General features: G+C 41.0%; 4 protein-coding genes and 1 non-coding gene across 5 annotated transcripts in view; 2 read left to right on the forward strand and 3 right to left on the reverse strand.

Annotated features, from left to right (window-relative positions):
- Positions 1 to 5,206: 5,206 nt before the first annotated feature.
- LOC145413592 (5S ribosomal RNA) lies at positions 5,207 to 5,325 on the reverse strand. Its single transcript, XR_013899759.1, has one exon. It is a non-coding gene; the product is annotated as a 5S ribosomal RNA (ribosomal RNA).
- A 6,066-nt stretch (positions 5,326 to 11,391) lies between these two features.
- Positions 11,392 to 19,818, forward strand: LOC145413482 (uncharacterized). The gene is made up of 9 exons (XM_080283179.1): positions 11,392 to 11,585; positions 13,891 to 14,029; positions 15,338 to 15,459; positions 16,041 to 16,218; positions 16,677 to 16,827; positions 17,099 to 17,262; positions 17,895 to 18,038; positions 18,769 to 19,020; positions 19,762 to 19,818. The coding sequence occupies exons 1-9, from the start codon at positions 11,392 to 11,394 to the stop codon at positions 19,816 to 19,818; spliced, it is 1,401 nt and encodes a 466-aa protein (XP_080139305.1).
- Positions 19,819 to 24,454: 4,636 nt separating this feature from the next.
- On the forward strand, positions 24,455 to 30,017 carry LOC145413379 (uncharacterized). The gene is made up of 4 exons (XM_080283058.1): positions 24,455 to 24,539; positions 25,048 to 25,275; positions 28,343 to 28,450; positions 28,853 to 30,017. The coding sequence occupies exons 1-4, from the start codon at positions 24,474 to 24,476 to the stop codon at positions 28,904 to 28,906; spliced, it is 456 nt and encodes a 151-aa protein (XP_080139184.1). The 5' UTR covers positions 24,455 to 24,473; the 3' UTR covers positions 28,907 to 30,017.
- Positions 30,018 to 35,537: 5,520 nt separating this feature from the next.
- Positions 35,538 to 46,132, reverse strand: LOC145413358 (proton myo-inositol cotransporter-like). Its single transcript, XM_080283036.1, has 12 exons — positions 46,002 to 46,132; positions 45,249 to 45,346; positions 43,965 to 44,093; positions 42,785 to 42,941; positions 42,092 to 42,187; positions 41,740 to 41,851; positions 40,694 to 40,797; positions 39,268 to 39,537; positions 38,921 to 39,029; positions 38,485 to 38,623; positions 38,027 to 38,179; positions 35,538 to 35,905 (listed from the first exon to the last, which is right to left on the reverse strand). The coding sequence occupies exons 1-12, from the start codon at positions 46,130 to 46,132 to the stop codon at positions 35,763 to 35,765; spliced, it is 1,641 nt and encodes a 546-aa protein (XP_080139162.1). The 3' UTR covers positions 35,538 to 35,762.
- Positions 46,133 to 68,645: 22,513 nt separating this feature from the next.
- Positions 68,646 to 72,089, reverse strand: part of sea (mitochondrial citrate transporter scheggia) — a 16,554-nt gene continuing 13,110 nt past the window's right edge. Inside the window, exons 3-6 of the mRNA XM_080283055.1 lie at positions 71,385 to 71,608; positions 70,823 to 70,966; positions 69,794 to 69,944; positions 68,646 to 68,754 (exon numbers count right to left, since the gene is read on the reverse strand). Of these exons, the coding sequence (XP_080139181.1) occupies positions 68,646 to 68,754; positions 69,794 to 69,944; positions 70,823 to 70,966; positions 71,385 to 71,608 (628 nt within the window). The remainder of the gene's footprint in view (positions 68,755 to 69,793; positions 69,945 to 70,822; positions 70,967 to 71,384; positions 71,609 to 72,089) is intronic.

A 72,089-nucleotide genomic window follows, 5' to 3' on the forward strand; every position in this document is an offset into this window, starting at 1 on the left:
AATGGAGTAGTACATGGCAAATGGAATTCAATGTGGACAAGTGTCACGTAATCAAGTTTGGTAAAAGTGGAAAAAGACCTGACTGGGATTATAAGTTAGGAAATAAAACCCTATACACATCAGAAAGAGAGAAAGACCTAGGTGTGATTATCAATAACAGACCATCTCCGGCTGACCACATCAGCGAGAAGGTACGGAACATGTATACACTGCTTGCAAATATGAGAATAGCATTCACATACATAAATGAAGACATGCTAAGAAGGATAATAACATCATTCATTAGACCAACCCTGGAATATGCATCAGTAGTCTGGAGTCCTCATCTCAAAAAGCATATAGACAAGATTGAAAAAGTTCAAAGGGCCACTACAAGATGGATACCAAGCTTAAGGGACCTAAGCTACGAAGAAAGACTAAATAAACTGAATCTACCAACACTACAGGAGAGAAGGAAAAGAGGTGACATCTATCTATCTATCTATTGCCTGACGCCTCAATCCCGTTTGGGGTGGCCACAAACAAATCGCCTCCAAGTCGCCCTGTCCCCCGCCATTTCACTACCCTGCTCCCAACTCACACCCCCCTCTCTCATATACCTCTCCACCCCATCCCTCCATCTCATCCTCGGTCTCCCCCTCCCTCTTCCACCCTCCACCTCACTCACATATGCTATATAAGTGCATATTAGGAAAGGAGAAAATAGACATAAATGATTACTTAACATATGGAGAAGTATCAGCAAGAGGACACTGCAAAAAACTGCATAAGAAGAGAGGTGATAAAGACTTAAGGAAATTCAGTTTCCCAAACAGAGCAATTGATCAATGGAATGCACTACCGAATGAAATAGTGTGTGCCAAAACAATTCACAAATTTAAGGATATGTACGATAAATATGGTTTAAGACACGGGACAGTACGAGCTTGACTCATTCCTGTAAAGATACAATTAGGTAAGGTAAGAACACACACACACACACACACACACACACACACACACACACACACACACACACACAAAAGCTCAGCCGTCTCCTTGCAGTATTCCAATTTCATCAGCCTGCAGAATCGAGCAGAACATGGTGCCTGATTGCGCCATACCACCTGATCGACACATGCCAACTGGACCGACACTAAAGAAGTCAAGAGGACCTGGCCATCTCATGCCATTTTGGGCATGCCACTCAACTCTTTATAAGGGCTTTGGCCGGTGGATTCATCGAAACCCCACTTGCAGGTGAGCTGCAGGTCAAGTGTGCTGTCTCCATCGGCCACCTGGCAGACGGACTCTCCCAGCAGTTTAAGCAAGCGATCACTCATGTGGGCCAACAATGACTGCAATCGTACTTCTGCTTGCGGCGGCTCAATGCTGAAGTTTTCTGGGTAGCAGTGTTCCTTAACAGATCGGATGCAGTTGTAATTCGGATACATATCAGCATGTTGTTTTTTGGTTGAGAGTTGCGTGAGCTGCCATGTTGCTTTTGTGAATTTCCCCAACACAAAAAGAGTTAGTGCTTCATCTTCTGAATATGGCTTGGCCTTGTGAGTTTCATCACTGAGCACTCGACGTACTTTTTTCAGTCTTGTCTGGGTTTCCACCAATCGACCGATAACAAATGCTAGGTTGTTGCGGCCCTTGCTTCTCGCTCTCCTTCTTGCTGCATACACCAGTTTATCAGCAGTGAACCGAATCAGCAACAGTGGTGTTTCGCTTCGTGCTGCGGCTTTCCGCGAAAAAATCCAACTGCCGTCTGCTGCGAACAAACGTGGGGGAGCCAGAGTCTGCTGGAGTCAAGCCACTCATCGATGCACAGTTCACCTGTATGACATCTTGCTTCAGCCATTCTTTGTTGTTTTCCAGAAATTTCTCTTTTTGCTGGGATGATCTGGCCCATTTATCTTTCAGGCGGACTATGAAGGCACTTATTTCTCAGCTGCAACAGGGTGTTAGCTCTGTGCCTTGTTTCTCAAGGAACATCATAATATTCTGCTCTGTTGCATGTTTTACACCACCGATCTCAAATATGTGCTCAAATATTCCTCTTTTTTTGGACATTGTTGCAGAAATATATCACCACATGCCCAAGCTGATGAACAGTCACAAAGGATGGTTAAGCATACTGAATGTAAAATCTGAATATTATAATAATCACAAAATGTCATTCAGCATAATGATACCAAGAAATAATGTTGGATATGCCAAAGCTATCAATATAATCAGTATCTATGGGGAAATATAGATGGCACTGTTTAGAACATAGTAATTATCATAGTGAATTTATTCATGTGGATGCAGATATGAGCACCAGCATACAACTGAGACTTGTAGTCAAAACATATATCCACAATATGGAACCATAATTAACACGTAGATCATTGCAGATTTTTTACAATCATTTATATGCTTGCCGATGTATAATATTTGCATCGCTAGTTACTTCACAGCATTAACTAGCTTATAGTAAGTTGTTTACTTAATCTAATTCCTTGATTCTACCACTAATCCACTTCTCATGACCTTAGCTATTCAGTGATGTCAGATACCATTGTTTATGAGCATCTGAAGAAGAATGACAGTGCTCAGAACCTGAGAGTCAAATTGTAACCATTTACAACATTGCAAACGAACATGCAACAATAGTATGTTTATGTGTCATTTATGCACACAGGTGCCGGTATAGCAAAAAATAAATCGCTGTTATCAAATGCTGTGAACATATTCCGGACGATCTATGGTAAAACTACCCAGTTTTAATAAAGTTGAAAATTCTAACAAGTGTCACTTTTCAAACCGATCTGGCCCACTGTGCACTGGAGAGGGATGCCCTTGGATGGTAAAACCAACAAACATCCCTCAGTTCCCTTCCTGTCTCCATAAAGCAGGATGGTGGGTTGCAGGAAGAGGGCAGCTTCAGCTTGCTGTCTACTGGTTTTACATTCAGATAAGCTTGAGGTTGCAACTAGGCTACTATAACTACTATTACTGTATTATCAGTACTGTTTAAAAAGCACAAAAGGTAGGAGTATAGTTTAGGCTGGGGGCAGGGTGGCACAGTGGTAAAGCATTGGACTCGGGATCAGGGGGGTCGTAAGTTCAAGCCATGCCCAGTAGCTGCCACGCCTGGAGGGGGTAGCACCCTCCTGTCACCTAGCAGGGCTATATGATCTAATAAGCTCTAACTCGGGGGAAACATATATATATATATATATATACAGTATATATATATATACTATATATATATATATATATATATATATAAATATATATCTATTGTCAGACGCCTCAATCCCGTTTGGGGTGGCCACAAACAAATCGCCTCCAAGTCGCCCTGTCCACCGCCATTTCACTCCCCTGCTCCCAACTCACATCCCCCGCTCTCATATACCTCTCCACCCCATCTCTCCACCTCATCCTCGGCCTCCCCCTCCTCTTTCCCCCTCCACCTCACTCACATACACTCTCTTCGTCAGTCTTTGACCCTCCATCCTCTCCACATGGCCAAACCACCTCAGTGTGTTCCTCATAACGCTTCCTATCACATCCACATCAACACCACAACGCTCCTTTATATCCTCATTCGTCAGCCTGTCTCTCCATGTGACTCCACAGGCTCCTCTTAAATAACTCATTTCCACGGCTCTCACTCTTGACTTGTGTCCTTCCAACAACGTCCAAGCTTCACTTCCGTACGTTAGAGTTGGTATCACAATACTGTCATGTAGTAACTTTTTCACTTCCATGCTCACTTCCCTGTTTCTTATCACTGCTTTCAAAGAACCAGCAACCTTTCTTCCCTGCTGTACCCTTTCAAGCACTTCACCCTCCAAACCTCCATCCTTACTCATCACACTACCCAAGTACTTAAACGTACTCACATTTTCCAATTCCTCACCATCCAACCTCGCTGAACATTCACTGACTTCACCTCTCTCAAAGACCATCACTTTACTCTTCCCTACATTCACCTTTAGATTCCGTTTCTTACACACTCTCTCAAACTCATCCACCAAGCCTAGCAGCTCCCCTTCGTCTTCACTCAACAACACGGTATCATCTGCAAACAACAGTACAGGGAGTTTCCAAACATTATCCTCTCTCACCAGGGCCACTCCAACATCCACTACCCTACCTTGTACCTCTTTTATTACCCCATCCATGTACAGATTGAACAACCACGGAGACATGACACATCCCTGTTTCAAACCAACTTTCAAAGAGAAAAATTCACTTAGTTCACCATCCACACGCACTGCAGCCTTCGCACCATCGTACATACTCTTCACAGCATTCAACAACTTCCCATCTATTCCATATATTCTTAACACTTTCCACAATCCTAGTCTATCCACCCTGTCATATGCTTTCTCCAAATCCATGAACGCCACATACAACTTCTTTCCCTTCTCTAGAAGCTTTTCCACTAAAGATCTGAGAATGAATATCTGATCTACACAACCTCTTCCCTTCCTACAGCCTCCCTGTTCTTCTCCAACTAATTTCTCTGTTCTTTATATATATATATACTGTACACAGTATATACTATATATACTATATATAGTTTAGGCTGAGAACATGACCTTCAGTTATTAATTCTCTGAAGATTGGGTGCTTGCCTTGAGAATAAAACTGTCTGACAGTGACCAGGACAAAACTGCCAAGTATTGAACTTTTTCCCCCTTTGTCATAACTATATTCTGTTCACTTTAACTAGGCATATACTGCCATCTCTCCATTGTCAATGCTGAGCTTTAACAAAAGAAATGGAATTAATCAAAAGGAAGTGCTATGGAAGGGATGAAGAGCTACAGCATTGTCTTAATCTGCCACTAAGCTACCAGAAATAAGGTGCAAAAGGACAAATATCTCTGCCAAGTTCAGATGAATGAACTGTACTGAGTAATACCCTTCACATAAACAAGACCCTAATGGTATTCAATGATAATGTTAACCCATTCAATATGTGGCTGTAGTTAGGTATTTTGCGAAGGTTAAATCCAGATCATTTTATTTAGTTAAGGAAATTTCAAGTAGTCCCTGGTTTAATCAGGGTAGTTTTCAACCTTTTGACTTCCAGAATTACTATCCATCCATCCATCCATTGCCAGACGCCATGTATCCCAAATGGGGTGGCCAAGGGCTTAGAGTTAATTGTTTTACAGGGAGGGGCACCAATCCTCCACCAACCCCACTGGACACGTAGGGATGCCAACAGCATCTGGTGTTCCCAGGCAGTCACCCATCCAAGTACTAACCAGACCCAACGTTGCTTAACTTCGCTGATCGGATGGGAAGCGGTGTACTCAACGTGGCATGGCCGTTGGCAGAATTACTATCAACTAAGCAAAATCATCCTGTGGTTAACTAAATGCATCTATAAAAGTCAACTGTGTTGCACTTTTGGTTTACGTTTTTAAATAATAAACTGAATAATAAAACTGTCTCTGATTAACCCACCACAGCTGAATATTTAATACAAACTGAACAGTGTTTAGTTTAAATCCAATTCCTAAGATAAAGGGGCTATAAGGAAATAAAGTTTGAAAGGAAGAACCAGATACAGCTCAAACCAAACAGATAAGTAAAGTGTAGTGTGTTCTGCCTAATGCATAAACCTGGCACACAGTCCACATTAGAGAACTGCTGTATCCCAGGAAAAAAAAGAAGCCTGAAGGATTATGAGGGCATAGTGGATATGTGGTCTGATGAAGGATTGTGCTGGCACTGGGAATAGCAGTATATGTGGGTGAGAATGAGAGGGCAAAAGAAGAAGTGTGTATTATTGTGTGCAAGAGATGAAAGAAGAATATAAATGAGTATGGATCAGTTGACTCAGGATTGTGTGGGCAAAACTGAAAGTTGGACTAAAATATGGGCGATTGTATGTGTGTGTGCATGCGCCAACGCAAGATTGTGCAAGTAGAGCGAAAGAAGATCTCTGGACAAATGTGGAAGTGTGCATGGAAAAGTCTGAAAGGAATGAGAGAGTGATTTTGATTGGAGATATGAATGGAAAAGTAGGGAATGTGAAGGTGGATGGAGTAGTTGGTGAGTTGGGTGTGGCTGCAGAAGTGGATGGGAATGGTAGTGCTCTGGTGGACATCTGTGCATGAAATGATGCACAGGTATATGTGGCAAGTGATGAGAAGGGAGGGTGGTGAACTAAATGAATGGAAGGCAATAACTGATTATATGTGTGTGGATGATAGAATAAGAAGGTATGTAATGGATGCAAAAAGCATACAGAGGTTGGGGGAGTGGACTTTCTGACCACCATGTGGTAGTGGTGAAAGTCAAGGTTCAAATGAAGTGGAGGAATAGAAGAAGGGAAGGACATGAGGAAGTAGTTCCTACAAGGAGGGAAGAAAAGTTGTGAGAGGATGGAAAAAAGGTAAAATATAAGAGTGAAGTGGAATAGTGATTGGGTAAATATGATTTGGAGCAGATGGGAGATGTGGAAGGTGTATGCAAGATATTTAGAGTAAATCTGTGCAGCATGTGAGGAGGTGTGCAGGATCAAGAGAAGATGAAAAGGGGTGCAAGGACTATTACTAATAAACTACCTCCCCTACAAGTAAGAAGGAATATTGCCTCCCTTGCGTTATTTTACAGATATTTCTATAGCAAATGCTCAGACGAAGTTGCATCCATGATGCCACCTCTCCATGCCTTCCCTCATGCTACATGGACAGCTGGCAGCGCTCATGACTGGAATGTCACTCGGCCATACTGCAGAACTTCTGCCTATCAGAATTCTTTCATTCCCCAAACTGCATCTCTCTGGAACTCGCTCCCCCAGAGTTGTTTCCCTCCAAACTTCAACCTACTGCTGTTCAAGTCTAACTGTTACAGATATTTTATGAACAGAGGACACCAGTAATCTGGTGCATGGATTTGTTTTGTTTTTTTATTCATTTGTTTTTCCTTCCTCTGTTCTGTTATTTAAGAAAACAAAAAAATGGCGAAATGAAGAAGTGAGACACGCTGTGGCACAAAAGAAGAAAGCATACAGCGTGTGGATGAAAAACGGGCATGGAGGAAGTTGAGAGATGGAAGACAGACTTATACATAGAGAGTAAGGGAGAGGTGAAAAGATTAACTGGAGAGAACAAGAAGAGAGTGGTTAAGGAATTGGGAAGGAATTTAAGTGAAAAGTGGTGGGAATGTAAGAAAATGTTCTGGAAAGAGGTAGAGGGTTGGACACGGTGATAAATTTTGTCAAGGACAGATAAAAATGGTAGATTGCTACTGGAGAAGGGATAGAAAGTGAGTAGATGGAACGAGCACTTTAAGGAATTGTTGAACATAGAGAATTAGAGTAATGCAAGTATAAGCAGTTGGGGAATGGCTGGGAGGAGGGATACGAGAAGAGAGGAGATCATTCATTCATTCATTGCCAGACGCCATGTATCCCAAACGGGGTGGCCAACGGCTTAGAGTTAATTGTTTTACATGGAGGGGGACTAATCCTCCACCAACCCCACTTGACACGTAGGGTAGGATGGAATTTGTGGAAGCAATGAATAAAGTCAAAATGGGGAAAGCCCCAGGACTTGATGGAGTGTGTGGTGAAATGCTCAAGCACAGGGGAGAGATGACTGAAGAATGGATGTTGAAAATGTACAGATTGGCCTGGGAGGATGGTAGAGTCCAGAAAGATTGGAAGTCCGGTATAATTATTCCCCTGTACAAGGAAAATGGGAAAAAGAAGTGTATGGAAATCATAGGGGCATTTGTTATAGAAAAAGTATATGGTAGGATGCATGGTAGATGAGGGTACTTACCATCCACTCACTCGATGTGGTGCTGCTTTGGGTGTCTGTCCTTTCCTCTCTTCCTTCCTCTTCTTTCTTTCCTTCATTCATTCTTTCCTCTTCCTTCTGCCTACAAGTGACTTTCCACTCCCTCTTCTGTCTTTCCTTCTTTCTTTCCTCTGTCTTCTGTCTACAGGTGACTCTACACTGAGTGGCAAGCCAAATGGTTTCCTGTACACCAGGAAACCATTTACTACACAGGGTGGTAATCATATAACCAAATTATGGCACCTGGTGGTTCAGTGGGTAATTAAGGTGCTCCAATCGGATTGAGCCGATGCAGGCTTATATTCAAGGGGTGGTTGGGGTTTACTGCTCATGTTATGCCACTCACGGATAAGTGAGGTTGGTCACTCTCATCCTAAAAGTCAGGACCAACTTGCCTAGCCCCGGGCTCCTACGCTCCTCATGGGACAACATAGGATTGGATGATGGATGGATATGGCAGGATACTTATTGACAGAGTTAGGGAACCAACAGAGGAATTAATTGGAGAAGAACAGGGAGGTTTTAGGAAGGGATGAGGTTGTGTAGATCACATATTCATTCTTAGGTCTTTAATGGAAAAGTTTCTAGAGAAGGGAAAGAAGTTGTATGCAGCCTTCATGGACTTGGAGAATGCATATGACAGGGTGGATAAACAAGGAATGTGGAAAGTATTACGAATATATGGAGTAAATGGGAAGTTGCTACATGCTGTAATGAGTATATGTATGAGTGTGCTAAGTCTGCAGTGTGTGTGGACAATGAACTGAGTGAATTTTTCTATTTGAAGGTTGGACTGAAATAGGGATGTATCAGTCTCCATGGTTGCTCAACCTGTACATGGATAGGGTTATACAAGATACAAGGTAGGGCAGTGGATGTTGAAGTGGCCCTAAGAGGGCAGTGTTTGGAAACTCCCTGTACTGTTGTTTGCAAGATGATAATGTGTTGATAAGTGAAGACAAAGAGGAGCTGCACGGCTTGGTGAATGAGTCTGGGAGAGTGTGTAAGAAACGGAATCTAAAGGTGAATATAGGGAAGGGTAAAGTTATGGTCTTTGAGAGAAATGAGGCCACTGAATGTACAGTGAGGCTGGATAAGGAAATGAAAAATGTGAATGTGTTTCAGGAGCCTACCTGGGTAGGGTGATGAGTAAGGATGGAAGTTTAGAGGGTGAAGTGCTTGAAAGGGTACAAGAAAGGTTGCTGGTTCTTTGAATGCAGTGATAAGAAACTGAGAAAGGAGCATGGAAGTAAAAAGTCATTGCATGACAGTAGGCTATTGTCAAACCAGCTCTAACATATGGAAGTGAAGCTTGTACCTTGTTGAAGGGGCACAAATCAAGAAAGAGAGCAGTGGAAATGAGTTATTAGAGTTAGAGAAAAGCACGTGGAGTCCCATGAAGAGACAGACTGACAAATGAGGAAGTGAAGGAGCATCGTGGTGTGGATGTGATAAAAAGTGTTAGAAAAAAACACTGAGGTGGTCTGAACATATGGAGAGGATGGAGTGTGTGAGACTGACAAGGACAGTGTATAAGTGAGGTGGAGGGAAGAGGGAGGGGGAGGCCAAGGTTGAGATGGAGGGATGGAGTGGAGAGGTACAGTATACATGAGAGGGGGGTGTGAGATGGGAGATGGGCAGTGAAATGGCATTGGACAGGGTGAGATGGAGGCGACTTGTTTGTGGCCACCCCTTACAATATGAAGGCGTCTGGCAATAGATAGACAGAAGACTAACAAATACACAAAGACTGCTCAAGGGCCAGTCTCAAGCCATCAACCTGATGACTACTTACGACTCACTGTGAGCCCATTTGTGTATACAGGTAAGCTAACAAAGTATCTCATGAATGTCTGATGTGATTTGGATAAAAACTGACATACATTTTGTGTGGGGGTCATGTGATTTGATTTTAGCAAACTGATCAAACGTCAGGGTCAAAGTTAGAGTATGACGCTGTTGTGCCTTCCGAGCACCTTTGTCCAAATTTATTCCTGTTACCACCCGACATATACAGCTCTGAAACTGAAATCCAGGGAGTTAATACACCCTTCACTAACCCTGTAATCACAAAGGTGGACACCTACGCTGAATATTACTTGGTGACTTGGACCGTAGCAGCAAGGTTCTGGACGGGGTGCAGTGTTCTGGGTCAACTCAGCCTTACTTGGATGAATACTCAAAGGGTATTTACGCAACAGTGCCCAATGTCCTTATCCTAGATGAACGCAATGGCGGCAGGGTAGAACATAGGATGACTTAACATTTACAAATGAATGATGCTTGTTTATCATGACTCATGAGCTGTCACAGATATCATCATTAGTTTAAGGCTCCAACTCATTCATCTTGGCCATGGGTGACGGCTAAACGTTATCAGATGATAGTTCGTCGCCATGGCAATATACCCAGCTGTAGTGACCTTGGTGCTTAATGTGAATAGTTGACAGTCACCCTGGCAACCCTCCTGAAACGTGCTGCATTAAAAGTAAGACGCAGGTGATATTATACATTGATATTTTCGCCGTTTTCAATTTACACGAAATTTAAAAAATTCCTACGCCGATGGTGACTGCTCCTACCGTGGTGGTGTAAACCTGATTACCTGTAAACTGCAACATCCTTTAACATTCAGCCAAAAGAAAAAAATCATTATTACAATAAATTCACCATTCAGTATATGTATTTTACTTAATACTGAAAAGTACGACCTCACAGTAGAGTATTGGTACTGTACTCAGCTCCACTGACTCGTATTTTTGTAACTACAACCGTAGACAAATAATTTCATTTATCTTATATTTTTACGGGTCAACTGAACTGAATACCCCTGTACAAAGGCATGTGTTATGTAACCATAAAAACACATTGCTGACATATGGAGCTTGACAAACTGGGGCCAAAAGTAATTTTGTGAATCGCAGACCTTTGCTTTTTTACAAGTTTCATAAGTTACAATACAGAACCACACCTATAACATTTTACGGGATTATGGCGTCTGGCAATAGACAGATAGATAGATAGTATCATGAACTGTCGCTCTTCTTAAGAAACAGCTGGAGGTTTTCTGTGTTGCCCAGAAAGACCCCCAAACCCAAACCTCTGTGACTGCAACCAGCATAATTACTTTGGATAGCTCTTACTACATTTACAGTTCATAACAGACTAAAAAATTCACCAGATCTATAGTTAGGGGAGGAAAAAATTGAAATATCAAGTGGTTAACTTGGTGGAGCTCATGATATGATCTACTACCAGTCACCCTCATCAGCAGGCTGAACCTTTTAGGATAATAGAAATTTTATCTACTGTACTTCACTCTAGCTGCCATTAGGCAGTTTGATTCAACTTTGGTCTTTATGGTCAAGTTTACTGGGCACTGTTTTTGGATCCCAATTTCCCCATTTACTGTATTAGTTTGAGATATGATTAACCTGATTACTGACATGGTTTTATATATATATATATATATATATATATATATATATATATATATATATATATATATATATATATATATATGTGTATGTATACATACAGGTACTGTATATTGTTTTCATAAGCAACACTTTGTTCAATTGCAAGAACCATGGTGGTGGTGGGCATCATAGGGGCAGGAGCATCTGGGCTGTGTGCCACTCATCATGCCCTGTCTACTCCTGATGTGACCCCTGTGGTGTGGGAATGTGCTGGGCAGCTGGGAGGAACATGGAGACTGTCAGAGTGGGCAGGAACGGATGACCGAGGCCTACCAGTCCACTCAAGCATGTACCACAGTCTTAGGTGTGTGTACAATTTATATGCAGATATCCATCTTACAGAATCTACCCTTCCCAGAGAGACTCAAGTTACCACACTTTGATGCAGCCAATATCCTCTTCTTCTTCAGTACTGGCAAAAGATATATCTGATCCTTGCAGTTACAGTATCTGCTATGACACCCACCCCCATGAAGAAACAAAACGGACATACCCAGAATGCACTGAAACCTCCCACCTCCATCACCTACCATATTGCTTCAGAGACAAACACAGCACCATCCAGAACCTTCAGATACAGTATATTCCATGAACCCCTCCAGAAATTCATCCCGCAGAAACTATACTCATTGCAGACACAAGCTTACCTAGACAGACTGTATGTGGCCTACAATTCTTTGCTTTAGTACCAACACAAAAACCGTACATCTCACAAACAGTGCACTCTGCCCTCAGTGTTTTGCAAACTGTCACATTACAACACCTGTACCCACCTCTTGCACTGAACTCTCACAATGCAGACAAACTTTCAACTCAGCCTGAACAAAAATATCTCCAGCAGCCCCTAGCCTAAGTGGCTAGATTTTTGCAGTCCACTGGGTTCACATCTTACAATCCGGTAAATACAGTACTGTACATCCAATGAAGCCAAGGGGGCCACATGGACAGTATATGAGTACAATACAAACACCACATACAAAATCACTATTGGTTAGGCAGTTTTGGTAAAGCCTGATATATATTACTAGTCATTGTGAACTTCCTGTGCTCTTAGTTTCAGTAACTGTATTCTGTCTGTCAACAGAGAGACACCATGATTCTTCAGAAGGAACCCAATACAGTATAGGACTATACTGCGGTTGGCCATGGTACATGTGATGTTTTATATGGGCATGAAGCTTAATCAAGTATCAAAATGGGCTACTCTCTAGCATCTGGTATTAACTGCTGGAAGAAAAGAAATGTCAAATGTGTAATGACACAATTTGAGGTCTCAGCACGGACTGACTCTGTGCACTTGTGGCAAAGATACCAGAGTAATACTGATTACTATGTGGGTAATTACCAAGCTTATAATCTTATGTCACATATGGCAGTACCTCATTTAGTCAGTAGTAGCTAAACCACCTAGAAGTAACTTTTTTTTTTTTTTTTTTTTTTTTCATACAGTACTGTATATCTAATACTCAGTGATATGAGTCAAGCAACCGTATGTTGATAGGATACAGTCATTACTCGTTTTACGATGGGGTTACGTCAGGTGATACCTTATCATATACCGATTTTATCATAAATCGGGAGATTGAAACCCATTATAAAAGGGGGGTTACATCAACTTCCCAGTCATCTAACCAAGACTGAACCATAAATGATAACCCAACTTCATTCCTTCCTGTGTTGGTCCAAGTCGTCCCCCCCCCCGAGGCTGGGGGACAGCCTGTGCTTACAGGCACTGGTGGTCAGCCTCTGAGTCAGACAGGAACAGGTTAGGGGGAGGGGAATCCAGCCCATACCTGCAACAACCTTAACACTGGGACCCATACCTGCTCCAACCATAGCACTGGGGCCTACACTGGCACTGACCTTACCACTGAGCACACAAATCCACAGTACTGTAGTACAATGTTTGGCTAAGAGGTGACAATAACGGGGACACACATGAACAAGTTGAAAAGACGGCTTTGAAGGGGTGGCGGGACCTAAACCATAACAATGCCTGCATGCCAGGGCCGTCATCTTGCCTGAGACAAGCAACAGTCACCTTGCGTATGCCTGGCGCTTTCCGATGGCAAAATCGTTATAGCGGGAAATTTATTGTAAATCAAATTTTGGGGTGGAACGTTTCTATTATCGTTGTTGCGAATTGTCGTAAACAGAAACATCGTAAAACGAGTAATGACTGTATTTACTGGCTTTCTTACCATTTTATGATTTCTTGTCCACACACCAGGTACCCTATTGTGTTCTGTTTTATAAATTTCCTTTCTGCCTCATCCTGTATGGTATACAGTACAGTACTGTACTTAGGGTAAATCCATTATGATGTTTTGAGGTTCACTGATACTTTCTGTCACTCTCACACTGAGGCTTCTTCTGCACATTAGAGTGAGTTTCTTCACCCAGATGTAGCTCATCAAGTTTCCAGTCCAAGGGATGGTTGGGGTTTATTGCTCACATAATGGAATTTTGGGTTATGCAGCTGATTACTCTCACATGAAAACCTCTGTACTAAATAACCTAGCCCAAGGCCCCCATGCTCCTGATGGGGCAATAAAGGAGTGGATGATGATAATGATGAAGATGATAACTTTATTAAATTCTGATAATAGAACAGACCTACCTACGGTAATGATGGCATTCCCAGACTTCCCATTCCCTGACGACTGTGGCTCCTTTGTCCATCACACCACAGTCCTCAAATATTTAGAGGACTATGCTGACCATTATAATCTTCTGCCACACATCAAGGTGAGGACATGACATTTGTTAAAGGCCTTAAAAGTGCTTTTCATCCTTACTGAGCTGTTGCGCACTTGCTCCTGCAGACAGCTCTCAGGTTTCACCCTCAAATTTCAATCATTTGAAGCTACAAAGGTTCAGTTTCAATCATATTGCAGTTGTATTCAGGTTTCACCCTCAAATTTCAATCATTTGACGCTACAAAGGTTCAGTTTCAATCATATTGCAGTTGTACTCAGGTTTCACCCTCAAATTTCAATCATTTGAAGCTACAAAGGTTCAGTTTCAATCATATTGCAGTTGTACCAGAATGGCAGAATGTATGGGGCATTGTTTACACAGTCATGTACACAACAAGGCACTGGTGCCAAATAAAATTCTTATGTGTAAATACAGTATTGTGTCATAATTGCGTGTTGATGAGGACCAATTTTTAGTGATTCATGTTTTCCCCTAGCCTGTCAAGAATTTTTTCAGTGACACATGACTGCCTCAAAAACTATGTACCTGCCTACAACAGTCTTTATACCACTGCATGCAAAATTATATCAATTCCATGATATACATTTTGTTGAGGAACACATGATTTTGTGTGATATTTGACTGTTCAAGTGAGGGCAGTTTTTCAACTGTCCCTCCTGCTACTCAAAAGCAACGAATAGCTGCTTTGACGCCAAATAACCCGTGCTTGCACGTTCTGCATAATGTAAATGCAGTATTTTATACATTCATTTTTGTCCTTCATCACTTCTTTTGCCTCTTAAACATCCATATCATGCTTTCACAAGCAGCAGAAAAATGGCATGCTGGCCCAGGAAGAATCAAAGGTTGATCTTGCTTGCGACAAAATAGGACCCAATTCATACCCTTCCTGTTTTTATCCATATCATTTATGCACACTCTCATACCCTCTGATATTAAATTTCCTGACTCATCTTTCATGTATCTTACTGTTCCTTATCCTATCTCTGCAGCCCAAATAACAATATGGGTATATTCCTTACAAAAACTTTTCCACTGGCACTGCTCTTGCCTGTTTTTCATATCAGTGTCATGTTAATGTTTCACAGCCATTTTGTGATGTTGATACAGTACCCTAACATTCAAAATATGCATTCCTGTTGCAGCTGAAGTGCACAATATTGTTCCATGAACATGCACTCTTGAGCTTCCCAAGTGTGACTTTTGAAGTACGGTTTGCTTTGACATGCATTAGAGTAGTACAAAACTGAGCTGCATGCTTTTAATTTCTCCTAAACAGAATAAGTCAGTGTACAGGTTGTTTAAAGAGATGCTTGTTGTCAGTTTGGGCATCAGGTAGTGTGTGTTGAACCAGTTAACAGTGGTGAAGGTCCTGGCAACTGGCAAGTTACCACCAAGAATCTGGAGTCCGGCATCATCACCACCACCTCCTGTGACGCTATCATTGTCTGTAATGGGTATGATGTCATCTTTTATTACTAGCTGCAGCACAACAAAATAGTTTCAATACTTGGTGGTCTTGTGGTAGATTACATGATCTTAATCCTTGAAAGGCAACTTTTTTTTTAACATAAAATGCTGCCAGGGGAGTAGATAATTCATCTTCCCTGAGAAAACCACCCAATGTCCTTGGCAGCATTTGGATTGTAGAAAAACTTTCAGCCACCACTTGGTTTTACATCATGGTGGGTTAACACACACTATCTTCTGGTCCCAGACCTTTGTCAGCCATGTTACTGGGGAGTTAACATGAATAGCCATGGCAGCATATCAGTGAGGAGAAACAGAATTATACTGGTATTCATACAATTCTGTAATATCTGAATGGAAAGGCTTCGTTATGACCTGCCTTTTTATTTTCCCCCTTGCATTTTTTTCCCTCTCTCTCTAAGTCCATGGTAAAGAATTGCTTATTAATGTTCCATTGTTACCTGAAAAGATGATTTGCCAGTTGACCCTGATTTACAGTACTGTTGTGAATATCTGAAATGCATCCTTAACTTATAATCAGGACTTCCTGTATTGCCACATTCCACAGGCATTTCACCAAGCCCAACATACCAACCATCCCTGGGATAGAGGAGTACCACGGCCAGGTCCTGCACAGCCACGACTACCGCCACCCAGCACCCTTTACTGCAAATACTGTGGTCATTTTGGGGGCTGCTGCCTCAGGCCTTGATATTGCACTTGAGCTTTCATCTGTCGCATCACAGGTTATTCACTTTACATTTGTGTTTTGATTGTGACTTCCTTGACTTTTTCTTTGCTGTTTCTGTAATAATGCTGTATGTGTATATCAGCTTAACCCATAACTTAATGATAAAATAGTACTGCTGATAATTTCTTTCCACAGCACTTCTTCATGACTAGCACCACATTCTAGTATTAATCTCTTGTTAAAACTCAGCACTGAAGATGAAAACATGGAAGTTTTAAGTTACTCTGCCACAACTACCCTCTACAGCTTAATCAGTGACATGCTGTTGCTGTTTTAAATCATTTTCAGCAGGGTTATCACAATGCCAGATCACTATTATTGGGGTTAAAACTACAGCACAGTTGCCATAATACTGTACTGAATTATTGTCCATTGCAGTTGGTTAATTGTTATGCTACTACTGTAATAACTGTACAGGTATCTTGGTTATCATGATTCCATATTGCTCTCCAGGTGCTGCTCTCCCACAATTACCCCTTGCAGCTGCCCACCACCCTACCTTCAAATATCAGACAGGTCACTGGGGTCACTGCAGCCACCAAAAATGGATTTACTTTTGCTGATGGAACTCAAACTCAGGCTGATGCTATTGTTTTCTGTACAGGTAGGTGCCACAACCCATGTACAATATTATAATTTATTCTGGTTACCTCCAAAGGACTTACAAGAGAACTTTAGTATGGCAGGAGATGAACGCTATATCCAACCCCTTCAGTTTTAAAAGTCTCTTCAGAGCTAAATTAAACTGTCTGGGAATAAAATCTGCCTCACATACCTCACTAACTTTATGATGATACTGGTGGTGATGATACTGATGGTAATGACAATGACTGGTTTCATTCCCTATAATTTTTTGAACATTTTCCCAAACATAGGCTATAAATACAGTTTCCCGTTCCTGAGCTCTAAGTGTGAGGTTACAGTGGAGGACAACCATGTGCGGCCACTGTACAAGCACCTCATCAGCACCAAGTTCCCCACTATGGCATTAGTCGGCATTCCTTCACGCATTGTTGTCTTCCCCTTTATTGATTATCAGGTTAGATTTTGTCCAGTCACTGTTGCTTTTCTGTACTGATTGTTGCCTTCCAACTTTCATCATACAAGCAAGTCACTTTCATTCCTGTGAGGCTACTAATAATTTATTCTAGCCAAAGCCTTATGTTTTTAACCAGCTGAGAACTTATCAAATCAAATGGTTAAACTTCCTTTAATTCTACATTTCTTCATTATCATTTTCATACTTAATTCTTACATTTGCTACACTTACTTCTACTCCAGTGTTTATATGAACATTCATTTCTAAGCCTGTTTTACCAGGAACTCAAAGTGCAAGCCTCAGCCAACCCATCTATTGCATCCTCAGTCAAAACTACTGACTACTGAACATAGTCCAGTCTTCTGTAATTGCACCAGCATACTGTCATGGGGGGGAGGGTTTCATTTCATGCCATTGCTGTATAGTACTTTCATTCATACTGCTGAATGCTGATACCCACTTTCAAGCACCCATTATTCTCCTGCCCATCTGCATTTTCTCTTTTACATCCTTGTTCATCCTACCATTTTTCACGAATACTTAAACTCAATCATTTCCCCATTAAGTTTTCCACAATACCATTTGTACTGCCTCTCAAATACTGTAACTTTATTTCTTTCTTCAATTTACAGGTTCGTTATTTCTTTAAGACCTTGACAGGGAAAGTGAAACTACCCACTTATGAACAGATGACAGCCATTAATGCCAAAGAAGAGGATGAGCATAAAGCAAAAGGGATGAAAGAGAAGCACTATCACATCATGGGCACAACTCAGGTGGGTGAAAGAATAAGGTACATAGTATCTAAATGCCGCTATCCACTTCAGGAAAGTAATGGCACAGTATGTAGAACAAATAGGAAGCAGCCATTTTCACCTGGAACAAAGTAAGCTGTAAACAGTGGTGACTGTCATTCACTCACTTGATGTAGCATTGCTTACTCCATCCTACACTTCTGTCGTTCTTTTGCTGTGTCTGCCCTCCTCTCTTTCCATATTTCTCCCATCCTTCCTGTCACTTTTCATTTCTCTTCTCTATACTTCAGGTGACTCTACACTGAGTGACATGCCTAATGGTTTCCTGTTACCCAGAAAACTATTTACAGTGCTGGGTGGTAACCATGTAAGCAAATAATGAGGTGATGTAGAGCATAATATAGTGCCCCTATTAACTGGGTGGAAAGACACAAATGCAGCATCCATGCAGGAATCAAACCTTCACACGCTTCCCCACACCTTGCTGTGGCAAGGCACTGTTTACTGCAAGTAAACATCAGTTCACTGCACAGAATGGCCCTGATAGGGCAATTGCTTGCCCTCAGTCGACGGGTCTGCTTAGCCAGACAGACTGAAGTTCCTCGATGACAACAACTACACAATAGGTATTGATGAAAGTCAGGTGAACCTGTACAGCAGGACTCTATATCATATATACAGTAGTGATAGACAGATATAGATAGATAGATACATACAAATAATTTGCTGATCTGAATATTGTATCCCTCAGTTTCAGTATCTGGAGGAGCTGGCAAGAGAGGCAGGACTTGAGAAACCACCCCCTTTTCGGCAGAAACTGATGACCATCGTGTTAATCCGGTTGTTTTGCTCCTTTCCAATCTTCAAGACTTACACATACAAACTGGGTCAAAATGGCACCATAATTGAGAGCAGAAATGGAACTGTGATCAATACCACCACTGACCTCGCTCTGCTGATGATCAGGAGGATGCTTGCCCTTGTGTGGAATGATTTTTCTAGGGTAATGCATCTCCTTGGCTCTCTTTTGTTGCAGAAATTTAAGAAAGTTTTCGAAAGAGTTTAGTGGTAACATTCCACATGTGCTAAGTCAAGAGACATGTTTGTGTAGGGTTCTCTGAACCAGCAGAGGATTAAGGAAGTAAATCAGTAAGGTGGTGTTCTCTGCATGAAACTGCCTGGCAACAGCAGGAACTAAAGAAGACATTCTTTTAGCCGAAGGGGTCAAACAGTGTTATTAGGTGAAAGGACCCATGCATGCATGGAACATTACCTTTCAGCATGAAGGAAAAATTGATAACTATACCGCAAATCTCAACACTTAGTTAACAGATTGCCTGTCAAATGGATGTTCATAGTGCAGGAGATTTGGGGAAAACTGACCTTTTTCATTCCGAAAATTTTCATGATAATACTCAGGATACATCCATAAAATCCATGTATGGATAAACTATCCACTCTACTTGCAAATGAAACATTTTGCAAGACCCTAGGTGCCTCTGTTCAAGCACAGTGATATGCTGAAGACACCTTGTTTTGTCCGCTTTTGGCTGTTTAGCATCCAGATGTGTTACAGCACATCACATGAATATAAAGCCTTTCTTATTTTCTGACATACATGTATTTGGTTTGTAATGTTCACACTAGCTGCATTTTATCAGGTAAGAAATTTATGTTTCAACTAAGGAAAACAGGAGGGCTGTTTGCTTGTATTTAGTTTACATGTTATCCCTTTTGTGTTCAGACAGACCTGCTTTGCGGGCATTCAGCAGGGCAGGGGCAGTCCACCCGCCTATCTTGAAAGACGTTGTGTTGGGGGTTTTGGCTTTCCGGGGAAAACAAGGGACTGGAGAGGTGCCACAATCTGTATGTACCTCATGTTGGTCTGTCAAGTATCTGTGTAACAGCTGGTAGTGAGAAAGCAGTGTCATACACTTTATCTATCTATCTATCTATCTATTGCCTGACGCCTCAATCCAGTTTGGGGTGGCCACAAACAAATCGCCTCCAAGTCGCCCTGTCCCCCGCCATTTCACTGCCCTGCTCCCAACTCACACCCCCCTCTCTCATATACCTCTCCACCCCATCCCTCCATCTCATCCTCGGTCTCCCCCTCCCTCTTCCACCCTCCACCTCACTCACATACACTCTCTTTGTCAGTCTTTCACCCTCCATTCTCTCCACATGGCCAAACCACCTCAGTGTGTTCCTCACAACGCTTCCTATCACATCCACATCCACACCACAACGTTCCTTTATATCCTCATTCGTCAGCCTGTCTCTCCACGTGACTCCACAGGCTCCTCTTAAATAACTCATTTCCACTGCTCTCACTCTTGACTTGTGTCCTTCCAACAATGTCCAAGCTTCACTTCCGTACGTTAGAGTTGGTATCACAATACTGTCATGTAGTAACTTTTTTACTTCCATGCTCACTTCCCTGTTTCCTATCACTGCTTTCAAGGAACCAGCAACCTTTCTTCCCTGCTGTACCCTTTCAAGCACTTCACCCTCCAAACCTCCATCCTTACTCATCACACTACCCAAATACTTAAACGTACTCACATTTTCCAATTCCTCACCATCCAACCTCGCTGTACATTCACTGACTTCACCTCTCTCAAAGACCATCACTTTACTCTTCCCTACATTCACCTTTAGGTTCCGTTTCTTACACACTCTCTCAAACTCATCCACCAAGCCTTGCAGCTCCCCTTCGTCTTCACTCAACAACACAGTATCATCTGCAAACAACAGTACAGGGAGTTTCCAAACACTATCCTCTCTCACCAGGGCCACTCCAACATCCACTACCCTACCTTGTACCTCTTTTATTACCCCATCCATGTACAGATTGAACAACCATGGAGACATGACACATCCCTGTTTCAAACCAACTTTCAAAGAGAAAAATTCACTTAGTTCACCATCCACACGCACTGCAGCCTTCGCACCATCGTACATACTCTTCACAGCATTCAACAACTTCCCATCTACTCCATATATTCTTAACACTTTCCACAATCCTTGTCTATCCACCCTGTCATATGCTTTCTCCAAATCCATGAAAGCCGCATACAACTTCTTTCCCTTCTCTAGAAACTTTTCCACTAAAGATCTAAGAATGAATATCTGATCTACACAACCTATTCCCTTCCTAAAGCCTCCTGTTCTTCTCCAACTAATTTCTCTGTTCTTTCTCTTACTCTGTCTATAAGTATCCTACCATACACTTTTCCTATTATACTAAGAAGACAAATGCCCCTATGGTTACCACACACTTCTTTTTCCCCTTTTCCTTTGTACAAGGGAATAATTATACCTGACTTCCAATCCTCCGGGACTCTACCTTCCTCCCAGGCCAATCTGCACATCTTCCACATCCAGTCTACTACTATCTCTCCCCATGCTTCAGCATTTCACCACACACTCCATCAATTCCTGGGGCTTTCCCAGATTTAACTTTCTTCATTGCTTCCACAACTTCTATCCTACTAATTTCTTCCTGTCTTCTCACCTCCCTCCTTCTCCCAGCCATTCCCCAGCCACTTATACTCGCATTACTTCCATCCTCTACGTTCAACAATTCCTTAAAGTGTTCTCTCCATCTGCTCACTTTTTCTCCCTTCTCCACTAGTAATCTACCATTTTTATCTTTCACTCCCCTGCTAACTTCATTTCCACCCTGTCTTACTCTTTTCACTTCTCTCCAGAACATTTTCTTACAGTCCCTCCACTTTACACTCAAATTCCTTCCAAATTCCTCATCCACTCTCTTCTTACTCTCTCTTACTAATATCTTCACCTCTCTCTTCCTTTCCACATATAACTCTCTCTTCCGCCTCTCCAACTTCTTCCACGCCCCTATTTCTCAACCATTCATTGTATGCTTTCTTCTTTTGTGCCACAGCCTGTTTCACCTCTTCTGTCCACCACGCTGTTCCTTGCACCCCCCTCCGTCTTCTCTTCCTTCCACACACCACATCACATGCTGCACATATTTCTTCTGTAAATATCTTACACACACCTTCCACGTCTCCCATCTGCTCCAGTTCATATTTGCCCAATCGTTCCTCCACTTCTCTCTTATACTCTGCCTTTTTCTCATCCTCTTGTAACCTTTCCACTCTCCTTGCAACTTCTCCTTCCTCTCGTCTTTCCCTTCTTCTATTCCTCCATTCTAATTGGACATTGATTCTGGCCACCACCAAGTAGTGGTCAGAAAGTCCACTCCCCCAACCTCTATACACTCTTGCATCCTTTACACATCTTCGCATCCTTTCATCCACACACACATAATCAATCATTGCCTTCCTTTCACTCAGTTCACCACCCACCCTTCTCATCACTCGCCATGTATACCTGTGGATCATTTTATGCCTGAAGAGGGTATTGGCTATCACCAACCCCCTCCCAGCACAATGTCCACTAACGCACTCCCATTCTCATCTATCTCAGCAGGCACACCCCACTCACCAACTATTCCATCCACTGATGTAAAAGGTTAAAGTAGGTAAAATTCCTTACACTCGAACCAGACTAGGGGTCGTTGTATGGGCTCGATGCGAGAGGAGGGTGAGATTTATGACTGTGGGTTGCTACACGAGAGGCCTCTAGGCGAAAGCTATGGCGTAGGTGACAATTGTGAGATGAACATCCAATAAACAAGGACCAGTACAAGATAAGGTGTTTTACAATGCCTACCTGTAAGGCAAACATCTCTGAACATAACAAGGTGTTTAGGAAATATTCACAACATACCACCAAGCAAAATAAAAGACTACACCATATCATGTATGGACACACACACACACACACACACTTCACATCATTATGCAGCATGGAAAATTGAAACTCTCACAAGTGTCTGCCCATTCCTCTCCTCCATCCTTCTTTCCATCCATCTTCTGTCTTTCCTTCATTCTTTCCTCGTCCTTCTGCCTACGGGTGACTTTACACTCCCTCTTCTGTCTTTCTTTCCTTCACCTTTCCTCTTCATTCTGCCTGTGGGTGACTACACTGAGTGACAAGCCAAATGGTTTCCTGTACACCAGGAAACCATTTACTATTGCTGGATAGTAACTATATAACCAAAATTTTGGAGCCTGGTGGTCCATCCATCCATCCATCATCCAATCCTACGTTGCCCCATGAGGAGCATAGAAGCCCGGGGCTAGGCAGTTGGTCCTGACATTTAAGATGAGAGTGACCATCCTCACTCATCCCTGAGTGGCATTACATGAGCAATAAACCCCAATCATCCCTTGGATATAAACTTTCACCTTGGCTTGCTACATTTTGACGGGAAACTGCCACTCGCCTGACGACGTTCTTGTTTACTGATTTCGCAACTTCTGTAGCCTATAGGTCCAACTTTGGTCCAACCAACGCCGACTTTCCAAGACAAGTGATTGAAATGCTTTATATCATCTTTTTATTGCTGGACTCTAAATCTGTGTTAGAAGCTGTAATATTATTATTTTTTTTTTTTTTTTATTTTTTTTTTTTTTTCACTCTGAGAATGGAATATGAATTGGAAGTACAATGAAGTATTCCGAACAGGGATGATGTCAGTGGGGGGAGGCGAGAGGAATGTAGCGTACTTTGGGCAAAATCAACCAATTGCGTTTAGCTAACTACTCGGGAAATGATCCAGAAGCCTCCATTGAAAAGAAGGGAGGGGGGGCTCCTACAGTGCTCCAAGGGGCATCCAGCAGTATCTTAGAGGGAACAGTAATCTAATGTATATGGGTCTTCCAGTATACCAGTGGCCTCCTTTGACGAAAGAGGCCTCTATACTGTCAAGAGGGGTCACTCATTTCACTCCCCATTTTAGATATTACGTCACTGGTATTGTGTGAAACAAAAACCCAACTAACCCGAGGATATAAACCCTTCTGGGTGACATCTGACTGAAACACCCTAAACCACCGCTTGATCAGGCATCCGTTTCTTTATTTAGCTACCAACATAGGAAATGGTTTCTGAGGTACAAGAACTCTTAGCTTAATTGTCACCCACCATAGTCATCCGAAGTACAGTACGTGGCTGCATATCGAGCGGAGGAGGGGAAAAAATAAGAGGGCAAGGCAATTTAAACGACAAATGCCACATTGAAGGCTTTGAGACTGGGCCATGTTAGAAACACTTGTGCCCATCATTAAATGGCCACACTTGTGGTCTCCAATACCGAGTTTTAAGTTGATCTACAGTGAGGTTATGTATCCGGGGTACTAAAACACTTATATAAGGGTTCTATTAGGGACAGAATAGAGACTGCTGTGATTGTTTTTAAGTGTCACTCGGAAAGGCACGTGAAATACAAGCCAGCTATGAGTAAGTTTAATGGACAACTATATTGATGGAGTTTCTGGCATCTGAAGTGAACAGGTGTAGCAGGTGCAGTGGTAAGAGTCGCACTTAGTGGGCCAGCAGGATAGAGGCAACAACAGCAGGATGATTAAGTTTCACGTTGCAATACTGGCCATCATCTTGACCGTCGTGTTCACTCGGGCCCACAAGGTACGATAACTGCACTGCCTTCCCCCCCCCCACCCCACCCTTTTATCTCTCGAACGTCCCTGTTTCCGAGTCATTGATTAGAAATATATCTAAATAAATCAAAGGCATAAAACTCACATGAATGAAGTTTATATGGCAGTATTCCCATCTTCATGACACCGTTCTCTCCAATGGCTGTGAAAGAAGTTTATGCCGAGAACACAGGTGACGGTCTACCCAAGATATATATATATATATATATATATATATATATATATATATATATATATATATATATATATATATATCGTAGGTCTATCAATCTTCGTGGCACCGTTCTCTCCAGTGGTTGTGGGACACCATGATTATTCATTAACTTTGCTAAGGCAGCTCTAACACCTCTTCGTTACTTATTTCTCTATATAGCACATTATCTTACATGTTATTTAGGCAACCTCTGTAGATATTAGCAAGACTGAAAGACCATACAAGAGAAGCAAAAAAACTCTCCTACTCTATATGTCTGCAGGTGGAGGTCAAAAACATACTACAGATGAGGGAGGACGACCACGATTATGATGATGTCAGAATGCCTATGGACTTACAGCGGGAAATGGCTGGACCACAGGAAGAAAAGGTGGAGGGCCTGCACATTTTGGACGCGAATGGCGAAGTGGTGGTGGAGGAACCAACACAACGCATTCTTAAGGCGCTTACTGGCGACCATAAGCATGAATCCTCCATCACATTAGAGGAGGTTGGTTCTAGTCTCACATATCATCATCAGCATCATTAACTTTTTCCCTGTATCGTAATTAAGTATCATCCTTGTTATAATAAGGTATTCCTGGTCTAATGGGGTTCTCAACAGGGAGGAGCACCAAAGCAGGATTCAACACAACTTAATAGTACAGGTAGATGGCAGGACAAAAGAATTATTGCACAAGCCTCTATATACAACTTTACATCCAATATCGTGAGGTATATACTGTATATAAGAAATGGTCTGGAGGGAGATGTCCAGGATATTACACGGACACTTGCCGCTGGGGTACTCTCTGGAAATGGAAGGGGGCCAGGGTTTGACTCTGCGTCTGTAACGGGTGTTGTGGTGTGGTGAATCAATGGCGATAGGACTAAGAGGGAGATAAGCTACAACCCTGGCTCTGGAAAGTGGAGGCCCGATGTCTGACTCTCTTTCTCTTAGCCTGGCGATAGGGTTGTGTGGTTTGTGCCCACAGTGGATCTAGCGGTGAAGTTTGAAGGGACCCTAGATAGTCGAGACAACAAGTTTATGTTACTAAGCCAGGAATTCCTTTTCCAGTGGTAGGAGGGCATGCACTCTCTACCTATGGGAGGGGATGTGTGTGTATGGGGAGGTCTTGCTCTAGCTTCAGCGTCATGCTGGGGAAGCCTGCCAGACTCCGGGGAGTGTGTAGTCTGGAACTCCTTCTGCAATGCCAAGCCACCTAGAGCAAACTCAGTCGTGCCGGGTCTAGCAAGCACACTGGAACACCTTCTGCATTGCCAAGCCGCCTCTACCAAGCTCAGTTGTGCCACATCTAGCAAGCACACTGGAAGTCCTTCTGCGTTGCCAAGCTGCCTCTAGCAAGTTCAGTTGTGCCGCGTCTAACAAGTACTTTGGAACACTGGACCTCCTTCTGCATTGCCAAGCCGCCTCTAGCAAGCTCAGTCATGCCATGTCTAGCAAGCACACTGGAACACTGGAACTCCTTCTTCATTGCCAAGCCGCACCCACCAAGCTCGGTTTTGCTGCCTCGAGCAAGCACTAAGCTGATGTGTCTTTGTTGCTCCTGGTACTGGTGGCTCAGTTTGCGATGGAGTGGTGTGACGGCTCCAGGCTAGGGGTACTTCTGGCCACGGGGCGCACTGGCTACCTGTGTCCTTCTTGGGTGAACACTCGTATTCCAGCAATCCGGTGCTGGCTTCTCAGGACACGTGTATTTTTTACTACCGCCTTTGGAGCCGGGACTGTGGTAGGTCTTTTGGCCTGTTGGGTTGGGGTCCTGGACATTTTAATCCTAATTCTGCATCTGTCATTGTTAACATCACCTTAGAACTACTTATCATCGTATTTCTCATCATTACCAGCTTATTTTGCAGCATCCCATCATCATTACCTTATTTTGCATCATCTTAAACGTGTTTCCACCCTCTTAAAAATTTCCACACTGATCTCCCGCACACATCACAATATAAAAACATACGGACATTTCACTCCGGACTGCATTTCTTCGTTTTTTTATTTTTATTTTTTATTTTTTATTTTTTTTTTACGACTCAACGAATACTTACAATTTTGTCTTTGACCCTTTTACTAGAATGTCAACTGGCCTGTCAGATGTCAGAGAGCTTACCAAGTTCATGCCAGACATAACATGATAAACTGTCTCCCCCTAAACAAAATTCTTTATCTCAATAGCCTAAATGCTGATGTGCCTGTACAGCACCACTGTGGATGCGTATTTTCTCTTATCTTGGAAGCAGATCAAACGTATCTCTTCATCACAGTACCTGACAGAAGGAGGGATGGTAGCTGTTGGTCTTTTCTTTGGATTCACAACAGCATACTGTATCAGAGTTGCAGATGAGGGTTACCAGATGTAAATGTCTATGGCTGACTTGAGGCACACATCATGAGAATCATCACACAGTACCATGAGCGCATCTTGTAAAACTTCAAGCAATTCTATACCATTCTTCCTTAATTACTTTGATGGGAGAAATTAGTCACATAGTTGCCCCTAGAATCAAAAGCAGACAAAGCAAGGGTGTGGCCTGATGATATCCAGGCCTCCTCACTCCACCCCAGTAATACTGACGATTATGGTACTGAGGACAAGTATTTTCCCACAGTCAGTTGTGAGGGACATTAGGACCTAAAGCCTAGCTAGTGTAGCATCACCACAACTCTTAGATGAAAACCAAGACAGTTAAGGGATGGAATGAAACAGTGGATACACACATCCCACCACTGGTTATCTAGTTATACGAGTAACCCAAGATGTTAGGTTTCCTGCAAAGGTGCACAGTCAGGAACAGTTGCTGGCTTGCCATTCTACTGTGTCTACCTCACACTGACGGCATGTCTGTCACTTTGACCCCTGAAGCATCATGTGAAGGAGCTTCATCTAAGGTTATAGAAACTTACCAAGCCTCTCTCATTTTTGGAAAATTAGTCAGCAGATGAAAGTGAAAAAAAAGGTAAAATAAAAGGAAAACATTGTCCCCTACTATACCTAAGTGGCTCATGAGGCTGCTTTTGATGGAAGTAACCAAAATCTTTAAAATGGGTTACAGGTGCAAGGACTACACCCTCGGAGTAAGGACGGTAGCCTAACTATACTCCATTTCACCGAGTCTGGCACCATCAATGATGTCCTCAACACCTGTAGCATTGATAAAGGTCCTCAGAACTGGATATATCTTTTTGTATTGCCTTTATATATTGGTCCTTATGGTAAAACACAGAGGTTTACCTAATGCTGAGGATTTACATCAACACTACAGGCTTTGAGGACATCACTGATGGTGCCAAACTTGGTGGAATGGGATATAGCAACCTCTTCATTATGATGACAACCTTTGTAATACATTCTTACAACCAGGAGACAAATTTTACTCATCTTAGTTAGGTCTCTTGGACAGAAGGGCTTAGAAATTACAGGTACCTTCACTAATCACTTCACTGTGATAATTACTCCCATAATCCAGTCTTGCTACTCACAGACATTAACCCAGTCTAGCTGCCAGTAGACCCTAACACTTCTTACTATCACTGCTTCTATGTTGTGGTAATACAGGTGAAGGCAATGTATGAGAAGCTACAGAACGAGCGCAGGAACAAGCTGAGCCAGGATCGACTGAAGGAGATGTTAAACAGGGAGCAGGAGAACATCCACCAAGAAGAGGTCAGTCACTCACTAATACAGACAGCCAGATTCAGAATATTTGAGGCTCACTGATCACCATACACAATAATGATAAAAATCAACCAAAGAAATTGTCTTAAAAAAAGAAAAGGCATTAGGGTAATGTTAGAAAAAGACTGCATATGGCATGGAAAAATGGATCAGTACTGTATACTGGTGAGAATGAAGGAAGAGGACAAAAAGTAAGTGACAGAGGTATAAAGTAGCCTGGAGGCAGACCTGTAATACTTTCCATTTCATTTTGTGTCTAGCACTATGTTCTTGAGTTAATCTCTTGCTATAACTCAGGACTCAAGATGGAAAGATGTAAAATTTTAACTAAGTTAAAGTGAAAAGAGTACGGTATAATTACTGTTAAGTAAAATAAGTACTTCTACCCAGGAGGAGGTGCCGGATGATTCCTTCATCAACCGCCTTCTAAGCCTGGTATGGTAAGCAGCACTCTACCAGCCTGCACCAACCAAGTCATCCTACCACACACACCACCACACCTGACATCATCTGACAACTGATACCATAAACCAACCAAAAGCTACACCTGTTATCCTGTTTCATTCATCTGCTATAGCTAATTATCATACATCAATCAACCCTGTAATGACTGAAATGAAATTTCACAAATTAATCACTGGTCTGGCCGGGATCTGAACTCAGGCCCTCGCACTTCATATGCGTGCACATTACCACTGAGCCAAAGAGAGGATGCCCTCTTTGCCTCCAAGCAACACAGGCTTTTACAGTCCTCATTACATCACTCTTTTCTCCCCTTGGTGATTAATTTGGTGGGCTTCGAACATGGTAGTATAGCACTGGAGGCCACCATTGGGGACGCTGTGGGCCACACCGAACAGCTCATCCCCGAGACGTATGGACTAGGATGCTGTCATCTAACATCATCACTGCCCTTCAAGCTTCACCTCACATGCCACTGTTGCCACCAATGCAATGACTGAAATGAAACTTCACAAATTAAGCACTGGTCTGGCTGGGATTTGAATTCAGGCCCTTGTGCTTCATAGGTGTGCACATTACCACCGAGTCAAAGAGAGGATCCCTGCTTTGCCTCAAAGCAACACGGCCTTTTATAGACCCCAGTACAACTCTTCCACCTAATAAGTAAATAATAGTTACCAGCTAAACCCATCATCTTTTAAACCTAATATCACACACTAACTGCTATACCTAACACCATAAATTAATCTACTATCATATCTAACATCTTATAACAATTGACTGCTACACCCATTAATACACAAAATCAGCTATTACATATTTTACTATAAATGTTCCATCTAATATATCCCAATCAACTGTTACACCTAATTTGATTAACCAAGTTATTAACAAAGAGCTAAACTATGGTTAATTATATGCTATGCACTTATATATCCCTCACAACTGAACTCACTACATTACTATGCATTTAGTTTCCTAATACTAACACTCATGTCAGATTCACTATCTGGCATTCAAAGCCATAAGGAGTTCCAGTGCACTATCAACAATATTCAGTATACAACAATAAAGAAATAATATGATTCACTCAGTTATTTGTGTCATTACCCTGACTACACCATGTGGTATTGTTGAGAATGGTGTGGAATAGTTGACATAGTCCCAGGTTTATCTGGGTGTGAACCCAAAGGATTGTAAACTGAAGCTTCCTCCAATCTAGTTCACCATCTTCCTTTTGGAGGACAGGGACAGTGTTAAGGGACAAGATCAAAAGGCTGCACTATAAACCTCCCAATCCCTTATGAAACCTGTGAATGAAAGTTATAAAGATGATGAATAATCCATAAAACAGCTTCTAAGTAATGCATGCCTTAGGAAATACCATAACCATTCCCCCATCCTTCATCCAATCCTGTATTGTTCCATTAGCACAATGGGGCCCAAGGCTGCTCTACCAAGTCTAGATAATTAAAGAAAGAGAATCAGTCACTCATACTTGAGCAATAAAATCCAAACAGCCTTAGCACTGAACCCTTATGGGCCACATCAGGATGGAACAACCTGGCTCACAAAATCACAATGCATCCACTTGTTTCTCAATATAAAGTTACTTGTAGCCCCAGATTTACTGATACAAGAAACAGGTAGAATGTAGGCTGAAGGTGCCCATCCTGCAGTCTGCCATTTCCCTTTCAGGATAAGATGCATTTGTATAACCTGGCAGTGGAGCTGCCAAGTTATATCAGTCCCTCTGACCCAATGTAGTAAAATACCATATAGTCAGTTATTATAACTGCATTAACCCCTACACCGCGGGCATGTTTACCGATGTTTTGCGTGTGCCGCGGGGTTATTCGGGCTCCGACAGACTCTCAAAAAATATTTGCCAAAAATCAGTTATTAGTCCTAGAATATTAAAATTATATATGCTTATGGTACATACCTTCAGCTTTCTCCTGGAATGTTTGTTGAGCCTTTGTCAGTTACTGTAGGACTTGTGGAGACCTCTGAAGTTGGGTAACGAAGTCTCCACTTTACACTTCCCGACAACCCGTAATATGATTACCACAGCCAGATACTAACACTATAAACACTACTCTATGATTTTCAAGTAGTTTGGGATCCATACTCCAAAAAAAAACCCACTGTGAAAGCAATGAAAATTATGAGCGCGTCTGACCGCCGCACATGCGCTAGTTCACTCTTGGTACTCTGTCATTTATTATTCATAAAACCCCTCACACTTTATATTTCTATTACTATATAACACTTATATATATCTACAGTCTTTATCCATAAGTTTCCTTCAGTAGTATTAGTTTATTGTCACTGTAGGGATTCAATTTCTTTCAGTAAAATACGTAGCATTCACTTTCTCGTCCTGTATACTAGCATTGAGAGTGAATGTCACTTTCATCTTCACTCTCATAACTCATAGTATTCAGACATGCTAGAGTGAAACTTTCACTTTCATTACTCCTAGGGTATATACTTGTATTCTCATAATACTACTCATTTACATTTCTATTTGCGTTCTCTATTTTATTTACGTTATTTACATTTCTATTTTATTTACACTGTGTTATGCACTGTCACTTGAAGTAACTTATAAAACTATTTTCCATTGTTCACGTATATTTACATTCATTACTTTCACTTGCTGTTTACACATTATTTACACATTATTTACAATTCCACTTGCACTGTTTTACTCAATAGAAAGATCGTAGTCACTCTTTTATCAATTGTCAGCCCTTTACCTCTTTCCACACGAGGTTTAGTAGGGGGTAAAGGTCACAGGGCCCTTTGCATGGGGGTGAAAAAGGCCCTGAAGTCAGCAAGAGGAACAGACGCGTACCTCCTCTTCGGAAGATGAGAGAGAACTGATAAGGAAGGGCCGGCCCGGGTAGAGGCCTACTTAGGGGATATTCAGTACTACCAACGTAGCTCTTGAAACAGCTATGTATTTCACTGAAATGATTGGCAGGAAATCTAGACAATACATTATAAATTAGGTAGTTCCAGGTGAATGTAAATATCACTTAGGCTTCTCCCTTCCCTCCTTATATGTATATTTATTACGAAAATAGATTATATGGCATATTTCAAGGGGAAAAAAACAGCGAAAATTAGCGAACGAGTGCACGTGAGGTGTTGTCAGGTGATAATTAGCCAATTCCAGGTGTATGGCACTCTCACTTCCCTTATTTCTTTCTTGTATATATTATTTGGTATAAGAATAGGGCATAGGGCTTATTTCAATGGATGAAATCAGTGAAAAATTCCAGGGAAGATTTACTTAGCGTAGCACGGCCGGGCAGGCGAGAGGATAGGGTAATGGAGGGGGGGTAGGGAGGGGAGTCAAGAACGGGGAGAAATGGCTAAATTGTCAACAATGGATGGGAGTACAGATGAGATTAGGAGTGCTGACTAGTGTTGGACATTGGCAGTACTGATAGATGATACAAGCCCCCACTTGGAAGCCCAGGTGAATTCAAAATAACACAGAATCACAAAAGCGACGCCCCGTGGTATGATCCCTTGCTCCCAAGCGTCACGAAAGTGACGCCCCGCAATTAAGGGGCTAACATACTGTACCAAGATCTATAAACAGGATGTGCAGTAAAAAACAGCACTGTGTAATGCAAGACACAAAGCAGTCATAATGTAATGACCGGAATGAAACTTAACAAATTAATCACTCTGGTCTGATCGAGATTCGATCTCAGGCCCTCACATTTCATACATGTGCACATTACCACTGAGCCAAAGAGAAGATCCCTGCTTTGCCTCTAAGAAATGCAGGCTTTTACAGACCCCATTACATCACTCTTTTCTCCCCTTGGTGAATAATTTGGTCAGTTTCGAACACACGAGGTAACATAGCTCATTGGAGGCCACCATAGGGGGCACTGCGGACCACACCGGACAGCTAACCCCTGGGATGTATGACCTAAGACACTGTCAACAACAAGATCATTGCCCTCTAAGCCCTGCCTCACATCCCACACCACTGCCAACCAATATGATGACCGGAATGAAACTTAACAAATTACTCACTCTGGTCTGACCGAGATTCGATCTCAGGCCTTCGCGCTTCATACGCGTGCACGTTACCGCTGAGCCAAAGAGAGGATCCCGCTTTGCCTCTAAGCAACATAGGCTTTTATGGACCCCATTACAATAACTACGCATAAAGACAGTTAAACTGAAATATCATTTATTTGGATACATACAACAATCACTTAAAACCAATACCTGAAACAATATTAAAATATCCTGAAAAGGGACATCACAGCCTACTGACTTGATAAGAGTAAAATATTGCTAAATATAGCACATTTTATAATACTGCAGTGTACCTATTGGTGGTAGGTGGTGGCGACCATCATCCATTCACTTGATGTAGTGCTGCCTACTTCTTCCTTAGCCTTTATCATTCCTTTTCTGTGCCTGCCCTCCTCTCGTCCTATTTCTCCCATCTTTCCTGTCACTTCTTACTGATTTTCTTTCCTTTACAGGTGGCTTTACATTGAGTGACATGCCAAATGGTTTCCTGTAAGCCAAGAAACCATTTAAAATGCTGGGTGGTAACCATATAACCAAACCATACGTGCTCCCTTAATATCAACAAGTGGGTTGGTGAAGGGTTAGTGCCCCTCCCCATGAAACAAATAACTCAAAGTCAAATGGCCACCCCTTACAGGATTATGGCATCTGGCAATAGATAGATAGATAGTGTACCTATTTAAGAAAGAATGCTTTTTTATGCAACTGACAGACTAGCGGTAACTTAGTCTACCAGATACAGTACTGTATTTGGATAAGATGGTGAGCACTATCCTTATCTACAGAACTTCATCTTTAATTTTCTTAAATCATTTTCTACTTGGTCATATTATTGGGCCTGTTTAAAATATGGTAAATATCACCCACAACTCAATTAAAAATCTATCTATATATAATGAATCTTTGCTGAATAATACACAGACTATACTGTATTGAGGTATGTTATGGAATGCAACAAGAAAATATTACTGAGCTCTTCGGCAACTAAGACGATCAAAGTTCTATCACAATGGTCTGGTATATAAAATATATTCTCAATATGTATGTCAGCATCCTCACATTAGTGCATTACAAAATTATTCAAACCACATCTGTATATAAACTACTGCTTCCTGCTGGCTGGCAGGGACTGGTTTACTGTTTTGATTCCTCATAAGGGAGTGCAAGAACTCAACTGTGCTCCATGCCAAAATACAGTATAATCATACTTGACCACAACTCACACCCTTCCACATTTGCCCATACTCCCTCACTCCATCACCTTCACTGCTCTTTTCTGTGCATGATCTCTCTTCCTGTTTCTAAAATCCTTTGTCACTTTTTCTTAATATTCTTTCTACTTCAGATGGCTCTACATTAAGTGACATGCCTAATTGTTTCCTGTAAAGTAGAACACCAAGTACAACACTGGATGATAACCATATACACAAATAACTGGGTTAAGTGGAGCCTATTATGGTGCCCCTGTTAAGTAGGTGATGATGCAAATCGGCATTCGTCTGGGAAATAAACCTTCACACACGTCCTCATGTCTCACTGGGGCGAGGCACTATCTAATGCAATTGAACATCAGTTCACTGCACAGGATGGGTATGCATGAGCAATTGTTTCCCTGCAGTTGATGGGTCTACTTGACAAGACACAGACCAGGGTTACTTAACAAAAACAACTACATCACCTGTAACCATAATTTAGAATGGACTATGGCTGCAGGTGATGGAGTTAGAGTGAGGGTGCATGGGCAGGTGTGGAGGAGTGTAAGTACATTAGTGGCTGAATGTAATTCTAATGCAGAATGGACTACAATATATCACTGTATAGTGTTAAAGTCCAAATATTATGCAGCCCTCATAATGAGTCAGAGATATCACAGCTTTTGTCATCCAACCAGCTCAGTAATGTAAAACGGGGGAAACAGATAAATCAATTATAAATAGCAATGGAACTTTAACAGGCAATTTTTTGCAACTGATCATAAACTTAAATACAAAAAATAAATATAGGCCTACATGTATAAATAAAAGTAAAAATGGCAATATATAACAAGGAATTAATGTACAGTACAGTAATTAGCAACATATACCGGGAGAGACTGGCAATTTAGCTTTACAGCTAAAAATGGAACTATACTTGGGCATTTTTCTGCAAATTTTGATAGGGGTTAATAGGGGAAAAAAAAAATCTTATAGCTTGAACACTAAAAATGGATGACTTCCAAGAAGAATACAATTTTATGTGGCAAGTTTTTTTTTGGAATTCATGGTGGGCCTATCCTCTTCAATGAGCTGGCATTCTTTTACAGTTTATTCTTGCTAACTTAAGAAAGCTGACTCAGCTTAGGATAATCTGCCATCGTGAAGAGGTTATTAAAGGCTATAACCAACCCCTCCAGTCTGAAAAGTCCCTCCTTAAGTGGCTATTTATAACTGTGTCATACTAAAAATGGAAGTGTCAAGACAAGAATGAAGCTATATTCAACAAATTTTCTGCATTTTATGGTGGGTTTAAAATAAACAATATTCTGTTGATAATGAGAGCTTATTGTCTAAAGCTAAACAGGCAAGATGCCAGACAGTTTACACTGGACTTGAAGGTAAAACATACTGCAATGGAAAAAAGAAAAAAAACTGCCTGAAATTTTTGGTGAATCAAGAAGTGTGTCTCTCAGAGCAAAGCATGTTAATACAATAATAAACTTCATTCCTGTGCTGAGAAGTGCATGCAGCTCTGACCACTCACGACTGAAACCATTTAGGATGAAGGTGGGTCATCGTCTCCAAATCCTGGTGAGGATGGACGCAGAGAAGACTGCCTCCATTTCCTCAAGGGGCACACCACGAGTCTCAGGCAGCAGGAAGAAGAACACCACACATCCCACCCCAGCAAGACCCATGAACAGGTAGAATGCTCCTGTACATACATATATGAACACAGACATAGAAAAAATGGATATTATTATATATACTGTATATATAGTGTTGTAAAAATCCACAATAAAAATACAGTAAACATCTTACCTTACACTACAGTATACTACTATGCCTCACTATTGCTGTTCTGATCCCATGTTTATCTGGACATGAGGTGGGGGCGCTCACCGTCCACTCACTTGATGTAGTGCTGCTCTCGGGTGTTTGCCTTTTCCTCTCCTCCGTCCTTATTTCCTTCCATCCTCTTCTGTCTTTCTTTCCTTCATTCTTTCCTAGTCCTTCTGCCTACGGGCGACTTTACACTCCCTCTTCTGTCTTTCTTTCCTTCATTCTTTCCTCTTCCCTCTGCCTGTGGGTGACTCTACATTGAGTGAGAAGCCAAATGGTTTCCTGTATACCAGGAAACCATTTACTACGCTGGGTGGTAACCATATAACCAAATTTTGGCGCCTGGTGGTTTAGTAGGTAATTACAGAGCTCCAATCGGATTGAGCCGGTGAAGGTTTATATCCAAGGGATGGTTGGGGTTTATTGCTCACGTAATGCCACTCAGGGATGAGTGAGGCTGGTCACTCTCGTCTTAAATGTCAGGACCAACTTGCCCAGCCCTGGGCTCCTACACTCCTCATGAGGCAATGTAGGATTGGATGATGAATGATGAATGAATGAATGAATGAACTGGGTGAATGGGAGGCAGAAATTATCCTATTCCTACAGTCCACCAACCCACTATCAGAGGATAGGGAGGGAGTTGAAGGACATTTATAAAGTTAGGCAGCACAGCTGCTTGATTATATAAGTGACACCACATGAACTTGCTCTTCTCTGAAACTCCCATAGGCATACAATTAAAGCATTAAACCATGCTGTTGCTAGAACTCCAAAATATCTATCAAACCTGAGGACTGAAAATTAATATACAGTATATTAAAAATATAATTAGCAGTATATAACATGTACAATCCATATGATACTGTATACAGTAAAAAAAAAATATGGAAAGTTAACTACGGAATTAACAGATCTTTAAGTCACATAAGTCCATCCATCCATCATCCAATCCTATGTCGCTCCATGAAGAGCGAAGGAACCCAAGGCTAGGCAAGTTGGTCCTGACATTAAAGATGAGAGTGACCAGCCTCACTCATCCGTGAGTGGCATTACATGAGCAATAAACCCCAACCATCCATCCATCATCTAATCCTACGTTGCCCCATGAGGAGCATAGGAGCCCGGGGCTAGGCGAGTTGGTCCTGGCATTTAAGATGAGAGTGACCAGCCTCACTCATCCCTGAGTGGCATTACGTGAGCAATAAACCCCAACCATCCCTTGGATATAAACCTTCACCGGCTCAATCCTATTGGATCACGGTTATTACCCACTAAACCACCAAGCGCCAAAATTTGGTTATATGGTTACCACCCAGCATAGGAAATGGTTTCCTGGTGTACAGGAAACCATTTGGCTTGTCACTCAGTGTAGAGTCACCCATAGGCAGAAGGAAGAGGAAAGAATGAAGGAAAGAAAGACTCAAGAGGGAATGCAAAGTCACCCGCAAGCAGAAGAAAGAGGAAAGAATGAAGGAAAGAAAGACAGAAGAGGATGGATGGAAAGAAGGATGGAGGAGAGGAAAGGGCAGACACCCGAGAGCAGCACTACATCAAGTGAGTGGATGGTGAGCGCCCCCACCTACCACAAAACCCCAAATACCCCTTGGATATAAACCTACACAGGCTCAATCCAACTGAGCACCTTAATTACCCACTAAACCCCCAGGCACCATAATTTGGTTATATGGTTACCACCCAGTGTATTAAATGGTTTCCTGGTGTACAGGAAACTATTTGGCTTGTCACTCAGTGAAGAGTTACCCATAGGCAGAAGGAAGAGGAGGGAATGAAGAAATGAAGACAGAAGTGGGAATGTAAAGTCACTTGTAAGCAGAAGAAAGAGGAAAGAGTGAAGGAAAGAAAGACAGAAGAGAAGGGATGGAAGAAGGAAAGGGCAGACACCCAAAGCTGCACTACATCGGGTAAGAGGAAAAGAGAAATATTGATATCAACAAAATAAAACATACAGGGTACCTTCAACTGGACTCACCATGTTTGAGGAGGACTTCAGTGAGTGTGAGGAAGGTGAGGGTGACGAGGAGATTGGCCGCCCAGTTAACGGCAGTGGTTATGGAGGTACAGGTGGCTCTGGCCCAACCTGGATATATTTCACTATTGATAGTCCAAGGCATTGGGCCCATACCTGATGTGGAAAAGGCAAACTTAACCCTTGAGTCCATACAGTAAGTCATCATTATGTCACCTTTTCTTTATTAGTAACATCAGAGGTGTCTGTATTGCAATCAAGTCCATTTCTTTGTGTGTGTATATTTGTTTACAATATATTTCATGTATGCCTGATCCAATACGAGTCAAATTTGGCATATGTGGAAATGGTCTGTATAACCAGGCTGTGAAGATGCCCTGTTATAACTGTGCCATTGTGAGAAGGCATTCCTCTTCACCATCACTGTACATTTACATTTTCCTGAAATATTACTGACCAACCTGGAGAGAAGAAGAGAAGGTAGAGGGCAAGGCCAACGATGCTGAGCCAAGCGTATTTGTATGGACACCAGTCGTAAGCAAAGGTTACAGTACCAGCGTCAAGGAGGGACGAGTTCTCACAAAACCCAGACAGGCTCGACTATACACAACACATGAAAGGAAGAAAAGTTGGTAGCGAGTTTACATCTTTTCTCCATTTAAAGTTGCTTGTGATTCATCATAAGTTGCTTTGAAGTCAGACTTCAGTGTCTTATGTGCTTCCAATCCCCCAGTTATGAACCACAAGCATTTTTCACTTACAGTTGTGTCATTTCAAGTAGCAATTTACCAACACACATTCCTGATGTTAAGTGTGGACTGACTGTACACTCGTGGTACATTAATTGATAAAAACTTCTCCTGTCTCCTCTTAAGGATCTAAACCAATAATACATACCTCATCAAACTCATTGTGGTTGGATGGAAGACATGAGGAATTGTAGGGATTTTCAATATCGCCCATGAAGCAGAATCCACAATCCAATCGACTGGTGCACACCCCACAACTGACACACACCAAATGCAAATGTCAGGGATAAAAAATGAAAAAAATTATAAAACTAGAAAATGATACAGGGTAAACCTTTGGAACTCGTAACTGGGTTGTCTTCTATAATGCCAACTTGCTAATCTTACCTAGCTAGTTTACAATATCAAATGTATGGAAAAGTTGTGGCATTCTGAAACACTTCACTATCCTATAACAAGGACTTACTGTACTATATAGAACAAGGAAAAACTCACTCATCTGCATTGCACAGCTTAGTAGGTTCAGGGTTGGTGACTGTGGGGCTGTGAATATAGGCCATCTGGAAAGTGAACGCCAGCATGAAGAGCGACGCTGTGGTGCCAGCAAGTGAGCCCAGAGTAAGCGGCCGACGCCCCACACGCTCTACCAACCAGAGGCCAATTATAGTTCCTAGAAAATTCATGGAAGCAGTGGCTGCTGCTAACCAGATGGCTAGTGAGTCGTCAGTCACTCCCGCCATTGAGATAATTGAGGCACTGTAATACCTGCAGGTTGGTGAGATACAGCCAGTGTTATTCTTTATAGTATAAAGTATATGTATATGTATTCATTCCCATTAAAAAAAAAAAAGCCTGTAACTCACTCCAAAATGTACTAAGCAGAACTGAAGTAATGATATCCTAAATGATCCATAAAGACCATGATGTCCCAAGACAATTAAAATATTACAGTATCATCTTTTACATAATAATCATATGGACTCGGAAACATCACAAGCATGCCTACCACCATGGAGTGGAATCACTGGGATTTTGCAACAGCATCGGAAACATCACAAGCATGCCTACCACCATGGAGTGGAATCACTGGGATTTTGCAACAGCCATCACCTATGATGTCAGACTGTCCTACTTGATGTGTGCACTCATTCTTTTTGGAGCAATTGTACAAGAACAATAAAACACATATACTCTATTGACATACTGAGTCTAATTTGTTTTTATACAGGGCAGGACGTCACTTAGGTATTTTATTCTGGTTACTGTCCATGAATTCATTCAGATGAATGAGGGCTTTGCTCACTAATGGGTTACATTACTTGGAAAGAAACACCTCTTCTGTTCATCCCCTTCTCCGTTGTGTGAATCACATATCAGTCCAAGCCACCTTATTACCCTCTGAAATTTCCTCTGTTCAATTAAATATTTATCAAGAAAGATGCCAGGAATGATGTGGCACAAGCTGGCTTTAACAAAATTAACCTCTTCTCTTCACTTTGATGACATATATTCTTATCTTTATACTACTGTACCAGATTATTTTATTCAGCTCTGGAGTAACTTATCAACCTATGAGATTTGCTGTAGCATTCATTTAACCCCTTTCACTGCCTGGGTTGACTACTATGCTGAATAAAATCACAAACAGGTGGCATGAATGAAATTTTTAAATATGTCATCTGCGTGAAAAGTTAAGTAAGACGCAAAAGCAGCAGCAGTGGAAGCTGTAACACCAAGCTCAACTGAATATAAACCCAGTAGCTTGCATGATTAAGAGGCCCTTCTACTGTTCACCATCCTCCTTTCAGGGGACAGGGAAGCAGTTGCAGGACACTTGTATACCCCACCAGTGGAACCATCATGTTATGGTGTCTCAACATGAAGGCATTCCTCCCCAATACTGGGGTAAGGTAAGACCTACATGACTGTGTTGATGCCTGAGATTTGTTGGAAGAGCTGCAGGAGACACCCCAGCAGGAGGGCACGGCGAACCGGTCGTGATCTTAGGATGCTCATAAGGCCAACCTGCACCAAGGAACATTATGATATGGTATGTCCTCATCATAATGAATATAGACATTCTTTTTTGCTATTAACCCCGTCAATAACATATTTTAAAATTCTATTACTGCTATCTATCTGTCTATCTACAGCCAAACACCATAATCCCATAAGGGGTGGCAATTTGGCTCTGAGTTAGTTGTTTTACAGGAAGGGGCACTAGCCCTCTGCCAACCCACTCGTTAATACGTAGGGAACCCATGTGGGTGGAAACTGTTAGGCCTCACTCAATGTAAAGCCACCTGAAAAGGAAAGAAGAGTAATAAAAAGTGACAAGAAAGATGGGAGAAATAGGAAAAGAGAAGGGCAGGCACATAAAAAGAATGATAAAGGTGAAGGAAGAAGTAAGCAGCACTACAATGAGTGAGTGGATGATGGTTGCCACCACCTACCACAACAGCTATCTGTAGATTATTTTACTCAGCTTATGAGTGATATTTCACACTGAAGCAGTCAGATATAGCCTTTATTAAGCTGAGGCCCGTCAAAAACTAAATATTGTACCATCTGATATGAGCAAGAATTTGAAAAAAATAAAAATGTCATCTGATCACCGTAAATAAGTGAAAATTTCCTATTAAAGTTCCATATCTACCTATATGGTTCATTTCCCAGTTTCCTCCAAGTTGAATGTACCAGAATATGTCCCTGAATTGCAACAAGGACTACATTACTGTCTCCAACACCTTCAACATTCATGTAAGTTAGGCTGACGTAGATATAACATAGATACTGCATCATCATTCATCATTACATACATCAATATACCTATACATGTCTTCAAAATTTCCCATCTGACAAACTCTACAATTCTGATGGGACAACACAAGACTGGATAATGGATGGATGGATGGATGGACACACAAACACAGAGATGGATGGATGAAGAGAAGGACTGCAACATACCGAAGTATTCTTATTATCCTCAGAGACAGCAGTCTTCATCACCTCCAGTTCAGCTTCCACGTCACTACCCTCAGCTCGAATCTTTTTTAACACAGCATAAGCCTCAGGAATCCTGCACAAAATACCATCATCATCATTAACATCTTCATCCTCATCATCATCATCGTCATTAATAACATCCTAATTCATCATCATCATCATCATCATCATCACTATGACCATTTTTCCTACTTAAAGATGGGGTGACTATGATCCAGAAACAAGAAAAAGAGAAAAAACATAAATGAGTTAAACAAAATCATTACAAATATTGTCTGTCATAATGTAACAACCATCAGGAACACTACAATACCTGCCCTGAGCCACCAACCAGCGAGGACTCTCAGGCATGAAGGAGAAGCCAGCCATCTGTACAATTGATGGAATACCTGCGAACCCCAACATGTATCTGTGGTAGGAAGATGAGAATAGGAACACAAAATACATACTGCAGATTTTAACCTTTGCATTAAGATGATATTCATGCTTATTATTCCTGCTATTACTACATGCTGTAAATATATTCAGTTTTGGGGAAGGCTTCTCAAAATGAAGGGGTTAACAAAAACTGAACTAGTCACATAACAAATTATCCACCCATCTATCCATCCCCCAATCCTTTACTACATCACTGGGGCCTAGGGCTATGCCATGTAGTCCTGGCATTTAAGGTATGGGTGACCAGTCACTAACAAGGAGCAGCATTATGTAAGCAATAAACCCCAATTATTTGATGGATGTAAACACTTATAAGCCACATCGGGTTGAAATGCCTTTGCCCACTAAGACTTGAGTCATACAACTACCATCCTATGTACTAAATGGCTTTTTAGGTTATATGATAGCTTATGGTTTATCATTCAGTGTTGAGTCACCTGAAGACAGCCCTTCAGCAAGTAAGTGCCTGGTGGGTTCCCCACCTACCACTTAATAAAACTGATATCCGTAGTAAAACTAATTCAAGCCATAAAACTGAAAACATAACAAACTAAGAGGAAGAACCAACCTCCACCCCTGCGGCACAGTTGAGAATAAACCACACACAATGGCTGAGATGGTCTGCCCTCCAGTAATGAAGAGAGTGTTGGTGACAGTGAGGCGGCCTCGCAGGTATGCTGGTGCTGCCTCACTCAGGTACACAGGCACTGACATTGATGCAAAACCTGCCAATGATATCACCACGCAGCCATAATCAACCAACCATTTATCATCATCATCAGCATCATCATCAGCATCTGTCTATCCAGGATCCATCCATCTATTCATACATCCATCTATCAACACATCATCTACCTATCCATCCCTCCATACACCATCACTCATGTACACAGGGATGGACTTCAATGCAAACTTGTCAGTGATATCACCATCCATCATCAGCAGCAGCCATCATCCACCATCCATCCAACCATTCATCATCATCCATCAATCATCACATCCACCTATACTCCATTTCCCCAGGTCTGGCACCATATCATTGATGTCGTCAACACCTGTAACATTGATAAAGGTCCTCAGTACTGGATATACCTTTTTGTATTGCCTATTTGTTCTCAGGGTAATATAATTATAGAGGTTCACCTAGTGCAAAGGATTTACATCAACACTTCAGACATTGATGAGATTGCTGATGGTGCCAAACTTGGTGAAACTGAGTATAGCACACCATTCATCAGTCATCCCTCTATCACCATTCATCAATCATCCAATCCTGTGGTGCCCGATCCAAATTAAGGAGCCTGCAACCAGATTCATAACAGACATGCATAATTTCTTATTTAAGTACTCTACTGCCTGCACAATCCTTGCATGAACTGGGGATCGCCTAAATTGAGTCCATAGTAAATGAGAAAAAAATTGCTTATTAACTCTCTCAGGCACATACGATGTACTTTCAGCTAAATAAAACTATATGATGTTAGCTGGAATGGGATATATGAACTGTTCCAATCATAAAAGGGTTACAGTTCCATTACAATACAGCCTATGCTGATAACTGGAAATAACCCTTCCCTACGTTGGTTGGCCAAGTACAAATGGAGGAGGAGTGTCTGTACAAAGTGATGCATGGGAAAGCCTGTGCTGTATTGATTACATCTGTGTACATCAGAGTCTGTGCAGTATATGCTTTTGGTAGAACACATCTCTGACAAATACAATATAGTAATTACTCTGTCAGTACTCACCGATACCAATACCAACAATGGTGCGACCAACAAGAAGTGTGATCTTCTCCGGTGCAGCACCCATCACCACTGCTCCCACTGTGAACACTAGGCTGGCACACAGGATCACACCACGTCGACCAAACCTGTCTGAACACATGAATAATAACTATCAATAGTGGTAGGTGGGGGCAATCACCATCCACTCTATATGTAGTGCTGCTCTTGGGTGACTACCCTTCCCTCTCTTCCTTCCTTCCTCTCCTGTCTTTTTTTTCCTTCGAACTTCCCTCTCCCTTTGGCCTATGGGTGACTTTACCCTAAATGACAAGCCAAACGGTTTCCTGCACACCAGGAAACCATTTACTATGCTGAGTGGTAACCATATACACTGTAACCAAATTATGGCGCCTGATGGTTTAGTGAGTAATTAAGGCGCTCCAATCGGACTGAGCCAGTGCTGGTTTATATCCAAGGAGTGGTTGGGGTTTATTGCTCACATGATGCCACTCAGGGATGAGTGAGGCTGGTCACTCTCATCTTAAAAGTCAGGACCAACTTGCCTAGCCCCAGACTTCTACACTCCTCATAGGGCAACACAGGATTAGATGATGATCATGATGATCATGATGATAAGTATTATCATCATAATGTAGTGTTGCCTACTTGTCTCCTTCACCTTTATCACTCTTTTTTTCTGTGTCTGCCCTTCTCTCTTCCAGTTTCTCCCATCTTTTCTGTCGCTTTTTATTACTCTTCTTTCCTCTACTGGTGGCTTTACATTGCATGACAAGTCTAATGGTTTCCTGTAAGCCAGGAAACCATTTTTCAGCACTGGGTGGCAATAATATAACCAAACCATACAAGTTCCCTATGTGTCAACATGTGGGTTGGTGGAGGGTTAGTGCCCCTCCTTGTAAAACCACTGACTCAAAGACAAATGGCCACTCCTTACGGGATTATGGCATCTGGCTATACTGTAGATAGATAGATCATCACAATACAGTACTACATCACATTACATTATGCTAGGTTTACAGTCCACTGACCATGCTAGCATACAGGCCTTTTCAACCAACAGCAGCTTTCCATGTGCCACAATCTTCAGCCATTTCCCCACTCAATCCCCTATCCCCAGACCTCCACGCAGAACCTCCTTTTTTCCCTCCTCATTAATAATCATCACATCATCATATATAATCCGATCTAATGAAAGGAGGTACAGTAGGCTCTCTCTCTCTCTCTCTCTCTCACACACACACACACACAGTCACCAAAGGAAGAAGCCCATGGGCCATAACTAACCTGAGGCAGGCCCAGCAATGAGAGCTGCTAACCATGCGGCTGCGATGGTGGCTGACACTATCACCTCGTGCCACACCGTATTCAGTTCAAACTGTTCCCTGGTCACACACGCGCACACAAAATGAAGGATGGTACATTAGTGATATATGTCTGGTCACACATCCTCAAGGAAAGGGTCTCTGGTCACACATCCTCAAGGAAAGGGGCTACATACATAATCTTTTATAATAAAAAAGCAAGAATGTACTAGGCTTACAGTACAGTACCAGAATACTGGGTACCGTATATTAACTCTTTGGCTGCACAGGACTTGTAACATAATCAATTGGTAAGGGGTTACATACGTGATATTTTATGATAAAAAAAAGCAAGACTGTACTGGGCTTACAGTACAGTACCAGAATACAGGGTAACGTATGTTAACTCTTTGGCTGCATAGGACTTGTAACATATAATCAATTGGTAGCATTAAGAACAATATAAAATTGATGTCCTGTTGCCGAGGGTATTAAACCAATTTGGCATTTAACATCAGCACACACAAAGGAAGTGTAATACAATAACGAGCAACAGGGATGGGCTGGTCAGGTACAGTATCTAAATGAGTGGTGTGAACTGATCGGAGGCCCGCCTGATGGCAGACGGGGTGACATGCAGGCAATTTGTTTGTGGCCACCCCTTCCGGAATTAAGGTACAGTACTTGGGTACAGACGGACAGACAGACAGAAAACAAGGATAAGAATGTGGCTCACCTTACGAGAATCATGGCACCCGAGACAACACCAGTGTCATATCCGAAAAGGAACCCACCGATGGCACTGAACCCCGTCATCAGATACACAGCCAGAGGCAGCTTACCACCACCAACACCCTCGCCACCCATCACGCCTTCTGCAACATCAAGCAGAGCACATTGTACATATCCAAGGCAATGGAACATATTCTCGTTGGTTTACTAGGCTTTCTAGCACCTCTTCCTTTATTATTTTTTCTTTAAATTCCGGTAACACTTTAACATTTTTTATTAACATAAACTGCATAAATAACGTGCAAGAAAATGCTAATGAAGCAGACACATACAATAGATAAACTGCGAAGAAAAAGGAGATAGTGATCCTCCTCAACCGATGAGAGCAGGGTCAATCTGGTAACAGAAGTAGGAATAATATATAATAAGCTAGTAATTATCACAACATTATACCTAGTCGTCATTATGATCATCATCTTGAACCCTTCTTCCCACCTAAAGACGGGGTGAGGTAGAATCCATAATCTAAGAATGAAAATGTACAATTATCCTCCTCCTTCTCCTCCTCATCATCTGGTTTCCTTTTCACACCTAAACACGGAAAGAGGTAGGATCCTTAAACAGGTGAAAAAAAAAAAAAAAAAACAGAAGGGGTAGAATTACCAATGCCGGTACATAAGAAATGAGCCGGTACATAAGAAAATTAAAATACCCAAAAGTTTACCGTATTATTGCACACTCATCTTAGAGGTTACGGAGTTTACCCAAAGTCCTGTAGGTGTGGCTATTCTTTCAAATTTCATGTCATACGAGATCGGCTGAAAAATCTCTTAAAGTATTAACTATGGAGGTAAAATGTGTGGTGGTGATGACGGAAGCGGTAAACTGTGTGTGTGTGTGTGTGTGTGTGTGTATGTGAGAGAGAGAGAGGGGGGGGGAACCTGTAATTGACGCGGTAAAGTGTGTGTTCTTACCTAATTGTTCTTACCTAATTGTATCTTTACAGGAATGAGTCAAGCTCGTATTGTCCCGTGTCTTAGACCATATTTATCGTACATATCCTTAAATTTGTGAATTGTTTTGGCACACACTATTTCATTTGGTAGTGCATTCCATTGATCAATTGCTCTGTTTGGGAAACTGAATTTCCTTACGTCTTTATCACCTCTCTTCTTATGCAGTTTTTTGCAGTGTCCTCTTGCTGATGCTTCTCCATATGTTAAGTAATCATTTATGTCTATTTTCTCCTTTCCTGATATGCACTTATATAGCATTATCATGTCACCTCTTTTCCTTCTCTCCTGTAGTGTTGGTAGATTCAGTTTATTTAGTCTTTCTTCGTAGCTTAGGTCCCTTAAGCTTGGTATCCATCTTGTAGCGGCCCTTTGAACTTTTTCAATCTTGTCCATATGCTTTTTGAGATGAGGACTCCAGACTATTGATGCATATTCCAGGGTTGGTCTAATGAATGATGTTATTATCCTTCTTAGCATGTCTTCATTTATGTATGTGAATGCTATTCTCATATTTGCAAGCAGTGTATACATGTTCCGTACCTTCTCGCTGATGTGGTCAGCCGGAGATAGTCTGTTATTGATAATCACACCTAGGTCTTTCTCTCTTTCTGATGTGTATAGGGTTTTATTTCCTAACTTATAATCCCAATCAGGTCTTTTTCCACTTTTACCAAACTTGATTACATGACACTTGTCCACATTGAATTCCATTTGCCATGTACTACTCCATTCATGAAGTTTATTTAATTCTTCTTGTAGCTCCCTACAAGAGTCTGTGCTAGTAATTCTCCTTTGTATTTTTGCATCATCTGCAAACATATTCAGATAGCTCTCATTTCCAGTGTAACTGTTTATATCATTTATGTACACTAGAAACATGATTGGTGCCAGCACCGAACCCTGTGGTACTCCACTAGTCACTTCTTTCCATGATGAGTAGTTTCCTCTTAGTACTGTCCTCATTTCTCTTTTTATGAGAAAGTCTTGCATCCAACAAAACAGTTTGCCCTCCTTGATGGTACAGCTTCCATAAAAGTCTTTGGTGTGGTACTGTGTCAAAAGCTTTCTTGAAATCTAAATAGATACTGTCCACCCATCCTTCCCTTTCCTGTATTGTGTTTGTTACTCTGTCATAGTAGCTCAACAGATTAGTAACACATGATTTTCCTTTTCTGAAACCAAACTGTCTTTCTGTTATCATACTGTGTTCTTCTAGATGATTTACCCAAGCTTTTCTTATAAGTTTTTCTAATACCTTGCTTACAACACTGGTGTGTGTGTGTGTGTGTGTGTGTGTGTGTGTGTGTGTGTGTGTGTGTATTATGTCCTGCTAACAACTTCTCAAACACACTTAACTGCCAGCAGAATCACTAAACACAACTTTACTCACACCACCTTACCTACGCTCCCTCCATTATATCGTGCCTTAAAATGAGTGGAGTGCCAGTTGTGTGATGGGATGATATGACATTACATGTGAATTATGGAAATATTAAGCTTGGTAACATCTGTGGACGAGTGTGCGTCTGTAGATAGGATGACTCACCACTTGCCAGCTGGATAGTCACACCTGACTCGATACCGTATATCCTGATTATCAACCATGATCAGCATCTGTTTAACTATGTGACAGACAGACAGACAGACTGACGGATGGACAGAATGATGGATAAATACTGTAGATATACTGACAGATAGATACAGATATACACCTACCCATTAATCTATAGCCATAATTATCACTCATCTATACACCCATCTACCTAGCTACCTACTTGCTTACCTACCTATCTATACAGATAGGATCACTATCTATCTACCGGTATCTATTTACTTATGTGTCTATCTGTAGCTAGAAGCCCTCATTCCGGAGGGGGTGGCCATAACCAAATCGCCTCCTTATCATCCTGTCCTGCACCTTCAGACTGACCTTCCTCCAACTTAAACCTACATCTCCAAATTATTGTACGGTGCTTTTGATCACTTTAGCTCAGTGACAAAATATTCATAAATAATCGTTGTTACCTATCAATCGCTTTTAATATGCTTAGGAGAGACCCATATCACTGAAGGTCTTGATTACAGCTGTATTTAACCTCTTTAGTTAGCAAAATCTCTCCGAACCTGAATGAAATAGTCTGAAGATGAAAATATTGAACAAAACCAGCAACTGCCATGACGATTAATGGATGAAACAAAGCACAGGATAATTTACGTGTTTGTAAGGTTTGACGTTTGACCCCATAAATCCCTATAAAATACTTGGGCTAACTACCAAAACGAAAAGGTATTTGAAGTTATAGTCCAAGGAACAATTGTGTCAGGTATGAAACGAATTGGTGAAGAACTAAAGGAATAACACAAAGCTGAATATGCGTTAGGAAGAATGAAAACCGAAACGGGGGAAATACAGTAGCCCTCCATCCTCTGATGTGGAGACCTAAATAGCCTATACCGTAGGTGATGGCAGTGAACAAGGTAAATTACAAGGCGGGCAACCAGTGAGAACCAGTTCTCTCGGCCATTCCTACTGGGGGTTCACATGAGACTGCAAAGCGTTGACGATGATGATGATATTGACTCTCTCAGGCTCCTATGACTCACTGTCAGTGGAGTAAACTCTTGTGGCGTTAGCTGGAATAGGATACTAGTACCATCCCGACCATGCAAGATTTAATGGTGACAGTATTAACATTCTCTGGCTCCTATGACTCTCTCATTTCATTACAATCATCTAGTGTAAGAGCACATGAGTTATATAAGAGGGTTTAACTATCCTTAAAAAGGTAATGGCATTTACTCTCAAAGCAATAATATATACAATTAATTACCCAGTTAGCATACAAAACTGCTTAATCAATCTCAAGACCATGCTATCTATAAAAGTATACACCTGGTATACTGTATATATATATATATATATATATATATATATATATATATATATATATATATATATATATATATATATATATATATACAGTATATATATATATATATATATATATATATATATATATATATATATATGTCGTATATACAAACTAGGATATGATATACATAGACAGGCTGATAGATACTGATAGATAACTTGGACAGATAATAGTGATAAGTAAATACCGGTAATAAAAATAACTTTACTATCATTTAGTAAACTAATTTAGGCTACTGAGTAATAATAGGCTACGGTACTAGACGACCAATATTACTCCATTATATCACTCCTCCAACAATCAAAATACATACTAACCTACCATCGCTGACTGTACTGTAGATGGTATTAGCGGAATGAACTGTACGTGGTTCTTTATTCCCCACCAAAACGTTAATCGATATTTTTCAACCTCTTGGCTGCTGTGGTTTCTATGAGATTAATAAACTATCCTGACGTGAGGTGAAATACAGCACCAATGTAGTGCACGCCCAAAGGTCAGCGGAGGACTGTCTGGCCATATGGGCACTGCACACAAGGAAGCTTAAATTGGGTGCTCGCTCCACCTGTCAATGGGTCATTTTTTCATAAACGTTTTATTTAGATTTCCGAATAGAGTTAGAGCTTGCCATTATGAACCCTCTTTAATCCCCTTTACTATGAGGTAGATTTAACTTTGATAGGGGGACGGGGTTGATATGAACGGCATTAATAATCTTCATTAGGAGATTTTCGACCACACGAGGTTAATTTGGTCTTCTGTAACCCTTTAGTAGAGGTGGATTTTAAAAAAGGAGGGGTTACATCTAACTTCCATCTTCGGTAGAACTTCAAACAAGAGGGTTTTGATACAACCTTCATTAACCCATTCATTATGATGTTGACTGCTGAACATGAGTGGTTTCATATTGCCTTTATTAACTCCCTTCATTAAGAGACAGACTTTCGTACACGATGAGTTGGATTCTTCATTAACATATAATGGATATCATTCCAAAGGTGAATAAACTGGTCCGAAGTTAACAAAATACAAAAAGAAGTGGATTCAAGAGGTTAAACTTTAAACTGCAGTGGAATGCATGCACCTAAATTCTGGTGGTTAATAACAACGCCTCCACATAAACCAGAACACAGCAACGATATACGAAGGTCACGCCCCATCTTCAAGTGCTTCAGAAGTTAAAAGCAGATGCACAAATTTACACTCAATATTAATTCGCTGCCCTAAAACTGACTGCAGAAAGACAAGGGCAAGGAAAGCGAATGGGATCTCCCTACATGCTTGCTGTTTTTCCTACTAGAACCAATCCTATATCAAGAGGGTAACTGTTCTTTGTTCTCGAAAATTATGCACTTACCAGAGAGCAACAGAGGTGTGTGGGCCTCCATCGTGCTGTGTTGGACTTAGTAGAGCATACAAAAGTACAAGGTGAGTAATTTCCCACACTCAGAGGTTGAGTTGTAGTCACATGATCTTCAACTGATGCTCAACACTGAATTTATTTGCCTGGCTACAACTACGATTCATGGTGGGACCTTAAAGACTATTGCTCTTCAAAGATAAGATACGGCTCCAACAGACTAAGCAGGCAAGGAGAGATGACGGCAAGATTTTAAAACACATGCAAATCGCGATTGCACCCACCCTCGCCCTTCGAGCCAACACTGACTTTGTTTTGTTCTCATCTTGCCTCGGTGCCTGTCATGTGAGGGAGGTTATCCCTAATCATTTTTATACGCATGTAGCACGTTTATTTCCCATTTATTTCATTTATACAATTATGTCGACGAGATGGGATAGGCAAGGCAATATTTAGGTGAGATGTTCTAGAAACCATCCCTACACATTAGAGACAGGTGTACAGCTTTGCCGTGGGATAACCCTAACACTGCCAGACGTACGAATAGATGCTTTTCATTATTTTTTTCCTTCCCAGTGTCATTGGATTCAGCTGTTTTATGATTGAATTTACAATTCACTCGCTTTATTACGCCACTAAGACGTCGCTCATATAATCCCGGCTGAAGCAAGCTTAACGCACACAAATAGAAAGAGATGCTTAACAGGTCGGGAGAGCTCAGAGCTACAGTGCACAACAGTGAGCTGCAGTACATCTAGGTTACGTCATTCATTTTTCTTTCTTCTCTAATGTCCGCGACCCGGAGGAGCTCGGGGGCCGGTACTGTTTTCAGTCGGTTTGTCTGTCTGTTAACAACTTTACGCGAAAACTACTGATGCGATTATGACTAAAATTACAGGGATGATGGCCTATGACCTTATCACCTGATTAATTTGGGGCAAAATTGGGTGAAGGCCGAGCATGTAGGCCCAAAAAATAAAAAATAAAAGTTTTTTCTCCATAACTCCTTTCAAATTCGTCATATCGACATGAAACCAAAACCTAAAGGTGCATCTTTCAAATTTGCATCCAATAACATGCCTCATTACATCAAGGGGTTCACTCCCCAGTTAGCGGTAGGGGGGTCAACCAGGGGCGTCCCCAAGAGGCCGCAACGGACGTACGTACTGTACGTCCACTGCATGGCCCCCAAGCAAGAAAGGGGCCCCGGGGCCCTGTTAGGTAAATCTCCTCAACCTTAAGTAAACCTCATACTGAACAACAATAAATAGTGTAATATAATCAAATATATTACCTAAACATGTACTCAATCATCATTAAAAGAATTTGATAACTACGTTCGGGATGGTTTTCTTTACTTACCATATCTTGTCTTATACAAAGTCGAATGCTGTATTTCGGTATCTCTTTGATATTATGGATAATTGGTCACCCGAATTGTTATTTGATAAAACAATGGTTTTATTACTGGTTAATTTCCTATTTAAGAGACACACAAGACAATAGATTATTATTATTATAATTTTATGCCTTTCGAATGCTGGAGATCGGTCGTTCATTGTTTACAATCGGAGAAGAGGCGAAGGAGGCGGCAGTTTATTTCTTTATGTTCTCTATCTCTTAGGAATTTGTTTTTGCATTGTTTATGCCTGCAGCCACCATAAGAATCCATAGTTACATTTCTAGGCATTGAGGAATTGCAGCAACCGTCAATTTAACCTATTCATTTGACTAAGGGATGGATTGCTTAAAAACCCAAGCCAGGATGGATAGCCTGGTAATGCAGGTGGGGAAACAAGTGTTTCACTAACTTACATACCATGGCTTGTAGTACCTCATCATCAAACCTTTCACCCCTGTACGTACCATTCTCTTATCATCATCATCATCATCATCATCTTCCGCTTTTTTTTTTTTCTTTTTTTTTCGTGGTTTAGGGGAAGCTTTTCAAACTGGAGATTAGCTAGAGCCTTTATTAACCTGTTCACTCTCATCATGTATATATTATTTCGGTTTTATTCTTGTCCGGACATTGTAATTCAGTTTTGGCAAGACTTTTCGAACAAGAGCGGTAAGCAACAACCTTCACTTACCCTTTCACCACAAGCGGTTTTCCTCAAGCAGAACATTATGTGATTATTAGGCAAGATCTCTTTACCCCAACCCGTTCACGCCTAAAACTAAACATGGGGACTTGAACTGCAGAGTTGACTGTTGCTTCTCGTAGTCTGGCGGAATTCTTGGATGGTTTCTTTGTCAGTCATGCATTTACGGGCGTGGAAAAAAAAAAAAACGAACGGGTGCTGGAGAGGGACGCCTTCATGTGGTGACACGGATAAAATCAGGTGGCTCTAATGCCCGGTTATAAAAACGTCCCTTGAACTACACCCCTCCCTCCCCGTCCCCTGAAAGGAGGATGGTGGAATGCAGGAGCGCAAAATTAGTCTGCAGTCCTTTGGGTATCACGTTGTAGTTGGACCTGGGGTTATAACTTTACTACTAGTAGTACTTCTACATCTACTACTACTACGACAGCTACAAACAAACAATTATAATCAATGGCTTACTGTTCAAAAAACAGCCTAGATGGAAATATGAAGACTGTAGGTCAACCCTTACCGCAATCAGCACTAACATCAAAGTAACATACGGCACAATCACCCACAACGCTGCCGTGTAATCACAACGCTGATTAATGTTTCGAGTGTTAGAATATCAAGATTAACAGATAAGCCCTGTCCATTATCAAGGCCACAAACAGTAGCTGGTTAGATTAGACAGTAATGCAATGTTTGACTAGGCTTTTTAATCGAATGTAAGCTGTTAGTGGAATGATTGAAATTGGATGCCACTAAACAGATACTGATTTTTAAAAACATAACTAACTAGTATTTTGCAGTGTTTGAACAAATGAATCGGTAATATAGTAGCAACCTTTTACAAATTTCTGTAAATAAACGTGAGAGTAAATATACGGTACGTAACGGGTGAGGATACAAGATCGTTAATAATTATGCTCAGAGAACATAGGGATACCGTGCCTAAACTCTGACCTTGATCTTTGGTCAGTCTGCATCAAAATCGACTTACACTTTCCTATCTCCACACAAAACAGGTGCCAAGTTTAATCCAGACCGGATAAGGCATTCATAAGATAGCCTACTGTATCTTCGCACCCTAAACACTGTCCCTGAGTCATGCTGTTTAATTAAATTCAGAGATGCCAAGCCTAGTGAGAAAAGGGAAATGTTCCCCAGAGCTAGACCTTATTAAATCATATAGCCCTGCTAGATGACAGGAGGGCATTACCCCTCCCAGCATGGCATCTACCGGGCGTGGCTCGAATTCACAACCCCCAGTCCCAGGTCCGGTGCTTTACCACTGAGTCACCCTCCCCCCAAGCCTAGAGAGGTGTTTGGTGAAAAGGGGGTTAGTTAGATAACATGCATTTTTGAGATTCAGGGATGTAGATACTGTAGAAAATAGGACAGCATGTATTGTATGAAGGGAGTAAGAAAATATTATTCACCTCTCAAAACCATACGTACTCCCTGCGTGTCAACAAGTGGGTTGGAGGAGGGTTAGTGTCCCTTCCTGTAAAACAAGTAACTCAAAGTCAAATGGCCACCCCTTACGGGATTATGGCGTCTGGCAATAGATAGATAGATAGATTCTCCATTCATGCAGGGGTGTACAGTATCTAGAATTCTGGAAATGATTTGGCCAAGGCTGATTATGTAGTTCAAGAAAGACTTTGGGAGTGGGGGGTCCATGGGTACTCCCCTTGAAAGCTGGGGTGGCCACAATACTTCCGGGTTGGCCACACCTCTGACTATGTAGCTGCATTTGAAGTGGGAAAGGCTTTGAAATAACATATTACTTTTGAAAAGTATATATTTTTAAAACATCATTATATAATCACCTATTATCAAGCTATCTACTGTATGTGCAGTTGAAAATATCTTAACAAAATATATACAAAACTATAAAATTTCGGTTTGGGGTGAAGATACAATGTCCAAAGGAAGAACATGCTGATATTAGCTGGTGCTGAGTCCATGGAGGCTCCTGTCAGCTGAGGCACAAGTGGAACATGGTGGTAGATTGGCTGTTGTAAACTGCACGAGTCCTAAGGCATAGTTTCTGCACATTCTCTATTCCTCTCCCTGGCTGAAAGGAAGTCATAACCATGGTTTCACAATGAATGAAGACCTATTGTAATTTGGAGCCTTCAAAAATGAACGAATGGATGAACAAATAACTTTGTCATTACAAACTGTTTTCTGCAGTCAAGCAAAACTTCAAACTAACACCATAACAATGAAGAGGTCTCAGCTTAATGTGATACCCTCACTATGACTTCCTCCCAGCCAAAGAATAAAGGATAGAGGGCAACAGAAATCATGGCTCATGACAGTACATGAAGCTGTATATATTTAATTCCTTCAGTACCATGACGTCATTTTTAACATATTCTTGCTCACTCCAGACACTGTTGCTCACATCAAGGGAGACCTCTCATATAGAAGGGGTTTTAACATTTCATATTAACCTCTTCACTATGATTACAGGGTTTTTCTGTTTTATTCTATCATTTATCTCAAAGGCTGTCATACTGAAGGTATTAAGTGAATTTGATAATTCTGCAGGTTGCACATTCTTAGGTCCCTTGGCTGTGCATGGTGATTATAAAACTGCAATTCCAGGATTCTATTAACATTAGACTTTCAGCAAGTTTTTTCACCATCTATATCAAGTATGTCTCTCTTGTGCAAGTGTAACTGGCCAGTGGAGATGACTGAACCTACACCAGAGGTGCTCAACCAGTGGCCCACAGGCTGAATACAGCATGCCAGCAATGTCTATCCAGCTCCCTTCCATAAAACATTTCAATATACCCCATTTTTATTTTCATGGACACTGGTGTCCACATACTTTATTTGAATCACATCTCACAATTATTTTATTTTATTTTTTTTTTTAATCAATTTCATTAAATAACCAGACCTCTATTGTAATAAACCATCGACCATATTGCCCTTGGTCCACTTTCATGCAATATAGGAAGTTTATGGTCTGCAATGTCATGCTGAATGTAAAGCTGACTCTTCAGCAAAAGGTTGAGCACCCCTGCTCTAATCCTTGTGCCACAAGCATTACCATATGACTTGTCACCAACTTGTCAATACTGTACTTCTCAAATACGGTGCAATATCTAAACACCTTCTTCAGCATAACAGCTCAGGAAGTCCTCATTATATGTTGGTCCTGTGTTCCAAAACATCACAATTGGTCAGTAAATTTGTGGAAGTTGACACACTAGCTAAGGTAGCAGAGGGACTTGAATAGGAAATTCTGCTTGTTTGTTGCACACAAGAGGACAAATGAAGATAAAAAAAGGTGGCATATAAACCGGACTTCCTGTGCACAACTCATGATGAACTAGGAAGTTGAAGATCAGATAAACGTTATCAACCAACTGTAGCAAAACATTTCTTATAGAAAATATGCATCTCTTATGAAAATACTATATAATATTACAGGAATATGTACCAGCATCTACAGTAATAAATAACAGCCTACCAGGATAAATTCCAATCACTATGAGCTCTTCATATACCTCCCACAAATCATTAATTTCAGTAGCATATGGAAGCAAATGTCTAGGACCATTAATGTATTTGCGTAATTAAAATTGTGTGTAATGAAGTACTGTCTTCCCTGTCTGCAGAATTGTGGAGATAGCAATACAGTTGAACACTATCACAAAATACAGCTGCAAATTATAATGAGTCTGTGGAAATTAGGTAAAAGCTAAGCAATAACTTATGCAGGTTGTCTCTTTCTGACTGTGACAACTGCCATATTGATTTTCAACATTAAAACACCAACTGGCTTAGTTCCTGGAGTCACCTGTTGTAAGCTCACCACCAGCACAAAGCCAGGTGTTATTAAATCTTATTAAAGAAGAAACAGTCTTGGACTTCAAACTCTTCATTGCTGCAATAGCTGAGGCAAACAACCACCACTCAATCAAGTGCTGACCAGAACTGAAGTTACTTAACTTCTTCACAATTATGACAAGAAATTGCTGAGTTTAGAAAGGTCAGAAATTATATTTCCTGTTAGAAGGTTATACAGGGATCTTTCGGAAGGAAGATGCAGCCCTCTCCACCCATCACCACACACAATTGCAAAGAGAGTGAGGGAGATGCTAATTAATAAATCATCATCATCATCATCATCCAGCCTCCTTTCCCAAATGATAATGATTTATTAATCAGTATCTCCCTCACTCTCTTAGCAATTATGTGTGGTGATGAGTGGAGAGGGCTACACCCTTCATAAATAATCTAAAATACCTGTTTCCAGCTGGAGGCACAGTCATGATTAACACTTCATTTTCACACTTTATCTGGGTTTGGCTATTGATATGGAAGGTTACACCTTTTTGCTTAAAGGTACCAAATGATGAAATTCATGTTAAGAAGTATTCTGCAAAGCCTAAATGTATGACAAAACATTCTAAAAAGCATACCAGACTGTCTCAGTACAGGTATTATCATAATGAAACTTAAGCCTTCTCTATTGTGGAATACATCTTCACCAGTTTTACAGAGACCATCTCATCCATTATTTTCATTCTTACAGAAATAGAGGTTTGGTATACAGTATACATAGCCCCTTCAACATGATAATGTACACTTTATTTTACTCTTACTACCTACACAATTTTTTTTTTTCAGCTTTGGAGGGACCAATTGTGGTGATAGGTTTACAAACCAATGTCATCAACCCCTGCACAATGTGATCTCTCCTCATAAACTAAATAAAACTGTCTAAATACAGCAAGATGAAAACAAAGATGTCAATAGAGAGAGAAGAACTTTATCAAGATCTGGAGTAGTGCTGGTTGTCAGAACCATATATGGAAAATAAATCCTTGGTAACTAATAATATACAAATCATAAATACAATGTAGACATAAAAATCAACACAATTAACATTTAAGCATTCTAGATACATTATATGCAATAACTGAACTAGCTATCTTTCCTTTTAATTAACAATATAACTTGTGCACCACTAAAACCTATCAACACTGCTTCACAAGACACCAAGTGCATTACAACCTGAGACAGCATCACCATACTTAACTAAAGCCCCATTAACAGCCAGCAAGTCATTCCATTTATGCAATTCTCACAATAATAAAATACAACTCTTATCACCTTTACAGTAAAAAGAATGGACAAGTTAATGTCTTAAGTTTACCAGAATCTACTGAGCTACTGATAATAAGGTACACTGTAAGTTCTTCATCCATCCATCCATCATCCAATCCTACATTGCCCCATGAGGAGTATAGGAGCCCGGGGCTAGGCAGTTGGTCCTGACATTTAAGATGAAAGTGACCAGCCTCACTCATCACTGAGTGGCATTACGTGAGCAATAAACCCCAACCACCCCTTGGATATAAACCTTCACTGGCTCAATCCGACTGGAGTGCAATAATTACCCACGAAACCACCAGGCGCCAAAATTTGGTTATAAGGTTACCACCCAGCGTAGTAAATGGTTTCCTGGTGTACAGGAAACCATTTGGCTTGTCACTCAGTGCAGTCACCCACAGACAGAAGGAAGAGGAAAGAATGAAGAAAGAAAGACGGAAGAGGGAGCATAAAGTCACCCGTAGGCAGAAGGACGAGGAAAGGCTGAAGGAAAGAAAGACGAGAGGATGGAAGGAAAGACGGATGGAGGAGAGGAAAGGGCAGACACCCGAGAGCAGCACTACATAGAGTGAGTAAATGGTGAGCGCCCCCACCTGTAAACTCTCATGAAATGAATATTTTCAAAATTATGTTCCTCATTGAAGAATGTTGAAAAGAATTATTATCGAAGGAAGGAATAATGAAAACCTAGCACCAAGCCAAAATATGGCTATAAGGCACTAAGGTAGAAGGGAGTGGGGTAAATAATTATATTAAATGCGTGATATGAAGTGCAGTAAGAAAAGTGGTAAAACTGGGAACATAAACAGTGAGAGAGTCACCTAGGAAATCAGTAAGTTGTGGAGGCCGATGGAGTGAGGGAAGGAAGAGGAACGCTCCAAGACAATGCTGGAATGTAGACTAGCAATCAAGAAAAAGATGATGGATAGTCATAGGGCAGTCACAGTGTTAGCAGGTGGGCTAAGGATCATGGCTCATCAAATGACCACGAGTTAGGTGGGTACAACCTATGCAAAGACGAGCAAGGATTGTTTCCCAGCGACGATTGGGGAAGTTATTACTAAAAATAAACCTGCAAATGTGTTGCTGGATGTCCTGATCTACCCTGACTGCACAGACATGTGGCTCAGAGACAGCCAACCCACTGTACCAGGGAGGATCATAAAGCTCATATGTAGGAACAGGCCAAATTAAAGACCAGATTACAACCATCTATAGTTCACTCATGGGAAAACAAGTCAGGTCACTTTCACTGTAAGAACAAAGATCTGAATATTCAATTAATAATGTTCTTAAAGGTGTGGCATTTTCCTTAATGAGGCTTTACGTGATGGCTTACATTCCATTACTGTGTGCCATTACATCATAATTTCTTCAACTCATAACAGGATCCTATTTTAACATCTCAACAACTGACAACAAAGCTCAATACTTTACACTAAAACAATACACTGTGCTCTAATTCAGCAGTGTGTGCAAAACTCCATACTAAAAACTCATGCATTCATCACAAAATCACCCGGTACTGTGCTATCCTTTATGTAAGAATACTTTATTATCATGTTATTGCGATCCACAAGAGAAAAGCAACCCAAGACGGTGCGATAATATGTGCTACTGTTACTCCTTCCATTATGAGCACAATGACAACACCATACTCAGACCAACAAACAACATCTCAATACTGATGCCATGCAAACTTTCAGTGATTGTAGTGCCAGAGGTCCTAAACCCCAGACATCACACTCCAACAACTATTGATACTGTACATCTCTATAATGGCCAGTCCCATATTACATTCTTCCAGGTGTAAGGATCTGAAGCTAAGCTGCTGTGGTAGTGCATTTAAAGTTAGATGACCAGCTTAAGCCCAAGGTAGAAGTACTGTCTAGAAAATAATATTAATAATAATAAATATATAAATATATATATATATATATATATATATATATATATATAAATCATGCTGTTGCTTGAAGACACTGACCTAGGCACAGAAAAACATGACCATCACTCTGACTGGTGCTCAAACCACTAGAACAACAAGCTATTTTTAACCTAAACAAAATTGACAAATTCTAAAATTCTCATCATACTGAAAAAAAAAAAAAAAAAAAAAAAAAAGTACCTCTTAAAGGCATACAAAACTCTTACACCATCAGTTACACCTCCAGTAATGTGGTTCAATACTTCACTACTTACTACACCTACATACACTACAGTACTGTAAATAAGTCACAAGAATATAATCTGTGGTACAAAACACTTTCGTTATATCTCCAGGATGTGGTGCTATATATTCTTTTGCTTTAGGACTGTTGAACATTTTATTAATGCTGAGACTGCAATGAGGAAGGCACACCCCAAGTTCTTGATCAACATCATCATCATCAAATCCTGTGTTGCTCCATGAGGAACCCTGTAGCCCAGGACTAGGAAAGTTGGTCCTGACACTTAAGATGAGTGACCAGCCTCACTCACTCCCGGGTGGCATTACGTAAGCAATAAACCCCAACCATTCCTTGGATATAAAGCTAAACAGGCTCAATCCAGCTGAAGCACCTTATTTACCCACTTAACTGCCAGGGTCCATAGTTTGGCTATATGGTTACCACCCAACATAATAAATGGTTTCCTGGTGTACAGGAAACCAAATTCTTGATATCATTATTAAAATGTGATGGAAGAATGAAGCAATTCTAACCTTTCTCATTCACTGGCAGTTATATAAAATGTACACTGGAATGCGGTCTAACTGAGGCTACGCTACCACAATCCAGTATGTTAAGGCTAGCTGACCAACCTACTTCCCCTAATGACATTAAATGATGATAAAACCTCCAGTCATCTCTAAAGAATCAAACCTATGTGCATGCTTGATGTTTCTTCTGACTGGGGTACTCTATCCACTTGCTCACTAGGCACCATAAATTAGAGAATTGCCTACATGAACTTCAGATATATATACTACTCTTGCACTCTCAGTTTTACTAATACGACACTGTGACTGTTGCGTGAAGTTCTGAGCATCAGTGATATGTGCAGGGATGATATGGGATGACTTTTGGTCACTGATATTATGCATGGAAAGGCAAGCACCTTCACCTTCATCACTTATATGAAATGGCAGGACTTTTAGCATGCCAGGACAGGAGAATACTTATTAATTATATCGGTAACAAAATATACATAATGCTGAATAAACAAAATTTTTTACTGACTGGAAAATTAAGCACCATTAACAACTAAGTAGTCAGTTCTTCATGTACAACAAATTACCTGCCCTGGCATAATAAACCAATAAAGAATATCAAGTAGTAACACTAAATGGCTATGGGAATCACCACTGCCATTAACACACACACATTGCATTGTTTCTGCATTGCAATTACATGTTCCTAATATCCTAAGATTGATACCTAATTGTAGTATGTATCTGAGTTGTGTGGCAGTACAGTAAGTAAATAATAATGTACAGTATTAAGCCAAAGATCAAGGTCTTAACCCCTTCATTATGATGACCTTTTTTATTTCAATCATGCTATCACATTACGACCTTATTCAGCTTAGGGGAAAATTTTCAAATGGGATAGGTTGGATATAGCCTTCAATACCCCTGATACTTCAAGACAGCTCTGCTACATTAAACAATATCATCTGGAATGATGTGCTTACCCTGACCTGGCAAACATTCCAAACCCTTTCAGGTCAGCTGATGGCTAAGTGCAGTAAGAATGATGGTATTCTGTTGTTGTTGTTGCTTAACCCTAGTGTCTGCCCATGCAGACCTATTAACCACAGGTAAGCAACTGCTTCTGTAAGGCCATCCTACAAGTACAGTAAGCACCGCAGGGATCCAGCACCCTCTTGGTGGTGGATAGCACCTCACCATGGTTGGACCAGGATACTTCTCATGGTATGGTGCATAGAAATAAGAGGTTTGGCTCCTCAGTGGACATCACAGCTGCTCCACCTAGGATGCACAGTGCCACCACATGTATGCTCCTCATCAGCGATGATTAGTTACAAAACAGACTCATTACTATCTCATTTTTATGGCTTATCACATCTTAGTATTTAGGCTGTGGGAGTGGCTCAGTTCCATCATCATCATCATCATCTGGACCTCTTTTCCCACCCTAGGGCAGGGTGAGGAATACCAACGTCCAGACAGCTCAATTTGCCCAGTCCAATGGGCCATGCATCCATTCACTCATCATTCAAGCCCCTGGAATCCTGGTTCTACCTGATATGCCAGAAACTTTCACCACATTCTTTAGTTTCACATAAATGTATCCGATAGGGTCAGCTCAGTTCCTTCAGATGAAAACAAACCAGCAATAGTAGCAAAAATAAAATTGTCATCACACTAAAAGGGTTAACATGAAAGCTCAAAATAACAACAGTGGACTGTAATACCTCTCACAACACTGTATGTAAAAATGCAGTATATCTCCAGTTCAAGTATCAATGACAATTGGAAATGGGTTTGGTGCTTTGAAAATCCCTGAAAAAGCTGAATAAAAAAATAAATAAATAAAGTAAAAAAGGCAAATTACAGTAAAAGTCCTCTAATCCAGCCACCAATAATCCGAAAATCCCAATACTCCAAATTTGTCAAGGCGAAATTTTTCGATTTTTTTTTTTTTTGGGGGGGGAGGGGGGGGACTTTTTTCCAATTTTTCTGGGATTTATCTAAGGATTTATCTGGCTTGAACATGCTCTTGGCCTTGGATGTACCTGCCTGCAACTATTCATCTATACTTCTACGCATTTCCAGTAAGTAAAACAATAACCCATATCATTTTAAGTGTTTAGTTAATGATCATGTACATATTTCTAATGTGTTCAAAGGGCCCTCCCAACAGTCCGAAAAAAACAATAGTCCGAAAGACCCTCGGTCCCCTACGATTCGGATTACAGGACTTTTACTGCAATTTGTTTCATCATGTCTGGAATGTGTGGGATGAACATGGTCCCTTCAAGTAATTATCAGACGAAAATAATCAAACAGCATATGCTGGAAATACTGAAGTTCACCTGTCTGAAATAAACCACAGCCAAGTTAGGAAGTTACACATACACAGGTCTTACAAAACAAGACAGCACTAAGCAAGTCTTTCAAGTTTCATGAAATGTTTTACATCTTATCACTCTCCTCTGAAAGGCTTACCATATGCCAGCCTTATTGTTTTACTGCGAAAGTTTATGTGAATGCTTGTACGTGTCAGCCTTGTTCAAAACTGAAGAAATTAAAACACTTTACAGCAGAAAAGATTTTCAGCAACAGGCACACCTAATTAGAAGACAGAGATGTGTTCAACAATATTGCTGTATACTTTCTTACAACTATTACTCTCCACTGGGGGGAACTGGCAGATCCACATTACAGGTAGCAATGGAACATACATGACTAATAGTTTCACAATTTTCTGCTGATCTGATGGCAAAAAGAACAAGAAAGTGACCTGCAACAAGGGCTTAATGTCAGCTGTTAGTTTACCTTGATAGTTTTAATACTGCATTTTTTTTATCCAGCATAATGAATTAAGTGACTGGATTTAATTAACAACCACGAAACAAAATTCACAGTGAGACCTTTGCAGTGTGATACCCTGTAACCTATGGACAAAGTTGAAATTGTCCAGGTCATAAGTTTCCCTGATAATCCACCAAGTCTACTTAGTCCCATCAAACCAAGGAGCACCTTGCACATTATTCTTACTGCCTACACACAATATCACTTTAGGAGAGACTTTTCAAACTGCTGGGTTAAAAGATAGCCTACATTAAACCCCTTCACTACCATACACCTCCCCTAAAGTGAAATAAGGTCTATGGGTGGCATAAATACAACAGAGACATTCTCGGGTTGAAGTCGTGCCATGTTGGGTACTCTTCCTCTATACACATTATAACAAAGGGAATCAATTATGGACAGAGAAATACACCAAGTTTCTCTCAGCTTAGGAATATATGCCACCAGAAGAAAAGGAGAAGCAGACAAGGCGAAATATTAGGCACACTTCTGTCTCTTAAGTCACTGTGATGAAAGGATTAAGAAGGTGTCACTTTATCCCACTTGAGCTCATACAGAATACAGAATGAATTACTGTAATGTCAAAAAAAAAAAAAAAAAAAAAAAAAAAAAAAGGATCTTGTGCTAAAAACCATACACTGACATCTTCACTCCATTTGTTTCTCCACTCTGTATTAGGTACAGTACATCCTCACTATATGTTGGTAATGGGTTCCAAAACATTACAACTTTTTATACAGTATACAACTGATACTGTAAATCTGGGGAAACTGGTGAATCAGCTTTACAGATAGCACTGCAACCTGAAGGGGAATTTTTCTTGATCTGGACTTATGACAGTAGCAGAAAAGAAAAGGATTAAATTAGCAGCATGTAATGAGGATTTTCTGTACTTTCTCCCATCAGCCCAAAGACAGACCTTCTGCTTTCCTCTTGCTAAGATCAGATGAATTTATGCCACTAAGCAAGGATCTCTAGTAGTGAAAGGCTTAGTTTACTCCTTATACAGTACTAACTCCTGCAGTCTGGAAAGTCTCTCCAAAGCTGGATAAAAACTGTCGGGAGACAGATGAGAACAAAGATGTCCTTGGGCTGAGGAGGCTCATTCATTCAACATAACGGTGTCCATGATACAGTACTCTTGCTACAACCAAACAATTTTATTCAGTTTAGACATTTCACAGTCAAGTGGACAAAAACAACCTCCATTAACCCCTGCAATCTGATGATATATTTTGCTATTTTATTTGTGCAACAACCTGATGATTTTATTCACCTTAGGAGAGACCTCTAGAAGTGAAGGGGCTAATTAAGGCTACATCAAACTCCTCCACTTCAAAGTCTCCCTATAAGCAAATAAAACTGTCTGGCAATAGAGAGAATAAAATATATCACCAAATTGAAGAAATAGCCCCTTCTCTACAAGAGGTCTCCCCCAAACTGTTGAAATTCATCTGGAGGTACAGTAGCAAGAATAATGTAATAATGACATGATCACAGTGAAGCGAGTTAACCAGCCTTATTTACATCATATAAGGCCCTTGGAGTTAGAGGGGCAAAGCAACCACAAGTGCACTGATATAATTTAAAATAAAAGTAACTGTGTGTGTGTGTGTGTGTGTGTGTGTGTATTTACCTATTTGTATTTACCTATTTGTAGTATACAGGAATTGAGCAATGCTCGTGTTGTCCTGCCTCCATGTCCACATTTATCAAGTCTACCTTTACACACATGAATGTTTTTCTCATGCACCACCTCTTTGTCTAAGTCGTTCCAAATATTTAAGAATATACCTAATTGTGATATACACGGAATGTACTATGCTCGTGGGTTTCCGTCGCTGTTTCTCAATAAGTCGAATTTAACTTTAAACTCGTTTAAGTTTTTAGACTGGACAATCTCTTTGTCCAGGCTATTCCATAAGTCTATACTTCTGTAAGGAAAGCTATATTTCTTGATATCCTTCAAGCAGCTTGACTTTTTCAATTTCATTCCATCCCCTCTTGTTGCTCTCTTATCCCATACAAACAGATCTTCTTTGTCAATTTTATCTACTCCCACCATGGTCCTGAACACCGCAATCATGTCTCCCCTCTTTCTCCTTTCCTCTAACGAAGGCAAATCCAGTTTTTCCAGCCTCTCTCTGTATGACAGGTCTGTCAGACTGGGGACCATCTTGGTTGCTGTTCTTTGTATTCTCTCAATCTTGTTTATATCTTTCTTTTTGTGTGGGCACCACACTACCGCTGCATATTCTAACCTGGGGCGGATCATGGCCACTATCAATTTTTTCCTCATTTCCTCATCCATATAATGAAATGATACTCTTATGTTAGTCAAGAGCTTATAAGTCTCTCCAACTATCTTGTTAATGTGCTTTTCTGGTGACAAACTATCTTGGACCAGCACTCCCAAATCTTTCTCTTCTCTCCTTTTTGTGATTAATTCATTACCCAAAAAATAATTCAGTGATGGTCTCCTGGTACTTTTACCCATTTCCAATATTTTACATTTCTTTACATTAAATTTCATTTCCCACGTCCGGCTCCAATTGTGTATCCTATCCAAATCCTCCTGCAGTATTTTACAATCCTCCTCAACCTCTATCTTCCTCAAGATCTTTACATCATCAGCAAACAGACTCGCATAACTGTTCACGCCATCTACCATATCATTTACGTAAATCAGGAACATTATTGGCGCCAACACTGAGCCTTGAGGGACTCCACTTGTTACTACCCTCCATCCAGACATCTTTTCCTTTATTACTGTCCTCACTTGTCTGTCTCTCAAAAAGTCTCTCATCCATTCCAGAAGTTTCCCCTTTAGTCCTCCTATATATTCTAGTTTCCACATTAGTCTCTTATGAGGTACCTTGTCAAAGGCCTTCTCTAAGTCTAAGTACACACAATCCACCCAACCATCTCTCTCCTGTACCACATCAATCGCTCTTGAGTAAAAGCTCAACAAGTTTGAAACACATGACCTTCCACTTCTGAATCCAAACTGACATTCAGCCAAAATATTCATCTCTTCCAGATATTTTATCCATCTGTCTTTCAGGATTCTCTCACACAATTTTGCGACCATGCTGGTTAGAGACACTGGTCTATAATTCAGGGGTTCTTCCCTGTTTCCTCCCTTGTAAATTGGTACCACATTTGCCCTCTTCCATTCTTTTGGCACTTTCCCCTCTTCCAGTGAGCATACAATTAAGCTGTGAATTTTATCCGCCAGTTGTTCTCTGCATTCCTTCAGTACCCAATTAGAAATTCCATCAGGTCCTGGGGCTTTCCTTACATCTTGAGTTTCCAGTAATTTATACACTTCCAGCACCTCCACTTTTATATCTTTCATCACCGGAACATTTCTAATCACTCCCTCCCCTTCCACAAGCTCCTTTTCTTTAGTGAAAACTGACTGGAAACATTTGTTCATTATTTCTGCTTGCATTGCCGCATCCTTAAAGACCTCTCCATCTACTTTCAGCTTGGTGATTCCTTCCTTTTGTTTCAGTCTGCCATTAACAAATCTATAAAACAGTTTGGGTTCATCCTTGCATTTGTCAATAATACCTTTTTCAAAATTCCTTTCTTCTTCCCTACGTATTCTTGTGTATTCGTTTCTTATTTCTTGTTCTTGTGTGTGTGTGTGTGTGTGTGTGTGTGTGTGTGTGTGTGTGTGTGTGCACTTTTTTTTTACATATACTGTATCTTTATAACTAATGACATAGATATGATACTGTTTAAATGAAAAGAAAAAAGAAAGGAAGTTTAATCTACCAAAATGAGCAGCATAACACCTTGTCAAACCTTTCCAGTATGAAACCCTAAGGCAACACCTTGTCAGTCTTCTGGAATGTGAACCCCAAGAGCTGGTGATTGGTCGATTTGCCCTTCTGACACCATGGGCTCAATATAACTTCCTTGCACAAACCCACATGCTTGAGATATGGATTCTTGTGCCCAGATTCTCCTTGGCTAAGGTAGCTCACTAGCATCTCTACCTTACATATTACTTCTTTATCTGGTATGTTAATATTTTGTATGTCATCTAAGCAATTTATGTCTATATTACACTTTCTGTTTCTGTTACAGGTTAATATTTTCTTGTGTATTATCTATGCAGTCAGTGTCTATATAATGTAACCATTTCTGTATCTAGTACTGTGCATTAAAATTTTCCTGTATGTTGTCTACTCAGTCTTTGTCTATATTAGAAAGATGCTGATAACATACAAAATACTACACTGTTCTACTCTAACTTGGCCAAAACCTTGGTCATTTTGCTTCACATAGCTCAGTGGCAGAAAAAAGAAAACAAAGCAGCTCAACATCCTTCCCACGGCACTTCTTTGTGACTAGCATCATATTCTAGTGCTAATCTATTGTTACAAGTGAATACCGAAGATGAGGAGATGGCAATTTTCGGCCAAATTAGGGTAAAAAGGTACAGTAAAGCACAGATCCAGAAATAACCCCTAAGACAGAGGTGCTGGAAAGCCTTTCCACAGTCATGAGAGAATTCATCTCCTGCACAATTCATCTGGGTGCTGCCCCACCTGATCTTATTTCCACACCTTGTTGAACAACTCCATGAAGCTGTCATAGATCATGAAGGTGATGGCCACATCCAGACACACACGACTCAGCCTCGGCACTGTACCCTTGTAGAACCTGAAGCAAAACATAAATGATAACATCCAATCCCATATTACCCTCTCTGTGCTGTGGGGGTACAAGGCTAAGCTACCACAGTTCAATAAATTTTAAGGGTAGATGATTAACCCTATTCCCTTCAATGTCTCAACTAAGCAGCCTAGCCTTGGGCTCCTACACTCCTCATTAACATAAATGAATTGGATGATGGATGGATTACCTACCATAGTTGCTACCTTAATTTTGTAAGCAATTTTCATGTTAATGTTTAGAAATGAAGAATAAGGTAAATAAAAGAAAAAAAATGAATAAAGTACATTCATTCATTCAACATCTAAGCCAGTGTTGTCCCATTAGGTGCATATGGGCCCAGGGCTAGGCAAGTTGGTCCCGACATTATGAGAGTGATCAGCCTCACTCATCCCTGAGTGGCATTACATGAGCAATTAACCCCAACCATTCCTTGGATATAAACCTGCACCGGCTCAATCTGACTGGAGTGCCTTAATTACCGGTACCCACTAAACCACCACGTGCCATAATTTGGTTGTATGGTTACCACTCAGCAAGGTAAATGGTTTCCTGGTGTAAAGGAAACCATTTGGCTTGTCACTCAGTATAGAGTCACCAACAGGCAGAACGAAGAGGAAAGAATGAAGGAAAGAAAGACAGAAAAGGAAGGAAGGAAGAAAGGAAAGGGGAGGCACCCGAGAGCAGCACTACATCAACAGTGTGGATGGTGAGTGCCCCCATACAATATATATCAAAGAGGCTTATGTAGTGCCAATTTTAGAAATGGATGCTCAACCATTTATGCAAGCAGACTCAAGTTCACAAAACAATATCAGTAATATGAGTGGTGTGACACCATAATGCATACAGTATAGTACTATTATAAATATCAATGCTTCTTTTCAGAATATACTATTGTCAAAGCAATAAGAGCTCTACATTCTATAAAAAATCAATGATAAACATTCTGTTACACTGCTACCCTACTGCTTCAGCCCTGGTCACCCTATTAGTCTTACCAACAAAAACAGTCCTAGTAACTCACGCTCTTGGACCCTCATTTTTCCAAATCTTCTGGAAGCAGTCTAAAGTGTTCTTGTATTTACTGGCTTCCAACCCCTGCATCCTGGTCTTCACAACATCGATTGGGGTGTTGCCAAATACTGACACAGCTCCAGCGAGACCTCCAAACAGACCTAAAGGATTTGGAAAGCCAGCATAACATTTTAAAAACCACAAAAATGATATATAATGATGATGTTGAAATAACAATAAATGTGATACTAATGAATACCATTAACATTAAGATGAAGATGAAAGATTATGACAATGACATCATCATTTCTATCACCATCAATTTCGGTTTTACATCTGTTTTGCACACAACATGGGTCAGATGGGTTCACATGATGGCACTCCTTCACTCTCCCCTGTTCTGTGCCAGCTCTCAAGTAATAACTCTACAACTAAGACTGGCACACACCATCTTGACCCATGTCTTCCTAGGTCTGCCTCTCTATCAAAGGCCTGGTACCTCTGTACTTTCACATTCCTCTTCCAAACTCACCAGATCCATCCCTTCAACATGTCCAAACCATCTCAGTCTCCTCCTTTCTGTTTCTTTCCTGATGATTTCACTGCCAGCTGTCTTTTTAGTTCTTCTGAGCATTACTGGTTATCCAGCTGCACTTCACATATCCATCAGATCATTCTCATGTTGCTTCTGTCTAGTCTTACTACTGTACATTACAGCCCCTTTCTTACACTCCATATTTTACTGTCATTCAATATAACACTCTTAACACAGGTACTGCACACCTTCCCTTTTAAAGACAATGAAAACCCTCAAGATGTCATGATAGGTAACAATTCTCTTAGATTTTTTCAACCAACACACCTTTGCAGCCTGCTTGGTACCATCCCTAGAATTGATGACTTCACCATGGTAGCAGCATTTGTTTAGTCTCCAGTGACTTATCTCCCACCACTAAACATTTTACTGGCCTCTCATTGAGTGGTCTGGCTGTGCCCCAACATCTGTTGCATCAAAACTAGTAAATCCATTAGGACTAACCAACAACAAGCTTAGGGACAGGCTTGGTTGGGTCTCCTCCTCGGTACATGTCCTTGCAGGTCTCCATGACATAGAAGCGCATGGCCTGGTTGCTGCCCTGTTTCATGATGGTGGCCGTCACTCCCTGATATGTCCCACGGATACCTGGAAAATAAAGTGTGTGTATGTTGTATGTATGTACAGTTCATATGCCAGCACTACAGCACCTGGCTTCTAATATGGTTGTTCTTGTTGCTGTTGCTGCTGTGGTTCCAGGTTCATCTAAGCATGAACACAATGGAATGCAGCTGAAGTTAACCTTCTTTGGTAGTTCACCCTCTTCACTGCAGGGAATGGGGAGATAAGGGACGTACAGTACAGTACTTATAACCAGGCAATGGAGCTGACTTGTTACATTAGTTTCACCATGGGAAGGCATCTCATTCCAGCCCCTTGTAAAATGGCTAATAGTAAAGGTAACTGCCAAACCATAATACTGTTCTCTTAGGCAATTTATCATCATCCACACCTTTATTCCCACCTAAACAGATGCTCTGCTGAAGAATTAAACATACCAACTCACCTTGTTCCCTAAGAATGCACCCGAGGCCATGGAAAAAACCTCGAAATTTAGGGTTGGGTGATCGCTGGTCATTGATGAATTTTACTTTGACTGTTTCCATAGGCGTGACAGCAAAGATGGCCTCAGTAATGCCTGCACCCAGCCCACACAGCAGACGTTTACTGGGAGATAAGTTGCCTTTCTCATCAACACTGTGCTTTTTCAACTGTTCAAAGGCACCAAATCTGCAACACAGGAATGAAAGAAGAACGGATATCAGCAATTTACAGGCAGTTCTTATTATCAACAAGGGATGGGTATTAAAATATCAAATTTTGTTTACATACAACTACCATTGTAAAGAGGAGAAAACTGGGAAACCAACTTCATACATTGCAATGGAACTTTAATAGGAAAATTTTCTTTAACTTACTGAGGACTTACCAACAATAATGGATAAAAAAGCTACTTAGTAATACTGACTGCCTTATACCCATACCTGATCTGAATTACAGTGTGCTATACTGAATTACATAAAAGTTCATTAATACCTCCTTTGTGATTTTTGCAGCCACAAGCTCATTCACCCAGAAGCCTGGTAAACTCTATATAAGCTTAAGCTACCCTTCTGCAATCCACTATCTCCTCTGTTGGGGATACAGAGGGAGATGAGGGATATCTATCTAACCAGACAGTGGAGTTACCCAGTTATATAGGCACATCTGC

The sequence above is a fragment of the Coenobita brevimanus genome, chromosome 96, assembly GCF_032717465.1.
Source record: "Coenobita brevimanus isolate Jiangsu-jjx chromosome 96, ASM3271746v2, whole genome shotgun sequence".
NCBI classification, from domain to species: domain Eukaryota; kingdom Metazoa; phylum Arthropoda; class Malacostraca; order Decapoda; family Coenobitidae; genus Coenobita; species Coenobita brevimanus.

What these genes read in the sequence shown, in the direction of transcription:
- LOC145413482 (XM_080283179.1), top strand. Translation starts at nt 11,392, where the DNA reads ATGGTGGTGGTGGGCATCATAGGGGCAGGAGCATCTGGGCTGTGTGCC. An exon ending in ATCTTCTGCCACACATCAAG is followed by an intron (nt 14,030 to 15,337) that starts GTGAGGACATGA and finishes TTTGGGCATCAG; the next exon opens with GTAGTGTGTGTTGAACCAGT. An exon ending in TGTGGAATGATTTTTCTAGG is followed by an intron (nt 19,021 to 19,761) that starts GTAATGCATCTC and finishes TTTTGTGTTCAG; the next exon opens with ACAGACCTGCTTTGCGGGCA.
- LOC145413379 (XM_080283058.1), top strand. Translation starts at nt 24,474, where the DNA reads ATGATTAAGTTTCACGTTGCAATACTGGCCATCATCTTGACCGTCGTG. An exon ending in TGTTCACTCGGGCCCACAAG is followed by an intron (nt 24,540 to 25,047) that starts GTACGATAACTG and finishes ATATGTCTGCAG; the next exon opens with GTGGAGGTCAAAAACATACT. An exon ending in CCTCCATCACATTAGAGGAG is followed by an intron (nt 25,276 to 28,342) that starts GTTGGTTCTAGT and finishes GTGGTAATACAG; the next exon opens with GTGAAGGCAATGTATGAGAA.
- LOC145413358 (XM_080283036.1), bottom strand. Translation starts at nt 46,132, where the DNA reads ATGGGTGGCGAGGGTGTTGGTGGTGGTAAGCTGCCTCTGGCTGTGTAT. An exon ending in GGTGCCATGATTCTCGTAAG is followed by an intron (nt 45,347 to 46,001) that starts GTGAGCCACATT and finishes GTGTGTGACCAG; the next exon opens with GGAACAGTTTGAACTGAATA. An exon ending in TGGTTGGTGGCTCAGGGCAG is followed by an intron (nt 41,852 to 42,091) that starts GTATTGTAGTGT and finishes TATTTTGTGCAG; the next exon opens with GATTCCTGAGGCTTATGCTG.